At 36.5% G+C, this 70,268-nt stretch overlaps 7 protein-coding genes and 1 long non-coding RNA gene across 16 annotated transcripts; 5 read left to right on the top strand and 3 right to left on the bottom strand.

Annotated features, from left to right (window-relative positions):
* Positions 1-4,707: 4,707 nt before the first annotated feature.
* LOC118487373 lies at positions 4,708-8,742 on the top strand. The gene is made up of 10 exons (XR_004881653.1): positions 4,708-4,989; positions 5,480-5,552; positions 5,719-5,805; positions 6,371-6,411; positions 6,499-6,770; positions 6,909-7,190; positions 7,484-7,525; positions 7,616-7,688; positions 7,770-8,132; positions 8,207-8,742. It is a non-coding gene; the product is annotated as an uncharacterized LOC118487373 (long non-coding RNA).
* A 10,729-nt stretch (positions 8,743-19,471) lies between these two features.
* On the top strand, positions 19,472-20,145 carry LOC110914794. Its single transcript, XM_022159511.2, has one exon. The coding sequence runs from the start codon at positions 19,503-19,505 to the stop codon at positions 20,034-20,036; it is 534 nt and encodes a 177-aa protein (XP_022015203.1). The 5' UTR covers positions 19,472-19,502; the 3' UTR covers positions 20,037-20,145.
* Positions 20,146-29,267: 9,122 nt separating this feature from the next.
* On the top strand, positions 29,268-33,748 carry LOC110910744 (F-box protein At5g07610). Of its 4 annotated transcripts, XR_004881652.1 has the most exons (5): positions 29,273-30,428; positions 30,889-31,004; positions 31,445-31,598; positions 32,549-32,769; positions 33,216-33,748. XR_004881652.1 is itself a non-coding variant. In XM_022155352.2 (4 exons), exons 1-4 carry the CDS (start codon positions 29,407-29,409, stop codon positions 31,501-31,503), a joined length of 789 nt encoding a protein of 262 aa, XP_022011044.2. In that variant the 5' UTR covers positions 29,268-29,406; the 3' UTR covers positions 31,504-31,844. The 4 variants fall into 4 exon arrangements, 3 of the variants coding, with proteins under 3 accessions (XP_022011044.2, XP_035840059.1, XP_022011042.2); XM_022155352.2 differs by lacking the exons at positions 32,549-32,769; positions 33,216-33,748 and having other exon boundaries at positions 29,268-29,573; positions 29,982-30,428; positions 31,445-31,844; XM_022155350.2 differs by lacking the exons at positions 32,549-32,769; positions 33,216-33,748 and having other exon boundaries at positions 29,275-29,573; positions 29,670-30,428; positions 31,445-31,844.
* A 355-nt stretch (positions 33,749-34,103) lies between these two features.
* LOC110910743 (RNA polymerase II subunit 5-mediating protein homolog) lies at positions 34,104-38,728 on the bottom strand. 5 transcript variants are annotated; one of them, XM_035984169.1, is made up of 12 exons: positions 37,490-38,725; positions 37,180-37,386; positions 37,013-37,072; positions 36,735-36,902; positions 36,571-36,640; positions 36,319-36,449; positions 36,110-36,143; positions 35,829-35,944; positions 34,971-34,982; positions 34,821-34,922; positions 34,540-34,575; positions 34,104-34,458 (listed from the first exon to the last, which is right to left on the bottom strand). In XM_035984169.1, exons 2-12 carry the CDS (start codon positions 37,372-37,374, stop codon positions 34,345-34,347), a joined length of 1,038 nt encoding a protein of 345 aa, XP_035840062.1. In that variant the 5' UTR covers positions 37,375-37,386; positions 37,490-38,725; the 3' UTR covers positions 34,104-34,344. The 5 variants fall into 5 exon arrangements, with proteins under 5 accessions (XP_035840062.1, XP_035840061.1, XP_022011040.1 ...); XM_035984168.1 differs by having other exon boundaries at positions 34,821-34,982; positions 37,180-37,399; positions 37,490-38,722; XM_022155348.2 differs by having other exon boundaries at positions 34,821-34,982; positions 37,490-38,721.
* A 1,074-nt stretch (positions 38,729-39,802) lies between these two features.
* Positions 39,803-40,873, bottom strand: LOC110910742. Its single transcript, XM_022155347.2, has 2 exons — positions 40,653-40,873; positions 39,803-40,423 (listed from the first exon to the last, which is right to left on the bottom strand). The coding sequence occupies exons 1-2, from the start codon at positions 40,831-40,833 to the stop codon at positions 40,113-40,115; spliced, it is 492 nt and encodes a 163-aa protein (XP_022011039.1). The 5' UTR covers positions 40,834-40,873; the 3' UTR covers positions 39,803-40,112.
* A 2,041-nt stretch (positions 40,874-42,914) lies between these two features.
* Positions 42,915-45,796, bottom strand: LOC110910741 (nudix hydrolase 2). Its single transcript, XM_022155346.2, has 9 exons — positions 45,639-45,796; positions 45,342-45,532; positions 45,206-45,271; positions 45,005-45,142; positions 44,602-44,679; positions 44,462-44,512; positions 43,582-43,616; positions 43,357-43,465; positions 42,915-43,247 (listed from the first exon to the last, which is right to left on the bottom strand). The coding sequence occupies exons 1-9, from the start codon at positions 45,739-45,741 to the stop codon at positions 43,056-43,058; spliced, it is 963 nt and encodes a 320-aa protein (XP_022011038.1). The 5' UTR covers positions 45,742-45,796; the 3' UTR covers positions 42,915-43,055.
* A 9,027-nt stretch (positions 45,797-54,823) lies between these two features.
* On the top strand, positions 54,824-59,755 carry LOC110910737 (acetyl-CoA acetyltransferase, cytosolic 1). The gene is made up of 12 exons (XM_022155345.2): positions 54,824-54,981; positions 55,086-55,184; positions 56,446-56,619; positions 56,692-57,014; positions 57,086-57,151; positions 57,596-57,681; positions 57,765-57,864; positions 57,929-58,039; positions 58,114-58,155; positions 58,232-58,318; positions 59,310-59,395; positions 59,525-59,755. Exons 1-12 carry the CDS (start codon positions 54,960-54,962, stop codon positions 59,553-59,555), a joined length of 1,227 nt encoding a protein of 408 aa, XP_022011037.1. The 5' UTR covers positions 54,824-54,959; the 3' UTR covers positions 59,556-59,755.
* A 94-nt stretch (positions 59,756-59,849) lies between these two features.
* LOC110910736 (WEB family protein At1g12150) lies at positions 59,850-62,225 on the top strand. Of its 2 annotated transcripts, XM_022155343.1 has the most exons (3): positions 59,850-60,270; positions 60,362-60,576; positions 60,674-62,225. In XM_022155343.1, exons 2-3 carry the CDS (start codon positions 60,382-60,384, stop codon positions 62,138-62,140), a joined length of 1,662 nt encoding a protein of 553 aa, XP_022011035.1. In that variant the 5' UTR covers positions 59,850-60,270; positions 60,362-60,381; the 3' UTR covers positions 62,141-62,225. The 2 variants fall into 2 exon arrangements, with proteins under 2 accessions (XP_022011035.1, XP_035840058.1); XM_035984165.1 differs by lacking the exon at positions 59,850-60,270 and having other exon boundaries at positions 60,293-60,576.
* Positions 62,226-70,268: the final 8,043 nt, after the last annotated feature.

Raw genomic sequence — 70,268 nt, 5'->3', positions numbered from 1 at the left:
TTAACTTGGCTTCAATATTGAGGTGGTCAGTTAGACTATATTGACTGAGGCATGCAGAGGTAACCAAAGCAATCTGCAGTAGTCTTAACTCTCACGTAGACATTTGTATTTTGATTATTTGCTGGAGCTGAAACATCGTTATGCAACATGCATGTGTTTCTTATTTGATTGGCTTGCTTGCTTTAAGGGAAGTGCCGTTTTATTATTTTACATTTTATTACTATACATCCAATTCATTTTTATAGGGATAAGGGTTGTATGTTAAAAGAAAATATAATCAATTATATATGTAGTGAAAAAATGATGCCTAATGTAAAAATGTAAGAATAATATTGGTGTTATATGTAGTGAAAAAAGATGCCTAATGTAAAAAGTGTAAGAATCATATTGGTGTTGACACATGGTCATGTATTTTTTTTATCGGAAAAAGAGATGTATCATAATGGAAAATCATGATTTTAGTCTTTTAGGGTTGACATAGACAATATTATATTTTAGATGTAAACTCTATACATATGATAATCATCATATAAATGAAAAGCAATTTCCCTACACAAAAGTTAAATAAATAAATAAATAAAGGGCAAGCTTAGGCCCTGTTTGGTAGGCTCTTAATAGCCTCTTAATATCTTACATTTGACCGAGTCAGATTTAGGGCTGTTTGTTTCATCCATCTTAATACCCCATACCTCTTACCCAGCCTCTTAATTATCTCTTACCCGGTCATACATTACGAGGAGTCTGACCAACCCTCTTCATTCTTCTTCTCCACAGCCAACATCATCTTTCTCCTCAATACACAGACATCATCCTTCTCCTCCACAGCCAACATCATCTTTCTCCTAACAGCCGCCATCATCTCATCCTCTCATCGACAACTCCGCCGCCCTCCATCCACGTCGCAATAGTCCTCCATTGCAGCGCCCTTACAACCTCCGTTCTCCTCCGCTGCCCTCCACCACTCCGCCGCCCTCTATCTCCACCGGCTCCTCCATCCACCGGCCTCCTCCCTCCACCGATGCTTCTGGGTGTTTGATTTTAGAACAGTTGATTTAAGGGTTTTAGCTTCTGGGTGTTTGATTTCACAACTATTTCTTTTAGGGTATTTATAATTTTCACTTTTTTGGGTGTTTTTTTCACACCAATTTGGGCAGGTTGTGGCTGTTTCAGTGTTTCTGGCATTGGGGTTTGCTTTCTATGTGTTCTTTGCACCTTTTGTGGGGAAGAAAATGTCATTTACACCGTCATTCAGAGGTGCAACCAAACATCAGTTTACTGGTTCAGCACTTATTGGTTCAGAGCCTCTTACCCATTCAGACCTCTTATTCATTCAGCACTTTTTGATTCAGATGTTGCCAAACAGCCCCTTAGTATTTTACATTTCATTGTAAGACTGACCTTATAATTATTTTCACCTGACGAATTGCTTGATCAAAATAAACACATTTTGATAGAGTAGTTTTTAACCTTTATAAGAAAGACTTCGTTCTCCCCTCAACTGGTGTAGGAGTTACGTGTCTTTTTTTAAGATCATCACTAACATATAAAAGTATTAACCTAATTAATAGTTTATTATTACCGACAATTTAGAACTGTAAAAGAATCAAGATTGACCACTAACCGAGAGTTACCTAATGAGTTTCTTTTTAAGAGGCCAATTAAAACATGAAACTGCTACTAAGTATATAACTATTTTAAATACGTTAATCGAATTATGATACCAAACAAAAAAAAAAATAATACATTAATCGACCTACACATCTTATAAGACCCCCTCATTGAGACCAAATCTAACATCACAAATAATTGTCCTAATTGCGAAAGATGATAAGGATTCACAATTATTGTTTTGCAAATAGTCTCTCCAGATTCTCTTTTAATTTTAGAATATATAGCGTATTGAGATTCTCTTTTTCAAAGCTTTTTCACCTAGTAGCAAAATATGGCTTATCTAGATTATATTTCCACTACATCATCTTCTTTTTTTTAACGGCAAATTTGGATCACTGACGGACCATTGGAGTATCATCGTGCCACCAGCGGAACCACCCGATCATATCCATCTCCACTAGGCATGATGCCTATACACCAATTCAGGAGGAAACCGAATAAATATGAAAAAAAAACCCCTTGTGAGAATCGAACCCAAAACCTATTAGTCCCAAAACTTTATCCCACTTCAAAATACCAGTTGGGAAGCCATGGGCTCCACTACATCATCTTAGTTTTCGATTCTTCTTACCCCGTATTGGAGGGACATGTGCAACTTGAGCATTAATTGAACCCAAACTAAAGTCAACGAATGGCATGAATCCAGTTTTGAAAATTGAAAAGAAAACTTGGATTGGTTGTGTTTGGCTAGGTTCGTATTTAATTAGGCATTGGAAGGTGTAACTGGCGATGCTTAAATCATATTGATTGAGATCGATTATATTGGTTCGTGATTAATACATATCCTGTACGAACAACTTAGTAAGAATGGAAGGTATGGAGGAGGCAAGTCCTTCAAGGATGGGCCGTCAGGCCCGCCACGTAGACTGTCATGTAAGCGAGTGTGAGGATAGGCCTAGGGGTGGGGGATGAACCCGTATGTATAGGTGTGAGTAAGGGGGTGAGGCCCGGCTTGGGCGGACAAAGAGGACGGGCGACGGAGCAAGGGGGTGGCGGCAGCAAGAGGACGGACCTGGGGACGAGCCCCATACCGTCTGGTCTAACGGAGCTAGTATGCGTTTTTAATTATGTTTTATTGGTCACTGTATAAATTTCGTAGAAAATGTAGGTTGCATTCGCAATTGAACATAGTAAGTTATAGCGAGTGCCGAAATTAAACACTTATTTTGTATTGTAAGCTATAACGAGTGCCGGTATCGTATCGGTGATGTGACGAACCAAAATGATACCATCTTAATATCAGTACCACGTCGATTCCTCGATCGAATAACACCGATACTACTAGCGTTACTACTGGAACCTGTATTTGTATTCGTTTTTATGGTTATCGGTCGACGTACAACACGTGTCAATGCCGTTTTGAGCATACCACTACTTTATTTTTTGAGATTTTTTTTTTTCGATTACTATATGTAATGAATTAATTCAATATCAATAGAATTTTAGCCACAGCCCGTGAAGAAATCGCACTACTATAGTTGTATAATATAAAGATAACTAATTTTTTATATCAAAATCACAGTAGTTTTGATCGGCTGAATGTTCGAACACTAGACACGTAATTTGAAAAGCTAGAAATCTCTTGAATCATCTTTCGTAATAATTAATGGAATGGGCCCAATAATAAAAGTGGGACTGCAAGCTCCCATTTTTCATTCGTCTCCCCTTCACAATTCCTTTTCGACAGGACTACTCCTTTAACTACATGGTAATCAAAATGACAAAAGTCAAAGACGTTATATTATCTTCTCAATAGATCTAGTGGTATATTTTTTTTAAAGGCAAATTTCTGTAATTTCATATAAGGATTTGAACAAGATCTTTCCCTTTCTTACCTAGATGTTTAAAGGTATTGTATTTGTCAATGAACCACCACCTTATTGGTAGATCTAGTGGTATATTACTTGCCCGTTTCTACTACCAAGTATTAAGTATTAAGGGGATAGTTTGTAAAATGATGTATTCCCTAATTAAGTGATTGTGGGTTTAAATCCTGCAAAGGACAGATGTGATGTAAGTTTAGCTGTTAAAAAGATATATATATTTGTAAGATTTGATTTCCACGACAACCACACTCATATACACCTTGCGAAACAAATTTTTGTCACTGAATAGTAACCAAGTTTTAAAAGTGTTATAGTTAGGTCACTCGTATAGTTTTTATCCCAATTAGATAACTTAACATTCATATCGGGCCATGTCCCTTTTTCCATGTATTAAGAAAAAAAATGGAGCATAAGATGCTGGGGTCAGATTATTTTAGTATATGAAACTATTTTTTAAGGGTTATTGGATTTTATCACCTTCAACTATTGGGTATTGGTTGTTGCCACTCCCAACTATCACTTTGACTCTCACCACTCCTAACTTAACACTTTGTGTGTTGTGTCACTCCACATGTAAACATTTTTTGGTGTTTGACTTGTGTTATTGGTGATATTAGGCTAACACTTTGTGAATTACAAATGACTGCAAGTGAATCTGCTCCTAAAAGATAAAAAGGGAGCCAAAATCCACTCAACCGGAGTGACATAACACAAAAAGTGTTAAGTTGGGAGTGGTGGAAGTCAAAGTGATAGTTAGGAGTGGCAGCGGCCAATACCCAATAGTTAGGAGTGATAAAATCCAATAACATTTTTTTAATAATAATAAAAACACTTTAATTACATTAAAAATGGTTTAAAAAAACAAGTTAAAATCCATGTCATCACTCGACGTTAGCATCAAATAAAAGGGAAAAAAGAAACAAAAATCCACATCACCACGGTTACCTATGAAATAGATGAAAAAACCTTAATCTTTTTATCTAATAAATGGGGATTATGAATGATGTCATATGGCCAAATTCACCCAATCTAGAGCAACAATTTCAAAAAGATGATGTCAATTTTTAAATCCATGATGTTATCCCTTTTCTGATTTTTAAACAATAAAGATAAATAAAAAATAATTAACTTAACTACACTTTTTAAGCAAAAACCAAGAGTAATTAAAATCCCTACAACATATTCATTGGGCCAAACATTCTCCCCTAATTAAACCCTGTTCCTTTTGCACGCTCTTCTCTTCTTTTGAGAAACCCTAAAATCACAACCAACTTTCTTTGTTTATGGATTTCAAAATCACAACCAGCTTTCTTTGTTTATGGATTTCAAAATCACAACCAGCTTTCAAGCAAAGCATCACCATCGTTTAGCCATATGTTCATTCCGGGGAGAAGCACCCAACTTATTTAGATACTGTTTATTCAGATTCTTGATACCAATTTGCTTATTCAATTAGCCTTGTTTGTCGTCTTCTACATTGGCGATTCGACTGGTACGCTTTCATTATTCGATTTCAACTACATCTACATCTACATCATCTTCACTTTCGTATATGTTCTGAATCCACTAATTGTTTAGGTTTCTACTCTGATTGTATAAATAAACGCTGAGTGTATATGCTAATATGTATATAGATGCTCATCCAAAACCCTAAACCACTAATTTGATGTATGTATTTCTATCTCTGCGTTGCTTTCATATATTGATTTCAGTTTTTTGATAATTGATTCTGATTTCAATGATAATCGATTGTGGCTTTGACTCTATAGTATAGTAGTTTCTTTGTCGTGATGGTCGTTCATTCCAACGAACTTTGTCACGTGTCACATTAGAAAATGCACTTTGGGTACTTTTACTAATACGTATATTGCAATCATACTACAGAGCATACATATTTCTTTGATATAGATATGCGAATGGAAAGTATGGGAAAACTTATTTTTATTATTGTTGTTGTTCCTGACAATTGCATGTTGCTAAAGGACTTTCTGCATCATCAACACCTAGAGAACATGCTGGCACAAAGAATACAACCCCTTCAGCGTTGAACCATAGGTAAAGTCTTCTGGACAGCAATCTGTTACAGCTCCAACTGAGGCTTGCTTTAGGCTTGAGCAACACTATTGATGAGGAAGAACAAGTATTTTAATATGGGTTTTTTTATTATTAATGTTATTATTAAGTATAACTTATTAGAATCGAATTTTTCGTTTGGTACCAGGTGTTGAAAACTGTTGATGTTGCGATATTAAACAATATAACCCCTCACACGACTAGAATAATGGACAGACTATGTATTGCATTTGAGGTAAATTTATTCAATTTTTTATTGCATTGATGGTAATATCTACTATTTTTTTACTTTGTTAGTCAAGCTAGCTTATTTTGTTGCTGATATGTTGATGTGGAATTATCCCCATATTAGATCATTACAAAGAGGATTCTAAATAAAGTGTTTTGAACTTTAAAATGCTTTGACCTTTAAAAATTATCCCCATATTAGATCATTACAAAAAGGATTCTAAACAAAGTTTTTATCGAAATATTGACTATTTAATTACTAACCTTATGCATACAAGCATTTTGAGTTGTTTACTAACCTTATGAATACAAGCATTTCCTTTGTTATTATATTACATTTTTATGTATTGTTTTTTTAATAAATTATAAACAGCATCTAGCGATTCATAGTTGAATGTAGTTGATTGTATGGTAACTGAATTTTAGGTGAAAAGAGCGTTTAAAGGTGTTAAGAGTGGAGGTCCGTCGCCAAAAACCAGCTATCCAACCAATTAACCAGCTAACATGAGTTAAAATAATAGTTTTATTATTGTTCCATACTTTAATGTTATTTTTTGATACTCATTGTGTAGGAAGAGCCTCAACCTTACATTGATTGCATTGCAACTTTCAGGTTTTGTACATTTTTTTTATTTTATGTTTTACTTATTAGAGGGGTAGTTTTGTAATTTACTAACGTGCAACAAATATGGTTGTGCAGGTTTGGTGTGTCAATGGAAGTTATTCTAATTTGTAATATCTATTAAACAATCAACGTGCTCTACAAATGGTATGTTTTCATTTTTGTAATCGTCAATAACATTTTATTTTTTCAATATAATTATTGTCAATCTATATGAAACATCAAATTTCTAAGAAATCCAACATTTGACACACCAAGTTCTTTTGTCGCAACTGTCCTATGTCGATCTGGAGCTCCTAACGAACCTGATTCCAGTCGGCTTAGAACATCTCTAACAGATGTTACAAACGGTTAGTATAATGAGTCAAGATTTACTATTAATAGTTATTAACAATTTTTTAATTATTGTTTTCAACACTTTTTTTTGCATCAAGTTTTCATCATTTATTTACGATTGTTGTGTTTCTTGTGTTGTATATGTTTTTTAGCTTCTTGTGGAAATTCTAGATGCTGCATTTTAAAGGATATATGCTTCATAAGTTGGTATATAATTTGAGCACACATTGCTAGTCGGATGGTCAGTGAGGTATGTATATTTCTTCTTTAGTTTACTTATTCCACAAGCTTGTGTAATACTTATTATAAATTTTATTGTTGCACTTCCATGCAATGAGGAGATAACTAACAGACCAAGAACGTATCAAGGTATTCGCTTATATTGAAATAACAAAGATATAGCCAGACAACTAAAAGACCAAAAATGTATCAAGGTATTCACTTATATTGAGTTGTTTACTAACCTTATGCATACAAGTATTTTATTTGTTATTATATTACATTTTTATGTATTGTTTTTTTAATAAATTTTAAACAACATCTAGAGATTCATAGTTGATTGTATGGTAACTAAATTTCTGGTGAAAAAAGCGCTTAAAGGTGTTAAGAGTGGAGGTCCGTCGCCAAAAACCAGCCATCTAACCAATTAACCAGCTAACATGAGTTAAAATAATAATTTCATTATTGTTCCATACGTCGATCATATTGTTTAATATTCATTATGTAGGAAGAGCCTCAACCGTATATTGATTGCATTACAACTTTGCAGGTTTTGTACAACTTTTTTTTTAATTTATCTTTTACTTATTAGAAGGGTACTTTTGTTATTTACTAACGTGCAACAAATATGGTTGTGCAGGTCTGGCGTGTCAACGGAAGTTATTCTAATTAATTTGTAATATCTGTTAAATAGTCAACGTGCTCTACAAATGGTATTTTTTTTTTTTTTTTGTAATTGTCTAACATTTTACTTTTTTTCAATATAATTATTGTTAATCTATATGAAACATCAGATTTCTAAGAAATTCAACATTTGACACACCAAATTCTTTTGTTGCAACTGGCTTATGTCGATCTAAAGCTCATAACGAACCTGGTTCCAGTCGGCTTAGAATTTCTCTAACAGATGTTACAAACGGTTAGTAAAATGATGAAAGATTTACTATTAATAGTTATTAACAATTTTTTAATTATTGTTTTTAACACTTTTTTTGTATCAAGCTTTCATCATTTATGTTTGTTATGTTTCTTGAGTAGTATATGTTTTTTAGCTTCTTGTGGAAATTCTAGATACTGCATTTTAGAGGATATATGCTTCATAAGTTGGTATATAATTTGAGCACACATTGCTAGCCGGATCCGAGGTCAATGAAGTAGTATGTATCTTTGTTCTTTAGTTTACTTATTCCACAAGCTTGTGTAATATTCATTATAACTTTTGTTCTTGTAGTTCCATGTGTGGAGGAGATAAATATTAAGACCGGGTGGTGTGGTTTAGCATCACCCACTACCTCAACGTATATCACCCCAAAACATAATACCTCCATTGCTAAAGGGGGCGTTATTGATGATGGCATCACCATTGCCTTGACGAGCGTTCAGGTTTGGATGTGTAGGGATCACCTTTCAAGAGCCAATCGTATTCTTTTTCTCCTTTTTTTTCTTATTAACAGGTAAAGAAGTTTTATCCTACTACATGGTAGTTAAAGGTGGGCCCTGTGTACGTGGTGTTGCGTGATAAAGACCCTAGGGAGTAGTAGGGGCTTTACCCCACACCATGCGGCCTAAATACCATTGGTGACCTGTTCATAGACTTGTTCAACCGGAGGCACGGGCGGACCTGTAGTTAAATTAGCCGTAGTCGGTAATGTAAAATTTATTTTTTTCGATTTTTATACAAAGGACACCCCAAAACAACTATGAGGACACCCCTAAAAAATTGTAAGCCCAAATTGTAATTGTAAATAATAAGCCCAAATCAGTTTATTGAAGCCCAGTTAATTAGAGTAAGCATTCAATAATGAAGATTGTATATAATAAGCCCAACCAATTGTTATTAAAGCCTAATTATAATGTTATATATTAGCCCAAACCAGTTATAATGTAAAGATTTATTAGAAGCGACCAACTTGATAAATAGTATAAAACGAGCATTAAATGCTCTAAGACAAAATGGGTTTGAACCGATGTTGGAAAAAGTGACTTCCTTTTGTAAAAAACGAATTGACGTTAACTCGCGCGTTACGACGAGATGTTGATTATGTAAGTCTTTAGTATATTATTTGGAATGTGAAAATGCTTATTTTATACAAAACACTCTTTTCATTTACCTTTTCCCCATTCTACAAAATTATTATTTGTTTTTTTTTTTCTTAATAAATTCTTAGCTTGTTTTATAAACCTATTTGTAAACTTAATAATGCATATTTATAAAAAAAAATACATAGGATTCAAGCATATAAAAGACTAATGCCACTAAATAAAAACACTTGCACTTTATATGCCATACTATAAAGATTTGATCAACTTTGAATCTTTGTATACTAGCTTATATTTCCATACGAATCAATCTATTAGCGTAGAATAAGCATATCTTTTTTTTTTTAAATCACTTTTGTGTACTTAACCACCTAATTCAACCCATGCATGATGCAATCAAATCTAACGAATATGTCCAATTATCAACATGATTGAATTCCAAACAACTTCTATCAACCCAAAAACATCGGCATTTATCTTGCAAACAAAGTCACATCTAAACGTCATGTCTAAACATTAATACAAATAAGCTCCTCATAGTTATTTAAAATATTAAGTTTGAAATATCAAAATTTGACATTTCAATAGTTGTTTTGTTAGATAATCAAGTAATGAAAAAAAAATAGAAAGAAAAACAAAAGCAAAAAAAAGCAAAATGAAATAAACCATAAAACTAAAGATAAGTAGCAAGAAACAACATATTTGAAATTTTATTTCACGTATGCTATGCTGACATACGGGAAGGTTCATTTGATAAGAAAATTAAATTAAGAAGAAAAAGAACAAAAGATATAAAAGTAAAATATTAAATAGTGTTTCTCTCAACTCATTTATTATTATCTTTGACTAATTAATTAGTCATAAATACTATCATCCTCCACACTTCAATTTTTGGTTACACATATCAAAATTTATCCTACACGTTTTGAAATTTATCCTACACATATTGAAATTTATCCTACACAATTCGTAATTCATCCTACACACCTCGTAATTTATGCTACACTTTTAAATTATATATTTTTTCTTTTTTGAAAAATATGTTTTTTTTAAATAAGTTACAAATTTAATATAGTTAGTTATTAAAAAGGAAGACTACCAATTAATAATTCATCTAAGTTTACCAATATACCCTTACACCTATATTAAATACAAAAATTAAATGAAGTAAATGAAATATTCTTATTGGTTGAAATTTCTTCTTTTTTATTCTTACAAAAAATTTCTTCTCATTTGAACTCTCCACTGCTGACATATATATTTAAACATTAATATCAACTTTTATTTGCATGATTGGGATGCAAAATGGGTTTTTGCAAAAGTAAAACAAAACTAAAAAAACAAAACCATGAAAGATTATAAGCACTTTCATGGGCAATGAATACATATGTGCATCTATCATCGCAACCACCGGTTGAGTTTTATGATTTTCATTCTATTTCGTTGTGACATATGAAACGGGATAGTAGAGTAGTATTCATAACCCATTCCAGTTGCCAATTGCAACTTTTTTTGATTTGCTAAATGTAAAGGGGGTGATGAATCGTTGGATACAAAGGGGTGGCGGTTACAAATAGCCGCAGATGAAGAGGCAGTGGGCCAGTGGTGACGACTCGCCGGAAACGAAGAGACGGAGATAGAACTTGCCGGCGACGAAGCGTCGGTGGGTTAGAATGGTTATGGGTGGTATTCAATTGATTCTTTATAATCCACTGATGATGGCGATCCAGTATGAATCAAAAACTAATCTTATCGTTGTGGATTTGGGTATGAAATTTGTGTTTGAAACTAAATAGGAAAAAAGGGATCATAATGTTTGTTTCTGGTCTTTGTTTGAATTGTGGAACCAAGCAACGAAGGCTATGATGCCAATTGAGGATTATTACAATTTGTTTAAGATTGTATTTATAGTTAGCAAAAGGTGTTGTACCCCTTGGTGAATCGTTGGGATGATTCGGGTTTTCGGTTTGTCGTGATGAATCGTTGGGATGGTCTGGCTTTTTGGGTTGAACTTGTTTTTTGTATAGTATACGAAGCGGTGGCAGTAATGGTTACAAAATATTGAGACATGCATTTCTTAAACGACACCTCATTTTAATTTATTGTGGCCCTTTTAAGTAACACACATATATATAGTATTAATTTAAATTGAATAGATAGCAAAGAGGTATGTATGTGTGGTTTTTTAAAAGTCACAACTTTTCATTCTAGAGATGCAACCCATGTTGCTAATTGTATAAGAGTATAATACAATATTACAATGTTGAACATGACGGAAAGTTATGGTAATCCAAGAAACCGAAAGAATGTTATTACAAATCGACATCATTTTGAAGTTGACATTTTTAATGAGGTTTTGGACATGTAAATTCAAGAATTAGGAAATCGATTTAGTGAGGTAACAACTAGTTTGATAAAAAAATATGTCGGGTTTAAATCCTTGTAACGGTTTTTCTAAGTTTGACCCATCGAAAATATTGGCGTTTGCTAAGATGTATCCGGATGATTTTACTACACAAGAAATAGGGACTCTTTTGGGTGATATTGAGTCATTTCGTCACACTATAAGCGATGATGATAATTTTGCAAACTTGAATGTAATAAGTGATCTTGCGCGTGTTATGGTTGAAATGGGAACACATAGTTGTTGTCCTTCAATTTATCGGTTAGTGAAGCTAGCTTTGCTTTTGTAGGAATCCATTCGTGCAAAATAAATAAATTCTTTTATTAACTTGATTACTGAACAAATACAGAACAGAACTGAAAATAAAATACAATTACAATTGAAAGTAAAAGTAAAAACGAGAACAGAAAATTAAACAAATCTGGTGTTCTTGGCTGAGGATCGTGTTAGACACGGGTCCCTTAAAACAAATTTCGTGTCTCCCAGGAGAACACGTTTGTTTCCAGGATACAACAGCCCTAGCAGTTGTACTGCCGGTCTTGACTCCAACCCGAAGGTGTACCTTGATGCTTGAAGATGTAGAAGAATTCAGTAGAAAGAAAGAAGATAACTGGTGAATTCGGTGTCTTTCTTCAACAGGGGTACCGCCCTATTTATACTAACTGGTCAAGGATGAAACTGAAAAAGAATTAAATGGGAGAATTAAACTGCATTAAACGTCTTCAATGCACTTTAATTCGTCATTTAATTCTCAGCCAAAGCCATTAACTCGTCAGTTTCAAATGCTGAAGTGTAACTGCACTGGCATTAACTGCTGGAAGCTTCTGCGCGCGCGCAAGGCAGACTGGTGTGCGCGCGCAAGTCTGCACGCCACACAGTCGCGCCACGGTCAAAAATACAAAGACGGCTCTCAAGCGGCGATGCGAAGTGCAAAGTGCGCCATCAAAGCGCCACACTGCGCCTCATCGCCCACGCCACGCGCGCGCGCTTGGGCGAGTGCGAGTTAGGGTGCGAACCTTCGCGAGTACACTTAGTGAGTGCTTCCATTAAACAATAAGGATGGAGACTTCCCACTTAAATACCCCTTTAAGTTTCATCTCTCCTTCTATGTGGGACAAGGTGCCACTTTCCCACTTTTTCAGCATTCAAGTTTCAAATACCAAACTTTGAGCATCGATATCTCATTCATCTTACCTCCGTTTTGGACGTGGTTTAGTTCGTTGCGAAGCTCTTCCAACATAGAACACAAACCCACAAATAAATATATAAAACTCGCTCATTTTCTTATATTTATTTCTAGTCCAAAATAGGAAAAAATCATTTTCCTATATTTGTGAAAAATACTATTTTCACAAATTTCCAACAGCTTTTACCGGTTGCAACAGCAACCATTGAAAGATGTTTTTCGAAATTGAAACTTGTCAAGACGGATTTAAGCAATCGAATGGGCCCAGAATTTTTGAACAATGCTATGGTTTGTGCGGTCGAAAAAGATTTTTTTACATGAAGTAAAAGACGACGATGTGATGGAACGATTTCAAGCTATGAAAAAAGAAGATGACAAATCTATTAGGCATTTGTTTTACTTTATTTATTTATTGTCATTTTTTTAATATTATATGATTGTACGACGAAAAATTTGTTTTTGTGATACCCTGAGTTAATGTTATAGTTCTGCCATTGACCGGAGGACAAACAAAGAAGCGTCAACTGATCAAGACGGTGCAACCCGTTGCAATTTTGTGAAGGCATGATTAAAAATGATAAAAATTAAAATTCGTTCATAAAAGAAACGAATGTGTGTGTGTGTGTAATTTTGTGTTAATATGTAAGTGAATGTAATAGACGAACATATATAGTGGTTTGACTTTGTTGAAGTTTTAAATATATATTGACATAAAACTTAATCATTTAATCCACGTTATTTGACAAAGAAATATCCTTTAACAAATAGAACTTTATACTTTATATCCCGAATAAAATATTGAATATGAATTCAGAAGGTTACATGCAAAAATAAATATAGTCGTATAGATGAATATAATAAAGAGAAAACACGTCTCAAACCTTATTCAAGCTAACCTGCATTAGTTCAAGACTTCAAAATGATAAAAGTTTCTTAATAATTTGTGAGAAGAGAAGAGGGAGAGAGTGAGAAAAAAGAAACAATATATAATAAGAAGATAAAGCCTCCGGGTCCAAATAACTCAATTTTCTCCCATGAATTTAGAATATGAAAAAAAAAAACATATTTCTAACACTAAACAAAAGGGTTAGCAAATAACATGCTAATGCTACAATCAAGCCAATAAATTGTTAAAAGACCAACTTTGTAAGTTTCAATATATATGAATAAAAATATTGATCAAACTCGCCCAATAAGTTTGTTTTCTCGCTCACCGACTTGTGTACAAGCCTCACCGACCTGGCAACTCGCACATTGACTTGTGCTTTAGGCCCAACGACTTGGTTAATTTCTTGGACAACGACTCATGAACATCCCCCAACGATTAGCGAACCTCGAAAATTATGATTTGAAAAAAGAGGGGGGGGGGACTGGAAGTTGAAAGAGAAGAAAAAAAGTTCTCATAAGAGTGAACGGTAAGAAAAAAAATTATACAAAAGAAGAAACTAAGAATATTGAAAAAGAATAGATATGAAATTAAACAGGAAAAACCAACAAAGAGAAAATAGTCTATAAGGAAAAAAGACGAGCATATTAAACTTTTGAAAACTATGCAACACCGCAACCTCATGGTGGTTATTTGTAACATTACTTTTTTTTTTGTCATAATAAAGTAAAAGTGGACGAATTTTTTTATCTTTATATCACTTTATAACAAAATGTTAATATTAAATTAACTAAAGTTTTTAGAAGCCTTCTATATGATTATAATTAACTCAAAATTAGTGTTATGAATTAATAATTTTAAGTCGAAGAACCATTTATGGCCTATTTTAAAGCAAATTCTCTAGAAACTTAAGTGTGAATAAGGTTAATACTTTCTTAGCTTATAATTAGTAAGTATACAAACAAGTCTAAAGAGAAAAAAAAATTTAGGAGAAAAGATAATCAAATCCATAATTGTGAGTTTCGACGCGCCCTCATTCACGGGCTTGGCCCTGAGAGGCGTTATGTGTCGGATTTACAAAGCACAAAGTATAATCCGAGATTAAGCAACGAAACTAAAACATACATAGATTAAGATTGCAGTCTTACATCAAAAGATAATTTAACAAAGTTGCAAAGCTTAAGTCAAGTTGTCACGTAAGTAACAACAAAACTAATATCCCTTGCTTCTGCTGGGGGTGTGCAATAACTGGATCGTTAACTGAAACCGAACAAAAAACCGACAAAACCGAACCGAAATTAACCGAAACCGAATTAACCGAAAGTCGGTTAACGGATATTTTTTTTACCATCGGTTAACCGAAATTAACCGAACCGAACCGAATCATTTATTTTTTTTATATAGTTCTAGCTTTTATACCTCTACTACATGTATTTCATATTTTATACTTTCATTTCATCAAATAATACATCTATTTCATTTATTTATGCCTTCATTTCGTTTATTTATACCTTGATTTCATTTATTTATATCTCTATTTTATGTATTTAAACATCTATTCATGCATTTATACCTCCATTTCATTTATTTTATACATCCATTACATGTATTTATACATTTATTTCATGTATTTATATCTCCATTACATGTATTTCTAAGCAAAAAATGTAGCCCTTGTTTGAATTGGTTATTAACCGAATCGAACCGAAAACCGACAAATTAACCGAATTAACCGAACCGATTAACCGATGACTTTGGTTACGGTTACGGATAATGCTAATAACCGAATCGAACCAAACCGTGCACACCCCTAGCTTCTGCTACAAATTTCCAAAAGCTTGCTATTGAAATCCAATACATCATATCATGCTATAGAGCACCTAATTAAGATGTGTGCTAAAAAACAAAGCGGCACCAAATTTTACTAGTTGGTGAGTTCATAACATATACAATTCATACATACCAAAAGCCTTATCTTAAATAATATATCAATGCAAGTAGTTATTAAAAAAATACAAACAATTAATTAGAAGCAAACCAAAGTGTGATCATCGCGCCGCGGCACCAAGGTAGCATACACACACATGCACACATACACATTGTCAACTAGGAAAAAATCGTCAAAACCCGTAATCCCCGTTTTTTCATAACACATTGATAATAAATTCAAAATAAATTAACTACTAAACATTTGCAGATTAAATCGCACATATCCTATTTTGAAAGTGTTAAGAGGAACCCATATCCTAACCGTACGCCGTTCAAAAAAAAAAAAAAAAAAAAAAAAAAAAAAAAAAAACTAGCCAGTATGATAATCACACCATATAAACTTTATTGTATGTGTGACATATCATAACATGATCTAACATAATGTGGCATTGGCTATCATAACATAACATAAACATTGCAAAGTATAACATAGCATAATATAACATAACATCATTTCATTTCACATGTCCTGTAGAACTGAATCCATTTCACATGTCATGTAGGACCTATCACATTCCATTTGTCCCATGAGACCCATTCCATACGCCTTGTAGGACAATGACGTCGTCATTTTATTCCATATGTCATGTAAGACATGTCCCGTGGGACCCATTACATATTCCAGATGTCATGTAAGACATGTCACGTGGGACCCATTACATATGTTACGTATCGTAACATACATAGTACATAGCCATACAGTTAGTTACAACTAACACCCAATCATTTTTCGTGAACATTACATTACTTTACCGCTACATTTACATTAATCGATTTAAATTTCGCTAGTCCTTGTATTAAATTAGTATGTTCTTCATTAGCAAACATCCCCGTTGATCATTACGACTAACATCAAAAAAATGTTTTTAGTTATTCATTAGTGGTCTATCTTTTATTAACACATATACCAAGTACGCAACCCCCCCCCCCCCCGGTTTAAAATGGGGATTAAAAAATCTCACTTGAACGATTTATTTAACCCTAAACTTGCTGACTCATCCTAACCCTTGGACACTAAGTCAATCTGGCCAAAGATTCACATGTGAAACGTGTCAACTTTCACACAAGTCTGCCATGCGAAATGTAGGTTTTCGGGCGTAATCACCCCATGCAAAAAGTGACTTTCTATATGGATAGAGTTTTCACTCCTCATATGATACTTTCTTGACTACACAACAACATATCACACATATACATTTTGTGTAACTGTTCACTCAAAAAGTAAACTTTTCATGTCTAATTATCAAGCAAAATCTATAACATAAAAACAAAATAATTTGTGTATCTTGCTGAATAATTTACACGAAATATTACCTTGTTCTTCATGTACAAACCCTACTTGAGCAGTTGAGGTGGCTGTTACATCGCAGGTCTAAAATCAAGTCAACATACGGATTTTATGAATCCATATGGCTTGAAATACGATCCCAACATGACCCTTTGAATAAAGGTTCATGTTTAAACAAGCTTTTTGGGCAAAAGCTTCCCATGGGTTGCGTCTCTTGTCTGCGTAAAATTTTTGGCAATCTGGTTTCCTTCGTGCGTGCTTTGATGATGTAGCTTTAACAACCTATAGGCTTCCTAATTCCTTCTGTCTAATCTCACCCCAATAAATGGAAGTCCTACATCTCTTGCGATAAAAATGTCATATGGTGGCATCCTAATGCTTATGTGATAACTATTTTTATAGGAGCATGCCGCCAATGGCATATGGCTATCCTAACTACCATCAAAATTGATTATATATGTACTAAGCTTACCCTTGAGTGTTTGAATAGTTAGTTCTGATTGTTTTTCCGTCTGAGGATGATATGCAGTACTGATGTGTAGTCCCATCCCCATTGGATCATGAATTTTTTTTTCCAAAACCTTGACGCGAACTACGTGTCTTTGTCAATGTTGCAGAAGTCACTAGGCGCTCCCAAGTCGGTCGACTAGGGAGTTGCGAGTACTCGGCCTATGTTCTTCAACAGCCATCACCACCCTTAGACCTTGGCTTTTTATTCTCAATATCCGACAGTTGCTTCCTATCTTTATCCCCTTCAGAAAAAAAACCCTAAAGTTTAATTTCTTTGTCACCAGCAACTATCTCTTTTACCTTCCTCATTTAAATTATGCTGACCACAGTAGAAAATTGTGTTTCAACTGCGCGCTGATTTTGACCGCTTCAGCCCAATTTTGACCGATTCTACCCGATTTTGGCAGATTCACACCGATGTTGACAAAATCTAATTCATATTGACTGAGTTGGTTAAAATCTCTTTAGCACAACACCGAGTTCTGATTCCTCATGGATTCTAAGGCCGAGTTGGCCAAATTTTGCAACATTGGTCTCTGTACGACACAATCATTATTGGCACACCATGTCGGGCTACTGTTTAGCTAATGGATAATTCCAATAACCTTTTCGAACTGTAAGTCTCATGAATACTTTCATATCGACAATCACCTAGATCGTGTCGTGACCTTTAGCTATCATGGGCATCTTTGTAATAAAATTATTGGTTATATACTCCCACTTTCATTCCATATCTCCAACATTTGGATCTTTCCATAGGGCTTTTGATGTTCTGTCTTGACTTGTAAACACGTTAGGCACTTACTCACGTATTGAGTCGCCTCATACTTCATACTTTATACCCTATCTACCTTAATCCTTCTTCAGGTCTTGGTACATCTTCGTAGCTCCCAAATGGATAGAGTAATGTGTTTCGTATACTTCATCCAAGACTTTAATCTTGAGGTTACCATAGATGGGTATCCACACCCCCTATTCCTAATTTCTAATATAATTTAATGATTAATTACGACAAATTACATTGGAAAACCCATTTTTATTACTAGAAATCCAATTACCAATTAGTTATCTTTATTTAAGTTGTTAGAAAGTTCCTTTTATGTTTAATATTTATATAGATATAACTACATACGTATTTAAAATGAAACGAACACAAACGAACACACATAAGCGAACGGACATAAACATATGTACATAAACGGACATAAATGAACAAAGCTAAATGTATGTTTACGAACATAAATGAACGAACAAAACATGTGTTCATATTCGTTCGTTTAATTAAATGAAAACAAACGTACTTCCCGCCAAACAAGTTCATAAACAGTTCATGAACGTTCGATTCGTTTACAGACCTAACCATAATACACAACCAAGTCTTCATTTTGGTTGGGCAAAGTCAAGACCGGAGCTTGAGTTAACCATTCCACTAATTATTGGAATACGCATTTCTCGGTTGGACCCCAATCAAACTTGTTTTCTTTCTTTGTCAACTTCGTCAAATGCAAGGCTACCTTTGAGAAGCCCTGAATAAACCTTCTGTAGTATTGTACTAAATCTAGGAAACTCTGAATCTCTAGACCTGTTGGCGTCTTTTGAGGACTTCATTGTATAACAGTTTCAACCTTCGCGGATTTAGCATGATTTATGTTTTATATTAGTTAGTCATTACATTAGTATACATTATTTTACGGGTTAACATTTTATTTTATTTGGTTTTTTTAGATAAATATTTATATTACTTTCTAATTACTTTCTAAAAGTGTATGTAATTGACGAATATTTTTCATAAGAAAACATATTTTATTAAAAAAGAGAGTTCTAACCTAACATTTAAGGTTTCATCAAATTCGTTAAATAACCTCAATGCTAATAAGAAAATGGATTATGGAAAATTATATTTAGAAAAAAAAAAAAACGAAAGATAATTCAAAGATATTATTGTTGGCCACCCTTGAAAACCCATTAATATTCTAATCACCACGTACGTAATTCGTTCATACCAAAGGTCATCCTTGAGTTATCTTGATAGTTGATATGAAGTAATTAAGGGGTTTGAGTGTAAATAGCTTAAATGAAGAAGGGTGATAGCTAGACAATAAAAGAAAGTAGGAGGACGTATTTAGAAACTTCTGGTATCTATAAATAGGCATAATCTCCAAAAAGATCAATCAAGGGTTTCAAACACACTAACAAAACAGGCACATTGCATAAATAATATATAATGGAAGAAAATGAACAAAACACTCAAGGTGGTCACAAATTCTATAAGGTGTTGTTGAAGAGCATGTCATTACAGTTACACCTTCTCCTCCTCCTTCCTGTGGCTCTCATTCTCACCTTCACCTCTTACAACTACTACTACTTGTCAGCATTTGTGCTCCCATTATTCACACACACCTTTGAGAAAAAATATATCTTCCTCCTTTGCACCACTATTCTCACTTTCATCACCAAGAATATTGATATTTTTGGTTTGAAGGAACATAATAATATCGAACATATTCTCTCGCTTGACGCGCCACTTGTTGAAGGAAACATCGGTGTCCAAGAGTATGAACAAGAACAAGAACCGAAGGAAGACACTAACGATGAGAGGGACAGTGATCAAGAAGATGATGGAGAGGAACAAGCTGAGTGCAGTTCATGTGTAGATATGGATACAGAAGAGTTAAATATGAAAATAGAGGAGTTCATAAGGAAGATGAAACAAGATCTAAGGCTTGAAGCCAAACAACATTTGATTACTGCTGTGTAATATAATATATATGTGCAACAATTCATGTTGTTTCTTTCATGTAATATCTCCTTAGGGAATAAGTAACACTTTAGTTTTTTATTTACCATGACAAAGTGGTCAACTTACATGCTGGTACTTTGTTTAATAAAAAATTAATAATGGAATTTGATACCAATTAATGTGCAGGAACCAATTGTGGAGATGCTCATAAGCATAATTATTTCTACATTCTTCTAGCAGTGTGTATATATAGAACTTTATAAAAAGAATTAATTATATATATACACAGTACTTGAATGCCGGAAAACAACAAGGCCTATGTCGGATCAACTGAGATATGAAAGCTATATAATTAGCCACCTTGATCAAACTAAAAAATTATGTGGAATAAATCGATCTACTTAATGTATTGACTGAAAACATACAATCATACATGTAATGAATGGGACCTTTTGCTTCAGCTAAAATCCAAATGTCTTCTCCGAATGATTAAGTTTTTAGGGAAACTCTGAATATTAATCAAGTTTTAGGTGTTTTGTATCCTTTATTGTCTTCGAGTTTCTTTTCAAGTTCCATTAGTTTTTTCTTGTTCCTTTACTATAAGTTAAAATTGTTTGGGTAAAGTTATTCTAACAATTGAGCCGTGTTGTAGTGTTTGCTGAGTTTTGACATGTATAACTGACTCGACGAATACGTATTACTAATTACCAAACATGTTATTAAAAGAAAAATAAATAAAAAAAATTAAAATTAAATTATCAAATTCAACTAATTCATAAATATTAAATATTATGTGAATTGTTCTGACCTGAAACTGTTTTGATCCAAACCCGTTTTGACTCAAACCAAAATAACCTTTTTATGTGGTATGCTCTAATGCGACATGCTAAACCCGATCTGACTGGATCAATACGTATTATTAAATGCAAAATGTATTACTAAAAGAAAAACGAATACATATTTTTAACTACCAGACGTATTATTAAACGAAAAATAAATAAAAGAAATTTAAAATTCAACAAATCAATGAACAATGAATATTATATATTATGTTATAAATGAATATTATATATTATGTTATAAATAAAAATTATATCTATAAATTCAACTAATTAATAAATTTCAAATATTATATGACATGTTCAGGCCCGAAACTATTTTGACCTGATACCCGTTTCGACTCGAAATTAAATTAACCCTTTTATGTGATCAATTCTTAGGCGACTTGCTATCCAACCCAACCCAACTAATACAATACGTATTATTAAATGCCAAACGTATTATTAGAAGAAAAAAATAAATAAAAGAAATTTAAAATTAGGACATTAATTAAACAAAATTAGGGACTTGAAACCGTTTTGAGTTGAACCAAACTAACCCTTTTTTATGTGATCTGCTCTAACACGACATGTTGTCCACCCTGACCATATCAGACCAGACCAATAATACGATACGTTTTATTAAAAGAAAAATGAATAAAAGATTTAAAATTAAAATATTAACTTCAACTATTATAAATATTAAATATTATTTGACATATTAGATCGTAAGCTATTTTGATCCGAAACTGTTTTGACTTGAACCAAAATAACCCTTCTTATGTTACATGTTCTGATGCGACATACTGCCCGACCTGGCTCGAGCAGTAATTATTATTAAAGTAAAAAATAAAAAAAATGAAAATATTAAATTCAACTAATTAATAAATATTAAATATTAGGTTATAATTAAATATTAGATACGTAGAATTTATGTTATTAAAAATTATGTTAATCGAATATTTCATTAATATCACAATAGGAATAAAATGATAGATGAGAAGTTGTTTATAAATCAAGAGTTGTACCAAACTAGTGGGATTCCCCGCCGTCACGCGGCGGGAATCCGGGTCGTAGAGTTTTTTTGTTCGTAACAATACCAACATCCACTATCGCAATCGAAAGAGAAAACAAAAGAAAAAAACTAATTAAGAAGCCAGTGATGCGTTCAAAATGATGTCAGCATGTGGTTTACATCTATCAAACTGGAAAAAAAATTGATCGGTATATCGGTAGCAATGCTCATTTAGAGGCGTTTGATTCATCAAGGTACTGATACATATGTAGTGTACTTTACCAAAGAAAAACTCTATTTTTAAGCAACTAAAGTTAGATTATAATCAGAAATACACATATATAGGGTTAAAGAATCATATATGGATGCATTAGATAATAATTTTAAAATTTAGTTAACGATAATAACAGAGCGTGTTCGTCTTTTACAATATTCTAAAATTATTATGAGTTGCATTCCACTGATTCATAATTAGAGTCACGTGAAATATATAATTCATATTTCAATAAATATTCACACCATGTTTCCCCTGTTTATCTAATTGAAAGTATCTTTGAAGCAAACAATTTGATCCAACAATTTGAGTCTTGGATCTTTGAATATAGTTTCTATTAGCTCCCATTTCTGTTGCTAAGGTAGACGGTGACGAAGCCATCATCTACAACGGCGGCTCTTATAAGCTTCGCTTTGGTAAATTGAACTATAACTTTAGTAATATTTTATTATTTTAGATTAGATTTTTTTAACAACGAAGATTCTATAACTATAGAAACGGGACAAGCGGAGGCTGTAAAACCCAAAAAGCAAAACAGTTACGTGATTACATGTCTTACATTAAAATCTGGTCATCTCTCTCATTCTAAATTTTTTAACTTCGATCTTTCTTTTAACAATAAATAAGTGCTCGCCTTTAGATATAAGTAATATTTAAGCATCTTAAACTTTAATTAATCAACCGTCAAATTAATTCGAGTTAATTACATAGTTAGTCCTCGTGGTTTGCACAAAATAACATATTTAGGTACTAATAGTTTAAAATCACTTTTTAGGGTATTAACTTTTCATTTTGTAACGTTTGGAGGTATTAATTTCTAGGGTATTAACGTAGTTGGTCCCTGTGGTTTGCAAAAAATAACATACTTAGGTACTAATAGAATGTGGTTTTAAACCTATAAATAACGTTAATACCTCCAAACGGTACAAAATGAAAAGTTAATACCATAAAATGTGATTTTAAACTATTAGTAACTAAGTATGTTACTTTGGACAAACCATAGAAACTAACTCAATTAATTCTAACTTCCTTTTAGTAAGTTGCAGCTTTTCAAATATATTTTTGTGACTAAATGGCAAATAAATATATAAAATATTAATTTATTAGCCTTATCATTTATCGAGAAAGATATGGGCTAATTACATTTCCTTTATTTACAAAAATAATAACATATAACCTGTCATAGCATTTTCAAATAATTTAACTCTTGCCATACAAAAATAATAACATATAACTTGTCATAGCATTTTCAAATAATTTAACTCTTGCCATTTAATTTTCAGATTTCTGAAATTCTCTCTTCTTTTTCTTTTTGGTACACAACAAATCAACCATTCTCTCTCTACGTTTGTTTTCTTGCTTAATTTCGCTTCTTTTTGAATTTTGATTGAATGAAGGTTAAATCTCATCTAACACACCATCTCTCTTGTTTCAAATACCCATCAGATCTTGTGTTTTCATTTCTTTTCTTTTTTTGTTTTCGCCGAGTATCTTCCCCATCACGATCGCCATCTTAAGGTTCTTAGGCCAATGGTTTCAGGCAAGGGGCTTCTTTGTTTAGTTGCAGCAGTACCCCCAACAACCACTTGACTCGAGATCGACCTCCAATGTACCAGATCTGGCCGAAAACGGGACATGCAGGACAAATCGGACAACCGTCGACTTCGCCGTAGTCATGCCGGCTGTTCCTTTCCCTCTGTCTGCCGCCTGTCGGTCTTCAAACAACCAACAGCCATACGATTAAGGCAGATTTCATCATCCGGCTTGAAGTAATTGGATTTGGCAGGAGAAGAAAAGAGGTGCGGTGCCGGTGATCTCGCGTGTCGCATAGAGCAGGAGATAAGTTTTTCTCTGGTTCTCTTTTTTCACAAGGCTACTGGCACAAACATGCTATATGTTTTGATATAGCGAACTGTGGAAAATTGGAGGATGATAAAGACACTGACCGGCAGATGTAGGTGTCAAAGACTGGAGAACCGGGACTGTTCCTAAGACCTTTCATCCTTTGTTATTATATAAACTAGTTGGATTCTCCCGCGCTTCGCGGCGGGATCTTGGTTTGTATCAGTTTGGTTTAGTTCATTACGGTATCGGTATAGTACCGACATTCGATGTAGAAACAAAAATGGGAAAACCTAAATTACATAGCCGCTATGCCCAATACAATAACGACATGTTTTTACACCGAGCGAAACCATAAAAGTAATATCGGTGCTAGTTCCGATAATATCGATACCGGTATCTAAGTTAGTATGAATTTGATTCGAACCGAAACACAAAAGTTTCATACGAATAAGAGTTATGCTAAAAGCGTATATTATTATTTATATGTAAAAAGTAGTAGTATTGTATGAAATTTTTACCATAATGTGTTAAAAATATATTAAGACAATCTAAGTCATTTAACTATTTAAGAACACATGATAGCCTCTTGGAATATAAGATGCATGTTAAAGGGGGTCAATTTTTTTAGTTTTTTTAAACTGCAATATAAGTTGTAAGTTTATCGTCAATTCATATGTTAAGTACACAGTTCAAGAATGTATTAAATAGAAATAGAAATCTGGCCCACTCCAAGAAATGTACTAAAATAAAAACTATTATGGAAAAGAAAAATAGATAAGGTAAAAAGAAAAACTGATAAAACTTCAAGAGAATTATTATAGCTGAGTTTTCACGTGGCACACATTCACCTCTTTCCAAAATTCTATTTACTTTTTCTACCGTTTTATTATTCTTTTCAGATCAATCGTCTTCGGCCATAGTAGTCGTAAGTCATGACCTCCAGCGGAGATGGTTGCGACAGAAGAAAAGGCAACATTTCGTTTACAACTCATTTTCTTTCATTGCAAATTGCAATTGCATATAACACATTTGAGACCTGGAGAGAGAAAGAGGGTCGACAATTCCGTACGGGGTCGGAGACCCAAAATCAGTCTTCCAGCCCGTCTTCAGATCTAGTTGCATTCCTGTCACCGGCGATATGGACGGTTCCGGTAACGTACCCCCAACAACCACTTGACTCGAGATCGACCTCCAATGTACCAGATCTTGCCGGAAACGGGGCATGCAGGACAAATCGGACAACCGTCCACGTCGCCGGAGTTATGCCGGGTGTTCCTTTCCCTCTCTCTACCGCCTGTCGGTCTTCAAACAACCAACAGCCATACGGTAAGGCAGATTTCATCATACGGCTTGAAGTCGTTGGATTTTGCCGGAGAAGAAAAGAGGTGCAGTGCTAGTGATCTCGCGTGTCGCAGAAAGCAGGAGAGAAGTTTTCAGTGACCATGACCGGAATGCCAAGCGGAGGCTTCTGGTGTGGTGGATATGTGAAGGAAGTGAACCGCTTCACTTCTCTGGTCCTCTTTTTGCACAAGGCTACTGGCACAAACATGGAAGACTGCAGGATGATAAAGAAACTAACCGGTAGGTTAGGTGTAGAAAACTGGAAAACCGGGACTGTTCTTAAGAGCTTTCATCTTTTGTACCATGACCGGAATGCCAAGCGGAGGCTTCTGGTGTGGTGGATATGTGAAGGAAGTGAACCACTTCACTTCTCTGGTCCTCTTTTTGCACAAGGCTACTGGCACAAACATGGAAGACTGCAGGATGATAAAGAAACTAACCGGTAGGTGTAGATGTAGAAAACTGGAAAACCGGGACTGTTCTTAAGAGCTTTCATCTTTTGTTATTATATAAAATACATCATAGATTTTTTTAAATGTCTTAAATTGAGGTTAAATTACATGGTTGCTCGATTATTTACCCATCAGTTTAGTCGTTTGTTACACTATTCAATTTAAACTATTTATATCAGGCTAGGGGGTATGGTGATGGTCCTCTAAGGGAGGATGATCCGTCAAGCAGGCGTCACGTCATAGTCCTTTCAAGGATGGTCACTAGAGAGTATGGGAGGATGATCCTACCCCACCACTTTTTTTTATTTTTTATTTTTAGTTTATATGCCCTATGTACAAGTATTGAAGCCTAATGTACAAGTCACTAACACAAACAAACAAACAAACAAACAAACAAAGGGGGCCCACATTGGAGGATCGTCCTGAACGTCCTTTCCTCGACGTTGAAGACGGGGACGGAGCTCGACGGTGGGGGAGAGGGGGGGGGGGGCGGGATGGGCTGTAGGCGGCGCCGGATCAAAGACGGGCTGAGGACGGGTTCATACCGTCTAGCCTTAGTGATGACACTAACGTGTGTATGGATGGAAGTTTGAAATCAATTATTTAATTACTTACATACACGATTTTAAATTATAAGTGATGATAATAAATTCATTGTGTATAGTAAGAAACAAATTTATTGATTAAACAACAACTAGGGTCAGATGGAATTAAGGACGTATAGCACACCATTACAACTGATAAATAAATTTATAAAATTGATTAAAATGATATATTAATTGGTTATGTTGTTTGCGTTGTAACTCGGCTCTGAACATCAAAATAATAATAATAAAAGGTAAAACGATATAGTAAATAACAAAGGTAAAAATAAGGTAAACAAAAAAGAAACGATAGAAACTTGGTCGGTTTCAGCGCGCTTGTTATAGCAAAAAAAAAAGTTAAAAAATATGTTCAAAAGAGTATCGGCGTGTTCGTTAAAAAAATATTAAACTAAAAAAACCTTTGCCACACTCGTTATAGTAAAGAAAAAAAAATTAAAAATATGTCTAAAACGGCAATAACGTGTTCGTTAAAAAAACTATTTAGGGGTAGAAAAGTAATTTAGTTAACGTTAAAGAAAAAAATACAATAGCTAAAACTAATGCGTTGTAAATGAAAAAGTTTACATTAAATGACGAAATAGAATAAAAGACAAAAAAATTGATGAACTTGTAAAACAGCATCGGGGTAGTATAACACTATTCATCTTTTCTTCTTTTACTAGTAGTAAGACCCGTGTGCAAATTAATACGCATCGTATAGGCCTATATGATGCGTATTAAACTGAACATCACCGAAACGACGTATGTTGAAGGTATACGTCATAAAACGACAAAATATGCGAAAGTTCGACAAAAAACGACACGTATACGCGTCGAACCGAGGAAAACACGATAAAAACAAATTTTCTTATTATGCCATATACGATCGTATAGGCCTATGTTGTATCGTATAGCAGATTAATACGCATCGTATAGGCCTATATGATGCGTATTAAACTCTGAATTTCTCAAATATACCCCTGAATTTATCAAAAAAACAGGGGTATTTCAGTAATTTCGGGGATATAATACGTATCTTATATGCCTATACGGGTCATATTGGTTAAGGTTTTTTTTTACAAATTTTTTTATACATTTGTTTATGGTTTTAACAAAGTTTCTAAAAAATATTATTTTTTTAAATAAAAACTTTCTTAATTTTTTTTAAGAGTACCATGTATAATGTAGTATAGTGTAGATAGATGAGGTATAAAAACTTCAAAATTCATGTTTTTTTCCTGTTTTATAAGGTATAAAAAATGTTTTATAACTTAGTTATTTTAAATGTTTTACTTGTAAGTAGAAATTAAAAAAAGTGTAGTATATAATACGATTATAACATAGATAGTATAGTATAATAAACATGTACCAAACCTACACGCATGATAAATTTTTAAAAATGTTTTTTGTTTAAAAAATAAAAGAATTCTATTATTTAACTTTGTTAAAACTATGATTAAATGTTTATAAAAATATGTAAAAAAAAAGTGTAGTATATAATACGGTTATAACATAGATAGTATAGTATAATAAACATGTACCAAACCTATACGACATAATAAATTTTTAAAAATGTTTTTTGTTTAAAAAATAAAAGAATTCTTTTATTAAACTTTATTAAAACTATGATTAAATATATAAAAAACTTTGTAAAAAAAACTAAAGCAATGCGACCCGTATAGGCCTATACGATGCGTATTGAAAAAGTCAGCCGCCAGACAAGAACTGACACATGCAGTTTTGACTTTTGAACCAATACGCATCATATACGATACGTATTGAAAAAGACAAAGTGTGTAGATAGATAAGAAGGTGTGGGAATAGAATTCCCCAAACAAAAACTCCGAAAACAAAAACTTAGAACAGTACCTAGTACCCTACCTGTAAGAAACACCGTTCACATAGGGTATGGATTTCAGTAAAAAAAAAGGGTATCCGGAACTGAACCCATGTGTACTTGGTAAAAAGACCGTGGGGTATGGTGGGGCTTGGGTTGAGGGCGTGAGTTGACACGTGGAGTTGGAGCCCCCCCACCGGTGAGTGACGTGTCCGTGAGGTATGGCGGGGCTTGGGTTGGGGGCGTGGCTTGGCAGTTTATTAAAAAAAAATTACAAAAAATTAAAAAAATACACACAACATTAAAAAAACCTAAAATTTTATTGATTACAAAATAAAAAAAACTAAAAACGATTACAAAAAAACACCTAAAAATTACAAAAAAAAAAAAACCTAAAAACGATTACAAAATAAAAAAAAAACTAGAGCGTTAGGTAAATTTCAAAAAACGCGAGCTTGTCGAATGGCCTTCGCTTCTTGCCCCGAAACTCAATGTTCGCCACCGCCACCCGGTCCTCGTGGCTTAACTCGCCGCTCGAAACGGCTTCGTAGTAGGCCTTGAAACGATCGAGCTTGGGCCGTAGCTCGCGCCATTTATGTTGGCACACGTTTAAGTTGTGCCGGTCGTGTCCGACGTTATGTCGGTAGCTTGCGAAGGCTTCCGGCCAATATCGTGTTTGGACGGGTTGTCGCCCCTTCATAGCGTCAACGAAGCTTGTGACAAGAGCTAACTCTTCTTCGTGGGTCCAAGAGGCCATCTTCTTCGAGTTGGGGTAGCGGGTTCGTGGGATCAAGTGGGGTTGGGGTTGGACAGCGATGGTTTGGGTTGGGGTAGCCGGTGGGGTTGGGGTTGTATTTATAGGGGATGTTAACTGTTGGGGGTTGGGGTGACCGTTTGGCTTGGCCAAACGGTTACAATTTAAAATTCAAACTCAAACACCTCGCTATAACATGGCCAACAAAGCGAATAGGAGGTCGTCACATCAGAGCGCTAACTCGCCCCATGCACGGCTTCAAACCCAAGCCCCAAGGGCCACGCCCCAACTCAAACCCACCCGGGATGGTGGCTTGAGTGTTTTCCCCCAACCCACGCCCCATGCCCTCATGGTCTAACCTATGGGTACACATTTCTCCGGTTCAATACCGGGAACGTCATGAAAACCCTAGCCAAAATCAACAACTCTCAGCACACATTTCTCCAACCCTCTTGAATCAGAGTTTCTATGGAGGATTCCGATCATCAACCAACTCATTCTGGTGCTTTGATTGGGTCCAACGATGACCTTTTAACCGAGATCCTTCTCCGGCTCCCTGTTACCTCCATCCTTCGCTTCAAATCTGTTTCCAAACACTGGCGTTTGCTCTTGCGTCACAGACATTTCACCCACAGGTATGATACCCTTTTAAAATCTCCTGGTTTTTTTACTACTGACAATATATATGTTCCGTATGATGTTGAAAACCCAACCACTCCCCTTTTTCGTAGTCTCGATTTCTACCCCGATCCTCGCGGCATCAGAATTGTTCAATCTTGTAATGGATTACTCCTTTGCTGTACCTATCGAGGGAGCATAGATGCTCGTAAGTATTATGTGTTTAATCCCACCACTAAACAATTTGCATTCGTCCCGTGTCTCCCCGGAGGTTATGAAGTCCGTAAAACAATCCGTTTTATGGGTCTGGCATTTCATCGAACAGATTGTGTGCACTACAAACTTGTTTGTATTCGTTCTTTAGAGTCTGATGATGATGATGATGTGGAGTTGTTTCAGATTCAAATCTACTCGTCTGATACCAGGGAATGGAGGATTTGTCCTGTAACTTTCCGTACGGATTGCCCCGTTTTCGATATGGGAGTTTACTGGAATGGAGCTATTCACTGGGCTCCCTCTTATCGCAATCATTTGTACTTTAAAATCGACGCCGAACAGTTGCAAACGTTGCCCTCGCCAGTGGAGATGACTATATTTCAAACGTTGACAATGTACTTTGGGGAATCTAGAGGTCATTTGCATTTAACAGTGCTTGTTGATTCTGATGAAACCGGTTTACACCTGAACGTGTATGAGATGTTGGGCGATCATTCAGGGTGGTTTGTCAAGTATCAACTACAGCTCCATGAAATTTGGGGTGCTTTTCCGGAGATGACTCATTCGTCGTATGATTTTGATGTCGTTGATGTGGTTAGAGGTGTAAAAGAAGAAGATACATTCATCGTGCTGAGAATTCACGGGAAGTTGACAAGGTATAATGTTCATGGCAAGAGTTTTAAGCAGATGTGTTATTTCACGGACCAAGCCTCTAGAAAGTACGCGATTGCCCATCGTTATACCGAATCTTTATCTTCTTTCTAGAAGACTATTCTATATATCTGTATATTTTTCTTCATTAAAGTATGGCTGAATTGGATCCTGAATGTAGCTCCGGTTAGTTTGTCTGTTGTGCATGTATGTTTTGCAAAGAAATATGATTGAATATTAGAACTGGTTGTCTGATTATTGATCTTTATACAGCAATATGCACTATCTAGTTTTCTTTATACTTTTTTTTTATCTAAACTGTTACAGTGTTACTTGACTATTTACAAGTAAAATAGATAGTTTTATATGGATAATTTAAATTATTTGTTTAAAACTGTTTGTAAAGGCTGCAATCTTGTCTCACAATGCTACAATTCATATGAATATTGGATTTCATGTGGGAAGATGCCGGCATAATTCCGAGAGTGTAGTTCATGAAAACTCTTATTTGAGTGAATTCCATCATGTCTTGCAAGCATTGGTGCTGACCAACCAGCTGAGGTGGCTGAGGATGCACCTAGAAATTTGAATCCGGGTGCATGTTTATATACGCGAAGACTGTCGATGCTTTCTTGTGATGGGTCTCATCAGCATATGAGGAAGCTTTGCTGCTGTGCTTAGAAGTTTATCTAGCTAGCAACTTTATGGTAACATGTTATTTTAGAATCATTATCATATGTGTGTGTGTGTTTATAATAACAAAACTTAAATGTTACAAATATGGTATTGTTGTATTAAATTTTTAGTAAAAATATGCCAGGACCACTAAGAAGTCGTGCTGCCAAGGCGTTCGGTTTTATTGATATGATTATTGATTATTCATTAGAGAATGCACCACTGCAAAAGGAATTATCAGCAGGTCAGTGTGAATCTCATTAAGCAGCTCAAATATAATGAATGTCAGCTGATCACTTTATCCAATTGTTTTGTTTTAAAATGATGGAAATTAATTTATTGAAACAGAGGAAGTGGGAATGCTGCTGCTTCAGCCATTACAGGGGCGGTGTTGTATGTAGATAACAGGCTGAATGCAATGGGAGTAGGAGTCGATAGCCCCATACGTTTCTTGAATCTCATCAAGGATCTTGACATTCCAAGAGATGCCAAACATTAAGGTAGTGAACAAGCGCAACGTACGTTTCTTTGGTTTTTCAAATAACTTGTTTTGAGTTACTTAATTTGGGTTCACAATTTTACATTGAATTGAGAAAGTTGGTGGTTAATTTTGACAAATGGTCATAATTTGTTGTCATTTCTAGAGCTTGGTGGAAACAAAAAACAAAAGAAATTCAATGGTTGTGATCCATTTTCATTTCTAATGCCGTGAGCTCATATGGTATATTATGGATGAGAATTATAAAGATCTTTGTTCTGCATCATCCCCAAAGGGTTTGAAATAAAAAATGGGCAAACCTGAGGGGTGTTTGGGATTCTTATGTAAAGGGATTTTTTTTACTTTTTTAGAAGTAAACTGATAAAATGGTCCCTGAGATTTGGTCACTTTTGCCACTTTAATCCAAAACTCAAACATTTTGAATCTGGGTCCCGTGGTTTCAGTTTTGTTGTCATTTTCATCCAAAAGCAAAATTTGGTCAGATTTTTCAGTTAACATCTAGTTTTTGTCTTTTTCCTCCTTTTTAATGAAGAGCAAAATGGTCAGATTTTTTTAATTTGTTATAATAAAACGTTAAAATATCATTTTGCCCTTCATTAAAAGGGAGTAAAAAGACTAAAAAAAACTATACAACTTCAAAATCTGAGCTGATTTTAATTTTGGACTAAAATGCAATAAAACTGAAACCACAGACAGGGGCGGACTTATGTAGAAAGTACGGGTTCCCGGGAACCCAGTCGGTTTTTAATTTTTAGTGTAAATATATATAAGAAACTGAAAAGGAACCCATAAGTAATTTATAAAGGGAACTCATAAACAAAAGAAGCCTTGGTTCCACTGGTTATGTCCGCGCTTTTCTTCCCAACTCACCCGAGTTCGAATCTCGTATCAACTCGTTTTTGTTCCGTTTTTTTTTATTTCTCTTTTTTTTTTCTTTAATGACCCATTTAGGGTTATATCACAAAACATACGCCGCACAAGCCACAGAACAAGTAACGAACGGTCGAACAAAGTGAAACAAGTCGGACAACATCAGCAGCTCCACCTCTCCGCCGACTCGCCGATTGCTGCCGTCTGCCGCCGCGACGTCCATCCTCTCCGCTGCTCGGCTGCTCCGCCTCCGCCGATTGCTTCCGACACTTTGTTTTTCTTATACGAATCAGGCGATTAAGGTTAGAATTTTGATTACATCAGTGATTTATGATTACAGTTTGTTATACACTTATACATTTGTTTGTTTTAAGTTAATATTGGTGCTGAAAGTTTCAGTTTGTTATACATCTGAATTTGTCAATTTGGTAGTTAATTTTGGTAGTTAAACTTGAATTGGGGTTTTTAAACCTGAATTTGTCAGTTTGTTATACACTTATACATCTGTTTGTTTTATTTAAGTTAATATTGCTGCTGAAATTGGGTTTTTGAGTTGAGAATAAACAGGTTTTGATGTATGTTTTAAACTTGAATTTGTATTTTATTTGTAAAGACTATCGTATTTTATATTATGTGTTTTTAAATTTCTAATGACGATTTTCTTTTCATCATTGTATCTTACTTTTATTATGTGGTGAACCTTACCCGATCCGAACTATCGAACCGACCCGAAATTCTTTATGTTCAGTCACATGAAATTGGAGTATCTAAAAAAGTGAACCCAGAGAAAAATATTCCTGGATCCGCCACTGACCACAGAGACCCAGATTCCAAATGTTATTGTTTTCTAAGAACCATATTTCAAACGTTGACAATGTACTTTGGGGAATCTAGAGGTAATTTGCATTTAACAGTGCTTGTTGATTCTAATGAAACCGGTTTACACCTGAACGTGTATGAGATGTTGGGCGATCATTCAGGGTGGTTTGTCAAGGATCAACTACAACTCCATGAACTTTGGGGTGCCTTCCCGGAGATGACCCGTAAGCCTTATAATTTTAATGTTGTTGATGTGGTAAAAGGTGAAAAAGAAGATACATTCACTGAGAATTTTTTGGAGATAAGATATAATGTTCATGACAAGAGTTTTAGGCAGATGTCTGATGTCATCGACTACTACGCCTTTAGAAAGGACCCCACCCGTTTGCCCATCGTTATATTGAAACTTTAGCGTATTTCTAAAAGACAATTCTATGTTTTTTATATTTTTCTTGATTAAAATGTGGCATAATTGGATCCTGAATGTGGCTCCTGTTAGTTTGTGTTTGTGCATATATTTTTGCTAAGGCATTACGGACTGAATGTTAGAAATCTTCTTACTATTGAGATAATTCATAATTTGTAATAATAGATAAAGGCATATTAGGATAATTAGATTGAGTAAACTGGGCAACTACAAATATTATATTTTATTCTCAAGAGTGAACAAAGGAAAAAACATTACAGATGTAAGTGCATAACGTATGGAACGATAAAGAAGCAAAACAAACACTTGTGAGGTATTTTTAAAAATAATAAACTTTTCAGAGGGCAATAAGATAATTTTTTATATAATATTTGCCTGCTGTTCCAAAAGAAAAAAAAAACCTTAAAAGATGTGGCATAGTCCCTAGGTTTTTCATATATAATAGACAGGTGAAAAATAGATTTTTCTTAAATTGGGTGGCATTTTGACCCAAATGGGTCAATTTGAGTTGACTTTATAGCAGATGAAACAAGCGAAGATAAACATATTTAACCACAAAGGTCTAATAGATCAAGTGGGCCGAATGCTATCAAAAAGTGAGTGCATCTAGTTCTGTAAAACCATTGTATAGCTATTTTCTTTGCAGCTTGAATCTAGATACGGGTTTAGATGCAGGTGCAGATGTTTGACCCTTTTGACTGTTCTCGATGTTATGGGTGCGTTCCACTATAGAACCTGTAAACGCCTGAAAAAAAAAAATCATAGCTAAGGTATTAATTATTATATTTCTTGAGTGTAAATATGTTTGCAATGTAACAAAACTTGCCTTATCATTGCTTGAGCGCGAACCAAAATTGGATACCTGCAAAAAAATTGATGACAGTTGTCGTTACCATTACACAACAAAAGGTAGGGTTTGGTATGGGTTTGATAGCACGATGAATGGGAATGGGTATGAATTTCAAAACCAACTGTTTATGCGGTTTGGAATATACCCACATTATAGGCACCAACCCTATTCCTTAAACCAAACATACTTATCAAACCCTCAAGCAAAACACCCCTTGTAAGTTACAGGAAGGTGCATGCCAATACAACTTCTTTTACCTCCTTTGACATCGATGCAGCGACACTTGTTTTGCTACTGGCATTGCTCGAGCCTGATGCAGCAACACTTGTTTTGCTACTGGCATTGCTCGAGCTTGATGCAGCAACCCTTGTTTTGCTACTGACATTGCTCGAGCTTGATGTTGATGCTAAGGTAGAAACCTTCAAAAGATGTAATGCCCACACCCATTAGCATTTTCATTCGATTTATGACAACATGGGTAGGTTGGGTCAGAACAGATTCGGTCTTAAATGGGCCATATATATTTAAAGTGTAAAGATCAAATACAAATGGGTCTTAACATGAGAAGTGAAGGATACCTAGGCATGATGTTTAGTTGCAAAAGAGTAAACTTCCGTTTTGCTCCCTGTGGCTTGGTCACTTTAACGGTTTTGCTCCAAACCTTTAAAAATAGCCATTTTTCTCCCTGATGTTTCGGTTTTTTTGCCAGTTTGCTCCCCGCCTCTAACTCCATCCAAATTGTTTGTTTTTCCATTTTGCTCCCCGCGGGGGAGCAAACTTGCAACAAAACCAAAACATCAGGGAGTAAAATGGCTATTTTTAAAGGTTTGGGGCAAAACCGTTAAAGTGACCAAACCACAGGGAGCAAAACGGAAGTTTACTCGTTGCAAAATGTTTAAAAAAAATTGTGTATTTACTCTAATAGAGTAATCATGTATACTCTACTCTACTAGTGTAAATACACGATCTCTTTTAGATTCTGGGACTAAAATACGTGCTTGAAAAGATGGAAAAATCCCTCTTCACTTCTTACGTTAAGACCCATTTGTACGGGAACCTTACTCTATATTTAAAAAAAGCCATGAGATGGGTTATATTTCATTATTTCCACATATCATAGCGGGTCAAATCAGATTAATCTGCCTATCCTTCTGTCCACTTTTCTAAAACACTTATAAAAATTTAGTACAAAAAAATTTAATGCACTTCGGGCTAATTTCAACCAGTTCGACCCGTTGTAGATATAAACAGATCAAAACTTTTACCTCTACTTCATCCCTTGACATAGGTGCGCGGGACAAACCCTCCTTCGATATGTTATGGTCTACAGGCCTCATCGGAGTGTTTGATCCACTGGGCGTTGGGACTTTAATATGTGAATCTGGGCCATGATAAACAACAAATAACTATTAGCGGTTTATATTTGAGAATGCATGTGCATATAACAAGCTTAAAACGAGTCTTGGTATAATTAGATTTCTGAACATTTGAAACTATCTCTAATGCATAGAATCGTAATTAAAGGATATGTTAACAGCAGACTAACCTCTGTATACAGGAATATCTAGCGACTCTTTGATCTGCAAGTTTCAAGTAAACATGATATTTAATAACTTTAATAATTTGTGAAATAATAAAATGACATATTTAATGAGTGTTAATTATTCTCAATCACTTAAAAACATCAATAATAAAGAAATTTAATAGCAATTACGTAAGCGGATATAGTATAAATTTAACAAGTCGAAACCTTACCTCTAAATTTCTAAACTCAGGTTCAATATCAGCCTCGTCTTTCTCTTCACCTTCTTCAGCAAGTTCAGATTCAAGTTCTTCCTTTTCAAGTTGGTCAATCCGGGATAAAATACTTGCAAAATCATCTTGGCCTGAAATTCATTATAAAATTTCAAAATGCAAAAAGACATGACAATTTACTGACATATACCCATGAGCAATATATCTATTTCAAACCAAGATATCAAATAATACGAGATATGATTTATGAACCTGATGTTGTGGCCTTATCTTCATCAAAAGCTTCCTCAACATAGTCTTCTCTGATTTCTACAATACCCTCCTGTTTCAATCATCGTTTGAAGATACAATAACTCATATAGAGATATATGATATTCTACATAAGTTGCCATTTCTGCAGAGAGATGAGAACTTACAGCAGCCTCAGTAGCTGTTTCATCAAAGAAGGAGGTCTCAAACTTGAGATCCTTTATTACAGCATTAAGCGATTCAATCTGTGAGTCTAAACCCTTTCCTCTTCTTTTCAGAATCTCAACTGTTTGTTTGGACGTTCTTTCAGCGTAGTAACCTTCTCCCAATAGAACCTGCAATGAAATAGGATACAACTCATAAGGTCTAAAATATTAGTTACAACAGTTTAATTTCATGCCACACCCCAACAGCCGCCTTAAACGCATCTGACAGACACGCGTACCATGAATTCATTGGTATGTATCAATTTGCCAGGAAAGAAGGCCGCCTTCCCAAAAGGAACCTGCAAGATATGCCACAAACCAACTATTGTTATAAAAAACACCATCATACACTAAAAAAGGCGTCAATAATTATGAATCGATTGTGAAAGTAGTAGCAGATTCTTGCCATTATATCGTGGTGGAGTTGATCTGGAAGCTTCTTAAGAAGATTAACAAGACTGGTGTTATCATTAAGGAAGGCCTGCAACTGTTGAACCTCTTTCTGACGTTGGGATATAACTTCTTGAACATGTACGGAGGCCTTTAGGGCGTCATCCGGTGCGAAAATTGAAGATAAAGACGTCACTGTTCCCTTCACCATTGCTCGATCACCCTGTTTCAAGTTCGTATTTTTAACAACAGATAGTAACTACGTTCAATCAAGGGTTTGTCGTTTGTGACTTGTGTATAAAGTTAACAAAATAGTTATTTTAAACCTGCGATTTGAAGAAGACGACGAAGACAAACCAGTTGCGATTTAACGAAGTTATTAGCCTCCTTCAGTAGCACAAAGCAGCTTTCCTTTGAGCCGGCCCAACTTATATATCTTTTAGGTTTTAAATAATCTTAAGAGTAAACCGCCATTTTGGATCCTCTGGTTTGGTCAGTTTTGCCATTTTAAATCTCAAAGTTTTTGTATCTGGGTCCCTGTGGTTTCATTTTTGTTGTCATTTTGGTCCAAAAGTGAAATCATGCCAGATTCCTCTAATTAAACCCTCAACTTTTGTCCTTTTCCACAGGGGTAATTTTGTCATTTTCGTTTTATTATAACTGATTATTAATTAAAAATAATAAAACTCTCTAAAACTTAACAAATCAACCAGTACATCATCTTCCCCAAGCTGTTTCAAAACCAGCATAATCGATCCCCTGATTCACCAAAATCCTGTACCCACAATCGATGATTTTGTGAGAAATTATGTATGCATAAAACTCGTTATGATGTCCAGGTTCTAAATTTGTCAAATAGGAAACAAGATTTCGATTGTGAGATCTGAAACCGGAGAATCTGTTAATCGGAATCAAATAGTCAGATATTGTCATCCGAAAGGTGTGTTTCATCGAGATCTGAAACCGGATGATCTGTTAATCGACGAGAACGGAGATCTGAAAGTTTCCGCTTTCGGATTAAGTGCGTTGACGGATCAGATCCGAGTTGATGGATTGTTCGTGATGAATGCAGGTTTTCTAGCGTTTAACGATTCGAATCTCATGATGATGTATAAGAAGAGCTATAAAGGTGAGTATCGGTGCCCTAAGTGGATGTCGTCGGAGCTTGCTGAGCTACCGGTGTGGAAACCCACAGCAACAAACCCTAATTCGACTTCAGTGGCGGTTAATTTTGAGCAAACCCAAGATCAATTACAGTGTTAGAGAGGGGGAAGAGAAAGACAGAGGGGTGTTTAGAGAAAGAGGGTAATGGATAATTGCAGTGGTGAGAAGGAGGTGGTGGTGGCGGTGATGAGAAGGGAGAGGAGGTGGCGGTGGCGGTGGTGGTGGTGGAGTTCATGGTGGCGGTGGTGTTAGAGAAAGAGAAGAGAGAGAGAGAGACAAAGGGGTGTTTAGATGATGGTTGCAGAGAATGGGGTTTGGATTAGGGTTTGCTTGTGACTCATTTGGGAAAGATGAGGATCTGAGCTTTTATGAGGTCAAACTTTTTTATTTAGTTTTATTATTTTTAATTAATAATCAGTTATAATAAAATGAAAATGTCGAAATTACCCCTGTGGAAAAGGACAAAAGTTGAGGGTTTAATTAGGAGAATCTGGCATGATTTCACTTTTGGACCAAAATGGCAACAAAAATGAAACCACAGGGACCCAAATACAAAAACTTTGAGATTTGGACTAAGTGGCAAAACTTGCCAAACCACAGGGACCAAAATAGCAGTTTACTCTAATCTTAATTTTTAGAGTTAAAGGACAAAACGTGTATGATTTGAAAACATAAAATACAAAACTCGTCAATTTTGAACATAGAGGATAACGTCTGAAAATAGGTACAAAAATAAAGGACAATCCTTGAAATTCACTCATATAATAATAAACACTTGAGTTTTTCTATAAAAAAAGAGCTTTATATAATGGTTTAGACATTAAACAATATTATCAATTTTCTCTTGAATATGAATAGCATTTCTTTCTTGTTTTCCATGTTTGCTTCCGCCTCACATGATACGCGACGGATTGAAGTTATGTCCCACCTTACATGGTATCAGATCTTGTTATTATCCTAATGGCACGCTATGTTGGAGTAAATCAACCTCCCGTTCTTAGGCCGCAAACTCGACATAATCTATTGACATCTTTTCAACATGAAAAAGTTCATCCCTTACTCCGCCTTCTTACATGATCGACAAGAGATATATTCATTTTAATGAAAGTTTGAATGATGAACCGATGAATCTCAGAACGATGATGATGATGTGACATATAATGATATAAATGTTGAAGCCATATCGTTGGAGGTCGCAACGATGATATGACATATAATGGTATAGATGTTGAAGCCATAACATTGGAGGTGATGGAAGATGTCACTATGGTGGACAGTCATGAAGAAGTCAAGGTTTGAAGAAACTAAAAAATCTCAAACTGATGATAAAGTGTCATCAAGATATATAGATGCTAAAGACATAATGGGAAGATGACAATACATTGATGAAAAGAAAGATGACAAAGAAATTTGTAACATTACTTGTGTTTCTATGGGTGGAGGAGGATAATGAAAAATCAACAAAACTGATAATGGATGCAAAATAGAAAAGCATCTAAACAATAATATTCCCTTTTACTTTTGATCATATCATGGATCACAACAGTCTATGGACATCATTTATTTTTCTTTTTATAAAAGTATGATCTGTTTCACGCTAGCTAGTACATAGGAAATACTATATATATATATATATATATATATATGTATGTCTATTTACATTAGTTCTCTCTTAGGATGTATATATAAGTTCCATGCATACTAGTGCTATGACTTGTGACTGTAGCGCCATCATAATCATGAGTACGTGGGTGTGTATATATAAGCTGTGAAGGTCAGGTCTCTTCACTTGTTTATAACATGTCCCCTGAATGGGTGTGAACGTGTACTGAGATGGATCTGGTGTGTGGAGTACGTGCGAACACCGTTCCCTGATGACAACAACTTGATCTGAGCGGTGTGTTTTGCTCGGTGTTGGTGTCGGTGACAAGGAGATTTGTTTGGCACCCCAACAATTCTAACACGGCATCTCTTTTCCATGTCTGGAATTGCATGAAGATGGGATGGAAGATCAATAAGAAAGTCTCCATATTCGTCGGTTTTGCCTCTAATAATGGATTTCCTATCCGTACCACACCAAACCGCCACCGATGCTCCTGCACAGCTAGTTTTTATTAGTTAACTTTATATAATAGTACTAGTAGTCCCCATGGGACATCCTAGTAGTTAGTTAAGTAATATTGTACTCCACAACCAAAAGGTTATCAGTTCGACCTAATCACGTAGGACTGTGAAGTATTTATCCTAGAAAATCTAGAAATTGTTGTTCAGAAAAAATAAATGTTATAGTTCGAACATGATAGATCGATATGTGTGTAAACTAACCAGGGATTGGGTGCGACTCATCGTCGCAGATTAACGCCCCAGAAACCACCACCGTAGAGAGCTTCTCTTCTCCATATCCAGCTTGTCTTGCCATGTCATCTGTCAAGAAAGCCACAGATGGAGCTAAAAAGATGAAGAGCATAAAACTGGTGTACCCAATCATCATCTTTGTATGATACATAACGTGAGAGAAAACTTTGGATATAGGAAGACAATACCGGCTTGCATTGGGTGGTTAGTTTATTTATATATAGCTAGTGCATTGTGCATGTTTCTTTTCATATTAAAAGTACTCCATTACCCTTTATGACCGTTGACCATTCCCATCTACCCAATTTTGATAGGTAAACTTCCACACAAATTAATTTCTAGCTACAGAAATATTAAAAATGGTGTCATATTTATAAACCACGAAATTAAAGATTGACTCACCCACTTTACCAAAATAAACATGATATGCGTATCGGGTTTGCGTCTGTCAAAGACTCAAACTCTTCAGCTAATAGAAACTTGACACGTGTCATCATCCTTAGGTTTATTTTTTTTTTTTTACTTTTCCACCATGATTTTTAAATGAACATAACCTTTTCATACGTTAATATTTTTTAAAAAAAAATTACACCAAATTAAAGAGAATTTTATCATCTTTAATCTGGTGTATTTTTTATAACAAAAATATTAAAGTATGAAAAAGTAATGTTTCTTTAAAAATCGTGGTGGAAAAGAAAAAAAAAGTAGAAGCGGAAACAAATGGTACAATCTCAGACGCAAACATTGAGTCTCAGACGCAAAACTCTACCTTAGACGCAATAGTCGAGAATTGAGGATTTAAGGCTAACATAGATGCAAAGCATGTTATTTTTGTAATTTTGAGTAGTCAATGTCCGTTTTTCATGATTTTCCCTTTAAATGTTTCTTGACAAAAGTTACAGTTTGACCATATATATCATGCCTTTCATCTATTGACTTGGTGAAGAGGGTATTTGAGTCTTTCTCTATTAACACCTTAGAAAGAGAAAACTGATACGACTAAACTTTAGGAGGGGTATGTGAGTAACAAGAAAACTAAAAAAAAAGTAGGTTAGGTAGCCAACTTACATCTCCCATGTATTCTTTTAATCACACAAACATCTCTTAGTCAAGCCTGCCCTATCTATCTTTCTTCACAATTAAATATTTCTTCAGGTTTCTTCATTAAAAAAAAAAAAAAAAAAAAAAAAAAAAAAAAAAAAAAAAATCCAATCTCTTAACTATTTGAAAAGGACATGGGAAATGATTTTTTATACTACAAATTTGAGTAAATTATAAAATTTCGGCTTTCGTCCTTAGCTTTAAGAAACTATGACTATAGTTGTACCCTAGATGCACATTTTTTCGTCCCCGACATGGACGCCATAAAATTCTGTTGAAATTGTATGAGCAGTCTAAAGGTTTAATTAGATTGATTACAAGAATTTAGGGTGCTATTGATTTTGCATTGATCAATTTAGAATGTCACTAGACAAATAGGGTATGCACCGACACTTATATATTACACAATTCTAAAACAACATGACTATTCCTAAATTGTATGACAATGCGTATGCTTGAAATACTCGTAATCTGCAATATTGACTTTTGGTTCCTCAAGGTCTTTTACCCAAAGTGTCACTTTTCTTTAAACTTGTTAACCATATTGCTTGACAAGCCACTGATGTTGCCACCATAAATTATGTTTCACATGAATAGAGTGCCACTGTTGCTTGTTTGTGACTTGACCATGTTATTGGTGTATCACTAAAATTAAATTTAAAAAAAAAAAAAAAAAAAAAAAAAAAAAAAAAAAAAAACTACACATGTAGTGTTCTCTGTTTGTTTTTCAGCCATTGTATGTTTTCTTTACAATATATTGTTAAGTATGAGCAGAATATTTTTGAAATACTCCTGCTGTAAATGCCATGATAGACCAACCGGTAAAACGAAATTAGCCATGTAGGTAGGGGTGAAATCTCGTGACCCATGTGGCCAAAATCCGCAACTGAGGAGATGTGAGCCATGTGCAATGGAAATGATCAAGTCGTTAGTTTCTAAGGGGTGGCCGGAACAAACTGTGGCTCGTCGGAGGTGGGAATAATTTTACTTTATTTGTAATCAAGGGCGTAATGGTAATTTCAAACGAATCTATAGAAAATTTAACGGGACAATAAGTGTGCAGCTGAAGTGAACATTTAGGGATTATAGCGTAATTTCTTATACTTGAGAACAAATGCAGATATTTCGACATACCATAGGGACAGTTGGCGTAATTTACTCGTTAAACTTTTAAACATCTCTATTTACAACAAAAAAAAAATAGTGTATGTATTGAGATGTCAGGAATAATAAGAGAAGCATGCATGCATGCATCAAATACAACGAAAAATGTCAAGAAGAGCTGAGATCGGTGGTGTTCAAGTACACGTTACATTGGCTTTTGGAAAAACTTGATATCGTAGACACAGGTGAGAAACCCGCATAACGTTCGTCCCTTTTTGCCAAGCATATCTCAGCTATATACCTGGGAAGATCATGCTTTTGGACGAAATCTTGCGCTACATACTCCTCAAACGACATCCACTACATACACATGAAGAAACAAGTGTTATATATGTGTTATTATATGTATGAGCTTGTAACATCAAGCAAAGCGGAGAGATTTATTTAAGCACGTTTTACAAAAACGTACCTGGGCTGCCTCTATCTCTCGGTCCTGCTTCTGAATGTCAAAAGACACAGGTTCCAACATACACATAAAAAATAAATCCGATTTCTCGAAGAATTTCTTATGGCTTTGCCTGCGAAACAGAGGATTAATAATGTAATTGACGAATAAACCAGTCAACAAGCATTGCGACTGTTCAAGTTCGATAAAACTAGTAGTGGTTTTGAAAGTTAAGCGACAATTCCTCACCTGAATGCTAATATTTCCACAAATTTGGCGTCAATCTGAAGCATACGAAACATCAAGTTAGTTAAGAAAGATTATCTATAAGCCTCAAATTATCTTACTCCGTTTACATACACATAAGAAATGCATTTTGCATACTTTTTGGCCGTATCTCATACTTTTCAACTTAGAATTTATTAGGCTGTGTTTCAAATCTAGCACCTATCATAATATGTATGCTTAACAAAGGTACAAAATTCCCAAAACTTGACCTTCAAGGTCAAAATGTTGCTATTTTGTCTCAAGTGGAGAGAGTGAGTATTATTATTCAAAGGCGAATTGGAAATAAATAATCCCACCTAACTCAATTTGACCGATAATAATCCCAAGTCAGTTATTGGCCGATAATAATCCGAACTTGTCATTTTTGTTTTGTAAAATAGTCCGCCGTTAACATAGCTTAACGGAAGCCGATGTTTTAGGGCTTTTGATCAGAACGAGGATACGGGTCGATTGATGTAAAACTTACATCGAAATTGTGCTCGAAATGGCTTGATTTTTGTTAATTGGAAGTTTAAACACCCGAATTGAAGCACCGGTTTCGTGGGTTGGGGCAGTATTTCGAGGTAAGTTTTACATCAATCGACTCGTATCCTCGTTCTGATCAAAAGCCCTAAAACATCGGTTTGTAATTTGGAAAAAAACTTAACTCCGTTAAGCTATTTTAACGGCGGACTATTTTACAAAAAAAAATTGACCAGTTCGGATTATTATTGGCCAATAACTGACTTGGGATTATTATCGGCCAAATTGAATTAGGTGGGATTATTTATTTCCAATTTGTCTTATTCAAAAGTCATGTATTGACGTATTGTTGAATAGAGAGCAACAAATTGCAACTTACTCCGGTCTCTTCTTTTACTTCTCTAACAGCTGCATCGCAAATATCTTCACCCTGTACGTAGAAAACAACTTCAATTATTGAACATTCCGTGGCTGTGGATACCGTGCGCGTTTGGTGATCAAATCTACATATATACATACCTCTTCAACAACTCCTGTCGGAAATTTCCATACTCCTTTTCCTCGCATTTTTCCACCTTTTTCTTGCACCACCAGAACCTAGTAGCAGTTAAAAGTTCTCATAACAGAACCACATAGCATTTATGCTCCACGTATAGATGAATGATGCTGTTTGGTAACTAATCCATGATCTAATCAAACACATAAAACATGTTCCTCCTATGACCCGTTCTATCTTACTACTGATTGACCCGTATTGCAATCAGTTCCGACCCGTATCTAATGATCCAACTTTGACCTGTACCCATCAAGATTAAACTACACCAACTGAATTCATTTTCTAGGCAAGGCATTTTAAAATTTCTGATCTGACAGACAAGTGAAAGTTAAAAGCACAAGCAAGAGTTGCAAGAAAAGTACGGACCTCTCCGTTTTCTTTCATTACAAAGGCACCAACACCGACTCGATGAGACGCATTTGGTGGCAAAGTGTTATTGGTTACAGGAATCCAATGTACAAGCATCAAGTAATCAGGCTCTGCATGATGATAATAGAAGCCTTCCTGCAATGCAAACACATGTTTCAGTTGCATATCTATTACAAAGAGAAGATCCAAATTACTTACTTTAACTGCAGGTTCGATAAGATTGACAAGCTCAATTGGTAGCTTGATCCAAACACCTTTCTTGCCCTACATAAAGAAAGTTAGAGGCTATGTGGAAATGATTAGAAGAGAAGAAAAGAGGAGGCTGGCTGACCACCTGTTGTTTCCATTGGAGGAGTGAAGCCTTGAGTAAAGAGGTGAAGTGAATTGGGTGTATGGGTGGGTGGGTAGACATTTCCACTGTAACACCTCCATGATCATCCTCTTTAGCAGGTAACGCAACATAATCATCAACCCTCAATGAACGTAGTTTCGAATGATTGTTGTTTCTTGATGATATTCCTAAAGCTGAAACCAAATGAGCCAACAACAACAACAACAACAGCAAAGTGAATAATAATAATAAATATTGAATGAAGATTATTAGTGTAGCAAAAGAAAGGGAGAAACAGACATGGAGGACGGGCAGCAAGTAGGTTTAGGTTTGGGCGGAAAGAAGGATTGTTGGTGATGAAAATGGAAGATGAAGAAGGGGGGAGGAGACATCTAATTATCATTTGTTTCTCTTATCCAATTCCCCCGGCCTTTCCAAATGCGGTTATAGACTAGTTCCAGCCATAGATGATTTTGTGTCAAAGGATCTCACACGTCTGCATCAGGGTAGTGATAAGTAAGGTGCTGTTTGTTTTTTCAGATGTAAAATGTTTGTAGTCTGCGAATCACATCAGGCATCTGTAAGAGAAGATGTGGTCTAAATGTCTGCAGTCTGTAAGGAGAAGAGGGTTTGTTTTTTTCTTCAAAAACAACTTCACACACACAACACACACAAGCTCTCTCTCCCTGCTCTCTCTCTCTCTACAACCACCACCGCACCACCTCTGCCACCACCACCGCACCACCTCCGCCATCACACCACCGCCATCACACCACCGCCTTCGTTCCTCTTCTTTCACTGTTTTCCCTCTCTCTCTTGCTAACCTATCCATCGCAAACCTCTCTCTCTACGTCGATGTGTCAGATCTGCTCGGTGAGGGAAGTGTTACAGGGAAGAAGAATGAGGGGAGGGTGTTGAGGTGTTTGGCCGGAAAGAAGGATTGGTGATGAAACTGGAAGATGAAGAAGGGGGGAGGAGACATCTAATTATCATTTGTTTCTCTTATCCAATTCCCCCGGCCTTTCCAAATGCGGTTATAGACTAGTTCCAGCCATAGATGATTTTGTGTCAAAGGATCTCACACGTCTGCATCAGGGTAGTGATAAGTAAGGTGCTGTTTGTTTTTTCAGATGTAAAATGTTTGTAGTCTGCGAATCACATCAGGCATCTGTAAGAGAAGATGTGGTCTAAATGTCTGCAGTCTGTAAGGAGAAGAGGGTTTGTTTTTTTCTTCAAAAACAACTTCACACACACAACACACACAAGCTCTCTCTCCCTGCTCTCTCTCTCTCTACAACCACCACCGCACCACCTCTGCCACCACCACCGCACCACCTCCGCCATCACACCACCGCCATCACACCACCGCCTTCGTTCCTCTTCTTTCACTGTTTTCCCTCTCTCTCTTGCTAACCTATCCATCGCAAACCTCTCTCTCTACGTCGATGTGTCAGATCTGCTCGGTGAGGGAAGTGTTACAGGGAAGAAGAATGAGGGGAGGGTGTTGAGGTGTTTGGCCGGAAAGAAGGATTGGTGATGAAACTGGAAGATGAAGAAGGGGGGAGGAGACATCTAATTATCATTTGTTTCTCTTATCCAATTCCCCCGGCCTTTCCAAATGCGGTTATAGACTAGTTCCAGCCATAGATGATTTTGTGTCAAAGGATCTCACACGTCTGCATCAGGGTAGTGATAAGTAAGGTGCTGTTTGTTTTTTCAGATGTAAAATGTTTGTAGTCTGCGAATCACATCAGGCATCTGTAAGAGAAGATGTGGTCTAAATGTCTGCAGTCTGTAAGGAGAAGAGGGTTTGTTTTTTTCTTCAAAAACAACTTCACACACACAACACACACAAGCTCTCTCTCTCTGCTCTCTCTCTCTCTACAACCACCACCGCACCACCTCTGCCACCACCACCGCACCACCTCCGCCATCACACCACCGCCATCACACCACCGCCTTCGTTCCTCTTCTTTCACTGTTTTCCCTCTCTCTCTTGCTAACCTATCCATCGCAAACCTCTCTCTCTACGTCGATGTGTCAGATCTGCTCGGTGAGGGAAGTGTTACAGGGAAGAAGAATGAGGGGAGGGTGTTGAGGTGTTTGGCCGGAAAGAACAATCGGAGGCCGACCGGCTCTGCTCCGGTCGGTGGTGGAGGTGGTGGCGATGGTGGTGGTGGAGGTGGTGGCGGAGGTGGTGCGGTGGTGGTGGCGGAGGTGGTGGTGGCAGGAAGAAGAAGAAGGTGGGTGGTGTGTGAAGATGGTGTGTGAAGATCTTGAAGCTATAATTCATAGCTTTTTTTAAGCTATTAAAAGCTATTTTAAGATTTTTTTTTTAAACAAACAGTCTTCAAGGGCTTATGTTTGCCCGCCCGCAGACATAAGCTCTTTACAGACAATATAAGCAAAAACAAACAGCACCTTAAGTGAGTTTCAATCTGAACAAAAGGTTAATTCAATCACCTCACATCGTGCATTTCGTTAAAAATGTGTTGTTACTTTAATAGTCCAACGAGAACAATTGAATCTAAGGAAGGTGGGTTGTGAGAGTACTGAGAGTATGATTGACGGTGGGTTTTTAATATTCGGAGTTTGTTGATCACATATTCGTGGGTTGTAGTTTGGAAAGATCACCGAATAGAGATCATAGCCAACATAACTCCACGAATTCGTCTTGTATTTATCAACGATGTTCTGATATGGAGTTATACGTTCCTTATAAAAGTTTTCCCAGCTCGCTACGGATGTATGCTGTGTGGGTTGTCGCCAGAACCCTGCCGATGTTCGTCTGTTAACTACCGGATAGAGTACTTCCATGAACCTAAAAAAGCTTGTTGCTGGTGATTCCATCGTGTTCATGCGAGCAGATAACGGTGAGCTTTACCTCGGAATTAGACGTGCTAAAAGAGCGGAATCGGTGGGAATAAGTTGATTAACAGAGGATTCATCGCGTATAAAGTGGTTTATGGGAATCGTTTCTAGCTAGGGTTTGTTGGGTTGTTTGTAGCTAGGGTTCAGAATGCTTGAAGTTTTATTATAAACACCTTGGTGAAAGTTATCATCTTTTGGGTCAAGCGAATCAATGAATGTAGGAATATATTTTACTTATTTTATGTTTAATATATGAAGCATATTAAATAAGTTTTTAGATGTTGTTTGTAAGGTTTAATTGTCTTGTGTAACTTTGATTGACATCTATCATTGACATCTATATACAAAACTAGATTCTTCGAGAACTATAAAAGGAGAGAATGCGGAATGAGATTCTTCGAGAACTAGAAAAGGAGACAATACGGAACGAGATTCTTCGAGAACTAGAAAAAAAGAAAATACGGAACGAGATTCTTCGAGAACTAGAAAATGATAAAATACAGAATGAGATTCTTCGAGAGCTAGAAAAGGAGAAAATCCGTAACGAGATTCTTCAAGAACTAAACCCTTGAATCCCAACGTTTCTCCTTACATTCCTCGTCGTTTCCTGAATTCGAGTTCATTAAGAGGTAATGACTACTGACTAATTTCAAGACTGTATACGACCCGTATAAAGTTATACGGGTTGTATACAACCTTTATTAATTTTTTATTCGCCCGTATACTCAATATACAAGCATTGTTTATGTCTTGTATACAGGCCGTATAACGTTATACGACTCGTATACAATTAACCAACTTTTTTTTATTTGTATCTGTGGAATTGACAAAAACGCATTAACGTTGAGAATTTAGAACTACGAACTTTGTTTGAGTTAATTAATATGACACCAATATGGTGATATTAGAACACAGTACACTGTATGTAAACACATAGGCTTTATGATGATATCTTACAAATTGGGAACCACATATTCGTGTGTTGCAGTTTGGAAAGATGACTGAATAGAGATCATAGCGAGCCTAAATCCACGAACTCCTGCGTCTTGTATTTATCAACGATGTTATGATATCGAGAATTGTCGGAAAAGGCCCATCGTTTACCGTGGAATGCATCCTTAAACTAAAATCTCGTAACTGTGAATCTCTTCCCTCCAAAACCACCACCTTATCGCGTATGGTCTTCTTGAACCTAGATTTTTGCTTAAACGATGTTCTGATATCGAGTTATACGTTCCTTGTAAAATTTTCTGAGTCCTTTTAAGAATTTGGGTGATGATGAAGGTTCGTTTGGGGAGAATGTTATGGATTTGAAGGAAAAGGACTTTGTTATGGTTTGGTAGGTTTTATTTTGAAACGTTGTGTTTTGGTATTTATATAATATCCATTATCCCCTTGGTGGTTTCTGTACCCATCCCCACGCTACATGGCGTCTAAACCCTTGAATCCCAACGCTTCTGTCACACCCCAACCGATGGCGGAATCATCGGGGCGCGGCACTGAGCGAAACAGATTGTCCAGAAGTTTCCATAACAATTATCATTACCAATCAATTTAAAGTAACATGTCCCATACCATGCCTCAAAAGGTAAACAAATTATTACAGACAAATTCTAGGCAAATAGTTCTATTCCGACAACTCAGATTTTCAAATAGAGCAATTGTTATCTGCTTCTAGAGACTCCTGATTACATTAGTACAGACAACTATTTGTTGGCCTCTAGAAACTTATTATAGCCTCGCTTTCCTAGCAGATAAGTGTCCTAATTACCTGTCACATACGTTAAAATAAAAGTCAATACACATAGTGTAAAGGCGAGTATACAAGTTTGATAATAGCATATAGAGTTCGAAATAGTTTACACCTAACCAACACGTACACAGAGGAAAACGAAGCATGTTAATTATCGACATGAACCTGTCGATACCAATGACTGCGGGTTGACTGCCCACGGCAGTTCGTAATACATGATCACCACTGTAATCCATGCAAATAATTGTCCTTAAAAACCCCTCGTGTGAACGGGTGCTGAGTCCAAACTATAGTACTATCGTCGTTAAAGCAGGTAGACAGCATTCTATGTGTAAACATAACAACAAGCATTCATTCAGTCACGTATAACATGCGCTAACGGTTAGCGTTTAAAAGTATTGCGTAGTGCGTTTGATGTGATTTCGTATAAGTAACGTATGTAACACCCAAAAGTGCTTCAAGCAAAAAGGGATCGAGTATACTCACAGCGGTTGGATGGATTGAAGGGAGCGCTTGAGAGTAAGGTTAGCCTGAATTGTTCGATAGCATAATGGTAAGTGGCACGTAAAACGAAAACAAGTGTTGATGGGTCGAATGGCAGTTCGGTCGGATGGTAATCCGATCAGACGGCCAATTCGTGCGGATGATAATCCGTTCGGATGGTTATCCGGTCGGACGGTAGTCCGGTCGGATGACTATTCGAGTGGATTATTTCTTCCTATGAGAAGGATGTGTTTGTGTATGATGGTTTGACTTTTGAAGTTTTTGTTGTAGCATTTGAGAACATTGAAGTATCTCTACCCTTCAGGTCAGTCGATCGGACGGTCATCCGATTCGGACAGTAATCCGATTGGTTGACACTTCAGTGAGAATAAGTTCACAACAGGTTGTCGCTCGATCGGATGGCAGTCCGGTCGGGTGGCATCACTAGTGCTTTGAACATGTTGAAAAATCGATTAAGTGTTAAAGTCAAGTATCTCATGACCCGAAGAGTAATGCGGTCGGATGGTAGTCCGATCGGATAGCAATTCGTTCAATACTCAATCTTTAATAAGGATGATTAAGTGTGGGTCCCATAGTGTCAGCCGTTCGGACGGCCAGTCGCTCGGATGGCTGTCCGGTCGGACAGTAGTCCGGTCGGGTAGCTCTCCGTGCTGGTCGTTCTGTTCGTCTTTCACTTGGTTGTTTTGATTGTTTGCGGTTTTATCGAGACGCTTTGACATCGTGTCAACCAACAGAATCCCGTCTCGAACCTGGTAACCTGACCGAACAGGAATCACCCAATGTTCAATCAGTTAACCGGTTCAAGTCGGTCATTCTCGATTAACCCAAAATCGGTGATCTCATGGGTAGAACCCAGATCTTGAGTCAACACATTACTAAGAACGAGTAGAGGTTAGACCGAGATCCGATTCTATCGATTTGAATGTATTGAGTGTAAAAGAGTTGAAAGAAAGTTGGGAAACCTTATTTCAATCCCTTTCACCGTGAATATGTTTAGATCTATGAAAGATCTTTGTTTATTTATGTGGAAATCGGTTAGATTCAAGTTGTTTTTGAAGGATTGAAGCCAAAACATGTAGTTCTTCAATAACACATGATGACATCATCCTAGAACCCTTGAATCTTGGTGATTTCACGGTTAAAAGTTAAGATTTGAAAGATAGAAAGGTGTAGGAGTGCATGTAGATCAAGAAAGTACAAGATTTAGGACGAGATCTTACCGGAATTGAGAGAAATCTCAGAAAAAGGTGAAGAACACGAGCTGCTCGGACAGAGGATTTCCAAAAGTGTGAAAGTGACATGGGTATTTATAGGATTCCAAAAGAGGAAAGGGTGGGTCGGTCGGATGACACCACACCCGGATGACAGGTCGGTCGGATGGCACACCGACCGGATGGCAGCCCGGTCGGATGGCAATCCGGCCGGCTGGCATCTGGTTCGAGCGCGCGGCACGACGATTTTAGATGTTTCGATTTCGATTGCGAGCGATGCAAATGCGATAGAGTTTCCTATTCAAATTACTTTTATCCCAACCACTCATATCTCGCACTATCTCTTCTCCACCAATTATCATACTATATTAACATACAATCATCCTTAGTTCGTATTCGATTTGCGATTGCGATTCGATTGCGATTCGATTGATTACCACACATAACATAAATAAACATGCACAAGTAACACATAAGGCACACACACACATATAATAATCACCAAAATGTGTAGTTCGAGTTTGCGAGCGCGATATTGATTAGATTAGATTGATTAGCGTTTAGTTAACTTTATCGCATTGTTACTTCCTATTATTCACATTCGTAAAGCGATTCGTAGCAATAAATATACTTCGATTACTGCGATTTTAACTGGTTACTCCACATAATACAACTAACGTAAAACACAAAATAGACTATATACAGTCAAAGAAGTCAAAAACAGGGATTGAGCAAGGAGAGACAGATTGCAATTAGCAATCTTTTCTCCCTTTGACTTCAATCTTGACTTTGACTTTGACTTTCGAAACACGGGGTGTTACAGCTTCTCCTTAAATTACTTATCATTTCCTGAATTCGAGTTCATTAAGAAGTAATGACTGCTAACTAATTGCAAGACTGTTTGTCGGGCTTCCAACGCTCACACAGGGTGATCAACAACGCTGATCTGGAATTGGAGAACTGTTGTGGGTGGTAGTTACACGGTCCTCTGCCGCCTTGGTAGTTTTTACCATATCCATTATACCCTTTGTAGTTGTTACCATATCCATTATTTTATTACGTTAAACTTGATCTTATTTCTTGTTCTGACAATTTGTAAGATAAACGGTTGAAACTGTACAATAATAATGATTCAACTGCTGCTATTGAGTCTTCCATGCTTGTTGATTGTTGAACGGGTTGAAACTGTACAATAATAATGATTCAACTGCTGCTATTGAGTCTTCCATGCTTGTTGATTGTTGAACGGGTTGAAACTGTACAATAATAATGATTCAACTGCTGCTATTGAGTCTTCCATGCTTGTTGATTGTTGAATGGGTTGAAACTGTACAATAATAATAATTCAAGTGCTGTTATTGAGTCTTCCATGCTTGCTTTATGTTTATCAACTGGTAATTTGTCTGAGTTTTCTTTCTCTTTGATGAAATGGGATTTGTTTCAAAGTAAAAAGAAAACTAAAAGCAGATTTCCTTGATAGTTAAAAGTCGTCTTTCGTCGGTCGGCGCAAGGGAAATTGGCGGAACCCGATTTTTGCGGTGTTGCGGTCCACCATCTTGATTGTTGGTCAAATGAGGTTTGGTGTTGAACATAGACTATTTGGATTTTGTTGGTGAAAGATGAGAATTACTAGTTCTCTCTATTGTGTGATCTGGCAGTCTATATAGTGTTCAGAACCATTACCCTACCTTATCGGAAATTCGATGAGGTAGGGTAATGTGATCGGACTGCAGAAGCCGTTCGATCTGATGGTTCTGAATACTATATAGACTACCAGATCGAAACCCTAATGTGTGAATATTAACTAAAAAAAATCCAATCAATAGCCTTTATCAGTATATCTTATTTTATACGGGTCGTATAACTTGTAGAGTTCGTATACACCATATTATTAACCTATAAATAAGCAACTTAATTATGCATAAGGTTGTTGTATCTTTAGCTTTGGTAGTTTTTCAAAAAAAAAACAAAAAACAAAAATGGAATTTTCCTTTTTAACCCTAAAGTTTTAATTTTTGACAATTTAACTTTAAAGTTTTAATCTTTGTTTCCTTTTTAACCTTAAAGTTTTAATCTTTGACATTTTAAATTTAAAGTTTTAATCTTTGGTAATTTAACCCCTTTGATTTTTCACTTCTAATTCAAAATTTTCCATCTTATACAATTTAACCCCTTTGATTAATCTGATTTTTCACTTCTAATTCAAAAGTTTCTATATTTTACGATTTAACCACTTTGATTTTTTTTTACTTATGTGTGGTAATCTTGGCTTTGGGAGTTTTTCAAAGAAAAAATGGCTATGCATATGGTTGTTGTAACCTTGGCTTTGGGGGGTTTTCAAAAAAAAAAAAATTGATTTTTTACTTTTCACCCAAAAGTATTTCATAAATTACTTTTAACTCAAAACTATATTTTTTTTTTACTTTTAACACAAAATTTTTATCTTTTTCAATCTATCCTCACCACTTTTTTTACATTCAACTTTGGTCCTTTATAGTTTTCATTTTTCGCTTTATGCTTCGTTCTAAATTTTGTGACTTAACACATTGCAGCGTGCGTCTTTGGTTTAACATTTTTACGTTCCGTTCTAAATTTTGCGAGTTAACATGATGCAACGTGCGTGTGTGGGTGAACGTTTTTACATCGTCTATTTTTTTTCCGTTTGACAGGTTCAACATAACGTACACGTCCTAAATCGGCTTAGTTATAATTAAAGAATCCCGCCGCATTGTAATTCTAGTTAAAATAAAATTTTAGCATGAGTTATTATTAACACACTAAGGGTATACGGGGCACCATGCGGGGAGTGGGGCGGTGACCCAAGTCCCTGAGCGGGAACACCGCCGCCATCCCCGCGGTGAGGCAAATCGGGAAGGGGGATCGGGGAGGGTTCACCACATAGAAAGAGAGAAGAGAGAGAGAAGATTGGGTGAGAGATAGAGGGGAGTTGATGAGAGAGAGAGAAGATGATGAGAGAGATTAAGAGAGGAGTGCCGTCATCAAATTGAGGGTGTGAGGGGAGTTTAAGAGGAAAGATGACGTGGTGGCATGGGAGTGACCCTAACAAAAAAGTGAAAGAGAAGGTTATAAAAGGTACGGAATTTGGAGACAGTAGTCAAACAGCCATTGGCCATGACACGTAACGTAACACCTATCCCCTCCCGCCTTTCAAAAAAAAAAAGATAAAATAAAAAAATAACTATCCCCTTCGTTCCAACTACTTTCTTCTTTGACTCAGCTATTATTGTATTGTATTGTCGTTTCTTTTCTTTTCTGCAGATCATGGATAAAATTAACCCTCGAGGTACGCTTCATATCCTGAATTCTTCAATTTCACTAATTTGCACTCTCCAGTTAAACCCTATGTGTTTGCTGAATCTGAATGTGTTATTGGTTTACTTATAACAGATGTTTGCATTGTGGGTGTTGCACGTACGCCTATGGGGGACTTTCTTGGTTCTCTTTCATCTTTGCCAGCAACCAAGCTTGGATCCATAGCTATTCAGTGTCAGTTACCGATTTTTACATGTGTCCTGTTGGTTTCTAGCATCATTTACTCGATATTTAGACACAAATAAGCTATAAAACCTAGGCGCACCGCCTTTCGTACCAGATACGCAAATAATTATATAATTTTTACAAATTTTCTATTGGTTTCTAGCATTATTTACCCTATTTAGACACAAACAAGCTTTGTATATTTTTTAATTTTGAAATTACATACCTGCACAAATATGGGAAATTCATGAGGCCAAAGTTGTTAATGGCGAATAGCAACAAATGGCGATAAGGTACCTATATGCTACATAGCGAATAGCGATAAATAGCGGATGCTATTTTATAAATAGCGATACACTAGAAAAAAAAAACGTTAAAATTTTTTTTATATGTATATTATATCAAAATACCCTGGTATATACGCTATTTTACATGTAAATTTAACAAAAACCTAAAATCCAGCTATTTTAATCGTTATTTATATTTAAAAAATAAAAAAAATAAACTGAAATCCCGCTATCTATGGCTACATACCTTGTAGCGACCTTCGACTATATGCTAAGCTATTCGCTATAGCGACCGCTATTAACAACTATGCATGAGGCGCACGCCTTAGGGTCAGCTATGTAGCACGGGGACTCCATTTATGTGGCCGTACCCGTATCGGGTACTTGTCGGGGACGGAAACACCATGGGTACTTGTCGGGGACGTTTCCTAAACGTTTCCAATGTCGGGACTCGGGACGTATCTGGTAGAAGTATCCAGCCCGTTTCCATTTAATTTTAGGGTTTTAACCCTTTCAAATTCCACAACAAGCCATTAAATAAATAGACCTATCATATTCGGCTTCGCTAATCTCTAAACTCTCAAGTCTCATCATCTCTAATTCTCTATCGATTGCCGATCTCTCACTAGATGAACCGGAATTTGAAAATGATTTGATTATTGATAATTAATTACCTTTGGAAGATGTAGTATTTTTGGAATTTGTTTAATATATTTTATTTTTTTATTGCCGTACCCGTATCTTGAAATTTTGAGTTTTGCCGTTCCTCGTTCCCGTATCGTCCCCGTACCCCGATCCCGTACCCGTTCCAGTGCTACTTAGAGGGTCAGTTTTTTGCCAATAAAACGCGCCTCAGGTGCGCCTCGTGTAAAAAGCGCACCTTATGTAGCCTGAAGCGATGAGGCCTGCGCCTTGCACCTAGGCGCGCTTTTTATAACCCAAGTTCCCACGGCGTTAATTAATCTATTTCTGTTATATTGCAGCTGCTCTGCAAAGAGCTAATATTGATCCACACCTAGTGCAAGAAGTTTTCTTTGGAAATGTCCTCAGTGCAAACTTAGGTCAAGCTCCTGCAAGACAGGCTGCGTTAGGTGCTGGCATACCGGATACCGTCGTTTGCACAACCATCAATAAAGTTTGTTCGTCCGGGATGAAAGGTTGCTTCTACCTTCATTACTACCTATTAATTCTTATTAATCAGTTAAAAACTTAATATTGTTTTCTTGCAGCAACCATGATTGCAGCACAGAGCATCCAAGTTGGTGCCAACGATATCGTGGTCGCCGGTGGCATGGAAAGTATGTCTAACACACCTAAATACGTAGCGGGCTCAAGACGTGGGTCCCGCCTAGGACATGATGTGATCATAGACGGCATGATTAAAGATGGCTTATGGGATGTTTACAACGACTTCGGAATGGGAGTGTGTGGCGAGTTATGCGCTGACACCTACAAGATAACAAGACAAGATCAGGATGATTATGCTGTTAGAAGTTTCAACCGTGGAATTGCTGCGCAAAAGAACGGTGCTTTCAAATGGGAAATCGTTCCGGTGAGATTCGAATGTTTATGATGGTGCGTCTGGAAAAATCGTCTAATTACGATTTACAATCATGGTGTTAGGTGGAAGTTTCGGGGGGAAGAGGGAAGGTCCCTACGGTTGTTGATAAAGATGAAGGATTGACAAAGGTAAAATTTTGAGTTAATTACGTTTTTCGTCCTTGTGGTTTGTTGAAAATAACCATTACAGTCCATTAGTTTAAAAATTGCCAAAACAGTACCAGTACTTTCACTTTTTTAACAATTACAGTCCACCTCCGTTAACCCCATCCAATTTATCGTTGAGTTTTTGGTGAAAAGACTATATACCCCTAGGCTGTGCGGCAGAATGTCGGTGGGGTATTTTAGTCTTTTCACCAAAAACTTGAACGATAAATTGGATGGGGGTTAACGGAGATGGACTGTAATTGTTTCAAAAGTGAAAGTACTAGTACTGTTTTGGCAATTTTTAAACTAATGGACTGTAATGGTTATTTTCAACAAACCACAAGGACGAAAAACGTAATTAACTCTAAAATTTTAATATTAGTAGATATCTGTACAGTGGCATGATTACTTTCGTATTCTCTGTAGTTTGATGCTACAAAATTGCGGAATCTGCGACCGAGTTTCAAGGTGGAAGGTGGTTCCGTTACTGCAGGCAATGCTTCAAGTATCAGGTATGTGGTCTCGTCATGCTTTTGCGCGCTATTAATGCACCTTGTGAGTTGTGTGAACATAACTAACGGTATCCCCTCAACAGTGACGGTGCAGCTGCGTTAGTGCTAGTGAGCGGAGAAAAGGCGTTAAAACTTGGATTAAAAGTGATTGCTAAAATAAGAGGTTTTGCTGATGCTGCTCAGGTAATCATCGAAACTTGCAGCTTATTTGGTTAAGTATGTGAATTACTGACGATTCGGTGAATAGGCCCCCGAGTTATTTACCACGGCTCCATCCCTTGCTATCCCGAAAGCTATTTCAAATGCTGGCTTGACGGCTTCTCAAATTGATTACTACGAAATAAACGAAGCGTTCTCGGTAAGTATAGACCCGTTCTTTTCTTCAGCGCCTTACGTATGCAGTGGTAATGAATTCTCTCTTTGGGTTTGCAGGTTGTGGCGTTAGCAAACCAGAAGCTGCTAAAAATTGGTGATGTGAGTCTTCAACTTTTTTCCGAATGATGAAATCAATCATCGTTGTCAACATTTGACATACACGATTTTGTTACAGAGTCAACTTAATGCTCACGGTGGGGCTGTATCGTTGGGACACCCGCTAGGTTGTAGTGGAGCTCGGATTTTGGTCACATTGCTAGGGGTATGTTTATGCTCTAAATGATACGGGCTTTTCATTCCAGTCAATATGATTTTTTATGTGAAACTAGGTTAGAACCCCGTGTATTACACGGGTTGAATAAATGTAATTTTATATATTAAATAATAAAAAAAATTATATCTTAAAAAATCATGTGTATTACACAAATTAAATAAATGTAATTTTGTATACTAAATACTAAAAACGTCATATCTTTAAAAAACCCGTGTATAGTCGGGTTGAATAGATCTACCAAATGATAAAAAAAATTACGTCATTAAAAACCCCGTATATTACACGTGTTGAATAGATCTAAAAAAGATTTATATCTTTAAAAACCATGTGTATTACATAGATTAAATAAATGTAATTTTGTATATTAAATACTAAAAATGTCGTATCTTTAAAAACCCATGTATAGTCGGGTTGAAAAATCTACCAAATAATAAAAAAAAATTATATCCTTAAAAACCCCGTGTATTACACGTGTTGAATAAATCTAATTTTACATAGCAGATGATAAAAAGTTATATTTTTAAAAACTTCGTGTATTACACGGGTTATATAAATGTAACTTTGTATAGTAAATAATTAAAAAAAGTTAAATTTTTAAAAACCCCGCGTTTTACACGAGTTGAATAAATATAATTTTGTATACCAAATAATAAAAAAAGTTTTTTAAATTTTTAATAAATTAAGATAACATTTAATATTAATTTATTATTTATATATTTAATTGGAAAGAGAGGTATTTGTTTTAAAAATATATTAAATTAACAATTTAAATTTGAGGATAATATTTTATTAAAGTATTGATAAGATTTAATATTAATTTATTATTTATTTAGTTAATATATAAGATAAGCATAGATTTGATGATACCTTCAATGAATGACACGTGTCCAAAAGTTGGTTTCTTTTATTATAGTAGATAGATTTTGGTTATGTGATCCAACATTCGTTGAAAATAAAAATACAAGTCGTCCGTATGCAGGTATTGAGGCAAAATAACGGAAGGTTCGGGGTTGCTGGCATTTGCAACGGGGGTGGAGGAGCGTCTGCATTGGTTCTCGAGCTCATGTAAGTTTAAAATTATTAAGTGTTGGTGAAAGATTTAATGTGAAAACAGGGGACTTAATTATATAACTTTGATTAAGAATGAATGTTTATTAGTTTGACTTATTTGACTGAGAATTTGGGTTATTGCAGGCCAAGTGCAGGGACCCTATCCAAGTTGTAATAAACCACTGCCTTTATATTTCATGCTCATCTCTATCTTGAACTTATTATGTACCGTGACGTTCTGTGTTGCGGATTGTGGAAGAAGAGAAATAAATATGTAACATATAATAGCTAAAATAGTTGAATCTCTGTTTGGATGTTGTGTATTCTTATTTCAAAAGCTCATACCTCCTGCTTTGAGGTTATGATGATCAAGTATGTTCTTCTGTGGTCACAGAAATATAAAGCGTATAAGCGTATATCATAGGATTAAGCACTTATATTACACATATCTTGCATAGGGTGAAACTGAGATCGACGGAACAAAAAACAAGAACCTATAGCGATTCTTCATTTCTTCCGTGCATGCAACTGTTTCTCGGTTTAGCGAAAATTGTTTTGTTTTTTAAGTTGGTGAAGGAACACATTTGTTTTGGTAGTTCTTGTGCGCGCGCGTGTGTATGTGTGTGTGTATATATATATATCAATCTCACGATTCCTTCTGTCGATTATATAAAACAGAAAATAAGTAAAAATTTCTATATATAGTCACCCCCTCTACTTGGCAGGGATATGATGTCCCATAAAAACAGGTTAACCATCCTTTTGCTTTTGGTTTTGACATCCAATTAAGAAAACACAAAGGGAGAGGGGGAATGATCTTCATTTCATTTCTCTTCTCTCTTTCAATTCCAAGGTTACAACATTTTGGGACAACCTTATATATGTTTTCGGTTAGTATTCGCTCATCTCGGTCTTAATTTCTGTTTCTGCCAAAACATATATGTATGTATTTATATTTGGTTTCTGTTTTTCTGGTACAAGATATTTCCGATGAAGCCGGAATGATGTTTGGGTTTCAAGTAAGAAACCGTCAAAATGCAGCCGCTTCTCCACGCGCGATCGAGCCAGCTTCCCCATCGGTTGGGGAAATTGATACCAAACCACCTTTCGAATCTGTCAAGGCCGCTGTTAATTTATTTGTCGAAGCACCTAAAGCCGACAGGCCTGTCCTCAAGAAAACCAGAACTTTGGGAGAGGTATGTTTACGTACTACGTACGTACGTATAACAGCCGAACCATACATGCATGCATGCTTAGATTTTTATCTTATATCGTAAATGTGTCTTTTGAAAGAGCGTGTTGGGGAAGGAGACGCAACTTCACTGGACGCTCAAGGAGATCGACAAGTACAAAGAACATGTGAAAACTGCGGAGTCTACAAAAGGGGAAGCACTTGGAGAACTTGAAAAGGCGAACAAGACATTGCAGGAGCTAACCCACAGGTTAGAGGCCGCAAGCGAATCAAAACAGTCGTTGATAGCGGCAACAGAGGCTGCTAGGACAAAACTAAAATCCTCGTGGCAAGAAGCCGTTGAAAACCAAAGCAACCAGTATAAAGCAGCCGCTAACCAACTTATTTCAACCAAGCAACAACTTAACAACCTCAAACGGGATTTCGAAATCGCCGTGGTAGCAAAGCAGGCCTCGTTTCAGCGGGCTGCAGAAGCCCAACATGTTGCGAAAGTCAACCGCAAGAAAATAAGTCAGCTCTCCAAGGATGTTGAAGCCATGAGTCAAACCCTTGAGCGCATCAAACTCGCGTCTGCAAAAGCTCAAGAAGAGCATGACAAGCTTATGGAAGAAAAACAAGCTTTGTTAGAATCCAAGAAGAAGGCGAAGGAAGATATGGAGTTGGAGAAAACGGAGTGTCTATCCAAGAAAGACCCTTCGGCTGGAAATCTTGAAAAACGGTTAGAAGAAACAAGTGAAGCAGTTAACGTACTACGGGACCAACTGAAAGAGGTGCGTGCGGCAGATATGGAGATGTTAAGGAATGCGAATGCGGAGGTGGATGAAGCTAAAAGGAGACTTGGAGAAATGAAGGAGGAAGAGAGCGCGCTTAGAGGTGTGGTGGAGTCGTTAAAGCGGGAACTCGAGGATGTAAGGAGGGATATACGTGTGGCCAAGGAAGATGACTTAAAAAGCGAACAACTGCGAGGTGAATTAGAGCAGATAAAACTGCAAGTCCAAGAGGCGATAACGAAGGAAACAATCGCAGCAACTCATGTAAACGAACTAGAATCCAAGATACGTGAGATGTGGTCGGAGGCTGAAAAGGCAACGCGACAAGAAGAGGAAATGAAGAGACAAGTGGAAACACTTTGGCGGGAAGCTGAACGGTCAGAGCTCGCGATCAAAGACTCCGAAGCCAAGCTGGAGATTGCGCAACGACAGGTTGAAGAAGCAAAAGCGGCAAAGGAGCTTGCGGATGATCAGATCCGTAAACAGTCCTCCAAAAAGAAGGAAGATTGTAACGTCGTGGATTCAAATACCATCACGTTGACTACACAGGACTTTGAAGCGTTGAGTAGAAAAGCTGAAGAAGCAACGAGTTCGGCGGATACGAAAGTTGCAACGATAAAGGCTCAGCTTGACGCGATCAAAGAAAAAGAGAAAGGAATCCTTGACAAGCTGGAGAAAGGCATGCAAGAAAACAAGGAAATACAAGAAGAAATTAGCAACGCTCAGCAAACCGCAGATGCAGCACGCCAGACTGTAGAAACTGAACTCAACAAGTGGAGACAAGAAACCAAACAATGATCCTCTTTGTGTGTTCTAAACATTAACATATATAGGTGCTCAGAATTTTAGTACAAGTTAAATGATATTTCAAGTTTAGTAATAAGTAGCCATGTTTTCTGAATATAATCTCCCAGCCACTTGGTGATTATATCACTCCATGCATATGACACTTTGCCAATATCCTGCCTCCATTTTTATGTAACAAGTTTAAATTAGAGTGACAAATCCAATACATTAAAGATTTAAAGGAATAATGGATTTTAATAATCCCCATTATTAGCAATTGGCCGGCAACAGTCACAACTACAAAAATATCTATTGATGGTCCCACCTTTTTAACTTATTTTCTCTTAACGAGCCTTTTTTAACTGAGGTCAATTAGTTTTTTGGTGACGTGGACACTGACGTGACACATACCTTTGTTATTTGATGAGGTGGCTGCTTATGTGGCACTCTCATCACCACCTCCACCACCACTCACCGCCATCAGCCATCACCACCTCATCAAATAAAAAAGGTATGTGCCACATCAGCGTCCACGTCACCAATAAACTAACTGGGTTAGACCTCAGTTAGAAAAAACTCGTTGGGAGAAAATAGGTTAAAAGGTGGGACCATCAGTAGATATTTCTATAGTTGAGATTGTTGCCGACCAATTATTAATAGTTAGTATTATTAAAATCCGTTATTCCTATATTAAAACATTGAACTAAACAAGAGATCAACTACGCTAGCTATACGGTTTCAGGGATGAAGGAGACGGATTACTTTGATTGAGAAGTCATCTGTTTCAAAACCAATTGACATGTTGACAAAAGTGCTCTAAAATATACATCAAACAAGTTAGGAGAGTGGGACGGAGTTTTTTAAGTTAATTATGATTCCAAGTTTTATGAACCTCATTGGTTCTTAGGGGTGAAGCCCCTAAGCAATGGAATTCAAGGGGCAAAGCCCCCTTGACAGGGGTCTGGGGGCAGCACTCCTAGCACGAGTCGTGTATAATGAATGGAAGGGTCTAAAGGGCACAACCCCTGGCTCCGTCCAATTTTGTTTCACCTCTCCATGATATGTATAATATAAGTTATTTATATCTCTATCATACGCTTTATGTCAGATGTGATATTGCTACTACATTGGCTAAGGCTTATAATCAAATGTATAATGGAGAGTCTAGACACTTGGGTGTTACACATAACATGATCCATGAGCTCATCATGCAAGGAGTGATATCAGTGGAGTTTGTGAGAATTTACTATAATTTAGCCGATCATATAACAAAAGGATTGGCTAGAGATGTTGTGCGTATGTCAGCTGTGTGGATGCTATTAAAGTCTACCTGAAATCTCTATGTAAAGATATCCAATTCCCACCTAGTATGAATTCAATACGGAAAACTTAACCTCAAGAGGTTGGAACACTGCTTGAGAGCATTAAAAAAATTCCATGGGAAAATTGGCCCCAATTTGGAGGCATTTTAGTTTGTTACTTCTTGTTTTTGGATTTTTGGAAATAATTTGTTATAACTTTTATATGTTAGAAACCTATTGCCCTACCTTTTGATGTGGGTTAATCATGAAAGGCAAAAGTTGGTATTATTAATATATGCATCTCATGGGTCTCCATATGGTCTTTGATGTTGGTTTATCAGTGGCTATATGCTTTAAGCTGGTTTTGTTCTACAGGATGACACTAACCACAAGCCCTTTAGGCTATGCTATTTGTAATGGTTTCATTTTTGTTTCACTGTCACGTCAAGAAATGACTGTCACATTACTATCACGTAGACATGGTTTTCATCGGGGTTTTTCCCGCTTTTGTATGAAATGGTTTCACATAAAAATTTAATTAAAAATAAACAAACAAGAAATGGTGAAGCATGATTGGTCTAAACTTGGCCCCACACTCTCCACTTCTTCCTTCACGTCGTGACTCCCTTCACGGGCTTGCCCATCACTCCCATTTCACGCCCAATCATTAACTGATCTTGAACTTAGTTTTTGGTAAAATCAGGAGGGGCGGACTCTCAAAATCCAATATTTTACACTACATAAAAAAATTCATGAATTTTCGGTAAAATTTACACTATGAAACAAAAAAAAAAAAACAAGAGGGAGGAGACCCGCCTGGCCCATGGTAAGAACCGCCGTTGAGCCCAGTCACACCCCAACCCATTCCATATGGCATGAGCGTTAACAATTACACATCTACTTAACATAAGAGACCTACCAACTGGATGAAAAAAATGAAATTAAACTTCTTCATCCTACTTTAGGGCATTGTAGTTTTTTCTAAACATTATCTCTTGCCTTGTGATGTCATGTTGTACTATCTATGTTGACATACATAGAAAAAAATAAGGGAAAATCACGAAATTGGCCACTGCAACGCCGTCTTTGCGAAAATGGCCACCGGACACCCCTTGACGAGCCGGTTCAAAATCCTGAAACGGCACATGAGTTTTTTTTAACGGCCGTCCACTCCCCGCTTGACACGTGTCCGACATTCCCTGAAACGGCTTGAGAAGGAAGCTGTGAACGACACGTGGCTGTGAATGTGGAAAGATCTTAGCCAAGCCGTTACAACCGGCTCATGTGGAAAGATCTTAGCCATGTTCCTTCAACGAGCCAAGCCACGTTCTTACAAGATAGCCAAGCCGTTTCCGTACGATCTGGCCAAGCCGTTACAGCTGACATCCGAGCCGTTTCCGTGAACTACTTGTGCCGTTTTAGCTGGCTCCAAGCCGTTTTAGCTGGCGCCAAGCCGTTACAGAAGGTCCGTGCCGTTTCAACACATTGTTCGAGCCGTTTCAGCTGGCTCAAAGCCGTTTGAACTGAATTGAAGCCGGTACAGCTGTCAAATGCCGGGTCAACGTGTTGTTCAAGCCGTTACCGGGTTCAACGTGTTTTTCATGGCGTTTGAGCTTATGTTCTCACTATATATATACCCACTTGTTTTTTGGTGTGCTTGTTTAACGAATCCATCTAACACACTTAAATCTCAAATAAAATGTTATCTTGGTTTCTTTATGTTATTAGCATAGATGTTTTTGTGTATCAAATGCATGAAATATTTATGAAATCACACGTATCTGCTAGTGACGTGTTCCTTGGCTTTAGTTATCAAATTCGGTTTTGATATTGCTTATCATATTGGAGTGTCTTACTCTTCAGAAATGCCGGATCTAACTACCCAGTTAGTCCGGATTGAACTATCCAGCAAAAGACGCATCTCTATCATTGCTACAAGCGTTTTGACTGGAATTCCAGAAGAAGGGTTTTGATTCACTCCTAACTTTCAATTTGTTCTCGGGGAGGTTCTAAGTTCTAAGCAGTGGTTTGGTCAAGTTATCTGAAGACTGCTTTCTTGGAGACCGAGATTTTTTCTCTACTACCCGGTTCTGCTGTTATGAGAAAGGGTTCCGATGAAAAATTTTGTTTGTAATTTTTTCATGTTTTATCTTTTATGTAATTTGTAATAATTAGTAATAAAAATTATGTGTTTCGTTCACTTTTACTTATGATTTGGGCTTTTTATATGGGTTGTTCACAAAACAAGTTAACGAAAAAAAAAATACATAACTGTGTTGGGCTATGTATACGGGCTGTGCACTAACAAGTTAAGGAAACTGCTTTGGGCTTTTTATTTGGGCTTTTCACTAACAAAGTTAACAGAAAAAAATAAATAAACTGTTTTGGGCTTTTTATACGGGCTATTCACTAACAAGTTCACGAAACTGCTTTGGGCTTTTTATATGGGCTATACAGTAACAATTTAAAAGAAAAAAAAAATAAATAAACTGTTTTGGGCTTTTTAAATAAACTGTTTTGGGCTTTTTAAACGGGCTTTTTACCCGTTGCCTTTCCATCTTCCCATGTAAACGGCTAACCATTATCACTTCCACACCTATTACCCACTATATAAACCCCCCCCCCCCAACTTCTCATTTCTCCACGCCGTCCCCGTTAACACTCTTTATATTTCGACAATACATTCCGTTCATCCGTTCAAATGGCAAACTCGTGGACAGAAGTTGACGACATCGCCTTGTGCGAAGCCTGGGAGGAGGCGGTGACCAATCCTCCACCACGGGGACAGGGTGGCCTTTGGGTCCGTGTTCAACAAATTTTTGGACAGCTTCGTGGTCCGGGCCATAACCGAAGCGTGGACGCCTTATCTTCTAGGTTTCGTGTGGTCCGGTTGGAATGCGAGAGGTTTGACCGCTATTTCCAGAGGGTGGAGAGAGAGATGCCCGACCTTGAAGAGGATGATCAGAAGGCGGTGGCGCTGATCAACTATCGTCATGACGAGGGACAGGATTTCAAGCATGTTTCGGAGTGGGAGGCTATTAGGATTTATTTTTAGTTTTTTTTAGTATGTTTTTTTTTAGTGTTTTTATGTTTTAGTATGTTTTGTTTAGTGTTTTTATGTTTATGTTTAATATTTATATAAAAAATATTTTGGATGTTATAAAGTTTTGCATGTTCTAAAGTTTTGCATGTTATAAAGTTATAAGTTTTGTTAACTGCGACGACGAAAAGTTTTTTTATCTACCAATTGTGGACTGCAACTAGTCTAATTGTTAAGCCCAACGTGAAGCCCAACCTGGCCCAAATGTGGACTCAAAATAATTGTCAACTGGGCCGTTTTAAAGTACTGTATAAAAATAAATTAGTTAACATTGTTACCAGCTCCGAGTAGGAGGATAAACTGGTTAACATGTTTTGCTTTCACATAAAGGGCGCAGGTTCGAACCCGGAGGGGCCGTTTCTTTAAAGAAGAACCCCCTTTTTATCCGTTTTTATTAATTAAAATAGTGGACTGCAACTAGTTGTCACGTTAAGCCCAACGTGAAGCCCAACCTGGCCCAAATGTGGACTCAAAATAATTGTCAACTGGGCCGTTTTAAAGTACTGTATAAAAATTAATTAGTTAACATTGTTACCAGCTCCGAGTAGGAGGATAAACTGGTTAACATGTTTGGCTTTCACACAATGGGCGCAGGTTCGAACCACGGAGGGGCCGTTTCTTTAAAGAAGAACCCCCTTTTTATCCGTTTTTATTATTTTACTTTCTTAAATTAGTTTAATAAGTTAACTTATTAATTAATAAATTTTAAAATTATTTGTTTTAAAATAAATTTTTGCACGTTGCATATCGCCAAACGGCTCTTTGGCCCAAACATTAACTTGCACGATAGAATATTACAAACTTCTTTCGTGAATTACAGATAAATTTTTAAAATTTCAAACACTGAAAGGTGTTCAAAGTCCTCGTCGTAAAGTATTGCGTAGTCTAGCAGGGCCTCTTGTATGATCTCTTCTTCTTCCATGTTCGGATTATTTTTTTTCACATTTTTGCACCTTCCTAGAAAACGTGTACATTTAAAGCGTACCAAAGAAAGACGAGTCATCAACGCCTCGACGCTTCGGGACGTCTCTTGTAGGTGAATGCAGAAATTGTTGAAAACCTGCTCCCAGAAAGCAGGATCGGAAACTGAGTAAGTGCCCAGTTCACGAGCGGCAATGTACGAAAAGACAGCAGCAATATCTTCCTCGTCGGTCCAAGAGTCCATTTTGTTAGTGTGAAGTTTTGGGATGAGAATGTTGTTTAATAGGAGGGAGTAATGTATGTATTTATAGGTTTGAAAAGGGTAAAATTGGAAGATTTAATATTAAATTAAAAAATATATTACAAAGAACAGTTTTTTTATTTAACAACATTTGGGCGTGGTAAACACCGCCAAAAATACAGTTTATCAGCCATGAATCGTCTATATGACAAACATATTTGCTTAACGTCTCCAGTAATGTTAATGGGTTTGTCTGTAACCAGATGCTCCATAAGCATACACAGATAGACAGCTTCATTTCCTACGATTGACCTGTTAGAAATCACGTAGTTATCGTTTAGCTCATGAGTTATGCAGCATTCTGGTTTTCCTGTCTTTTTCCAATACTTCAAATGCACAAGCAACCCAGTTAAATACACCTTAAGCTTCGTCAACCGTGGAATAATAACTGCCCTAAATTTGTCTCCTCGTCCATAAAAGTTTTCAAACGGGTACAAAACTAATTCCTGGGACGCCAACTCTAACCGTACTAACATCCATTCGTTATTGTCAATCGACAGTGGGAAAAACACAAAATCCACGTCAACAAAGGAAGGAAATGGGTTTACTTTACCATTTCCATAACCAACCACGCTTTTAGGAACCGATTGTAGTAACGTGTCATAGAATTGAGGTGGGAGAATTGTCCACCGCAAATTTAACGTCGGATCCTTTTGTAAATTTCTGTTTCTCCAAGCCATTAGTCGTCCAGTCCATCCCTCAATATGCTGTTTAATGATTATTTATATATTAATAAACACGAAAAAATGCAAATTTTGATAATAAAAAATTTATAATGAAATTACCGTTGCTGTTAGGTAGCCATTACAACGATAGCCTAACAAAGTACCCCAAAATGTTTTGTCCAACTCCACATAACGAGTGAAAACAGCTGAATAACAGAATGGGGCGTCGCCAGTACTGTAAAATGTTGCAACATCTTTTGACCAATTCTCAGATTCGTCGTCTGGAATTGCCCATCTTCCGGCTCTCTTTAAGTGCAAGCTTTGACGGTTATTTAAAAAATTGTTTTCTTCCGGCACGACCGTTTCAGACGAGGAAGATTCACCGGACTGTCTGGGTGCTCTCCATTTCTTAAGAATCCACGTTGATGATTTACTAACTGGTTGAGAGCAGTATACGTTGTTTTTGTCAGCCATTATTGGTTTTAAGACTGTTTCAAGTGCTATGAGTGGCGTTCTAAGAAAATTTTTTGATCTTATTTAACTTGAAAATAATTTATTATATAATTGTTTTTTAATAGTTTTCATCACAACTTTCAATAAAGGTACTGCCCGAGCCGTTACATATAACTGGCCGAGCCGTTTCGTGGCACGTGCCTCAATAAAGTAATATTCAAGCCGTTTCCGTTTCTTGTTTATGCCGTTACCGACAGGCCGAGCCGTTTCCACTGCAACTTCAAGCCGTTACAGCTGCAACGCCGTGCCGTTTCCTCTGCTACAGAAAGCCGTTTCAGGCGCGTCGTTTTGCTGTCAGTTTAAGCCGTTACCGATTTCAGGTTGAGCCGTTTCCGCTGTCAAGTAGTGCCGTTTCCGACGTCAGGTTGAGCCGTTTCACGGCGCGTGTTCCAATAAACAACTATTCCCCACATGAACGAAAATTCAAATCGGGTCAACAATGCCGTTTCCTCATTTTCTCATTTTCAAAGCAACTCACCACGTTGGAGCAAAGCAAAGGAGTTGAAGACCGCAACTTTCAACATCCGAAACATCGTTGACTCTTCCGGGACCACTGACTTCTTCGACAATAATTGTGGGCCCCCACTATGGACTTCAACGGACACGAGAACATGCCGAATGCTTTCGAGAATATACCAAACGATCAAGAGATGCAAGATGCTTTCGTGGACCCCCCTTTGTGCCCGGTAAAATGTTGCCGATAAAATAAAGATAAGTTTTTTAATTGAATTCGTATGCTGTTTTTAATTTTTTTTCTCTTTTTATATAGCAAATAACTATTAAAGTTCGAGAGAAGTGGTTGGTTTTAAAAAATTTGCGTGAAGTGCTGACTCCGGCGGTTGAATCAGCTATTAGGCAAACTTGTTTCGGTCCATTCTTAGATAATAGGTGCACCATATGCGATAGCCTTCTTTTATATGGCGTTGCACAGCTACAAATACCGACGCCTTTTCCCCGTATTGGGATTTCGTATAAATTACGAGGGCAGCTATTTACATTCACCCCGAAACAGTTTTGTTTAATAACGGGGCTACGTTTTGGCCACAGTTCCTGGTCACCTATAGACCATCCGAACTCATTTAGGAACAAATACTTTGGAGCTGGATCAACTGTTAATTTTGGCCAGATAATGAACATGTTCGGTAACATTGGCCGTTTTGATGATGCTGACCGCACGAGGATATGTCTTCTAATGTTAATCGGTCAAGGTTTTTTGGGTTGGCAAAAAACCAATGCAGTTGATAATATGATTTTAGACCTTGTGGATAACTTAGAAGAATTCAGACAATATCCGTGGGGTAATTATTTTTGGGAAAGTACTTATAATGCTGCTATATAC

The sequence above is a fragment of the Helianthus annuus genome, chromosome 15 (genome assembly GCF_002127325.2).
Source record: "Helianthus annuus cultivar XRQ/B chromosome 15, HanXRQr2.0-SUNRISE, whole genome shotgun sequence".
In the NCBI taxonomy this organism is placed as follows: domain Eukaryota; kingdom Viridiplantae; phylum Streptophyta; class Magnoliopsida; order Asterales; family Asteraceae; genus Helianthus; species Helianthus annuus.
Note: the sequence above shows the minus strand (reverse complement) of the source record. Positions and strands in the feature narration are given on the sequence as shown.

Bases quoted from the DNA above. Each gene is read 5' to 3' on its own strand.
- LOC110914794 (XM_022159511.2), top strand. From the start codon at position 19,503: ATGGAAGAAAATGAACAAAACACTCAAGGTGGTCACAAATTCTATAAG.
- LOC110910744 (XM_035984166.1), top strand. From the start codon at position 29,407: ATGGAGGATTCCGATCATCAACCAACTCATTCTGGTGCTTTGATTGGG. The intron at 30,429-30,888 runs GTATAATGTTCA...TCATGTGGGAAG, and splicing joins ATTCACGGGAAGTTGACAAG to ATGCCGGCATAATTCCGAGA. The intron at 31,005-31,444 runs AAATTTGAATCC...ATTTATTGAAAC, and splicing joins GTGGCTGAGGATGCACCTAG to AGAGGAAGTGGGAATGCTGC.
- LOC110910743 (XM_035984168.1), bottom strand. From the start codon at position 37,374: ATGGTGAAGGGAACAGTGACGTCTTTATCTTCAATTTTCGCACCGGAT. The intron at 36,144-36,318 runs GTAAGGTTTCGA...TGAAACTTGCAG, and splicing joins CTGAGTTTAGAAATTTAGAG to ATCAAAGAGTCGCTAGATAT. The intron at 34,459-34,539 runs GCAAGTTTTGTT...TTTTTTTTTCAG, and splicing joins CGCGCTCAAGCAATGATAAG to GCGTTTACAGGTTCTATAGT.
- LOC110910742 (XM_022155347.2), bottom strand. From the start codon at position 40,833: ATGTATCATACAAAGATGATGATTGGGTACACCAGTTTTATGCTCTTC. The intron at 40,424-40,652 runs GTTAGTTTACAC...CTAGCTGTGCAG, and splicing joins TGAGTCGCACCCAATCCCTG to GAGCATCGGTGGCGGTTTGG.
- LOC110910741 (XM_022155346.2), bottom strand. From the start codon at position 45,741: ATGATAATTAGATGTCTCCTCCCCCCTTCTTCATCTTCCATTTTCATC. The intron at 45,272-45,341 runs GTGGTCAGCCAG...TTCTTTATGTAG, and splicing joins TCCTCCAATGGAAACAACAG to GGCAAGAAAGGTGTTTGGAT. The intron at 45,143-45,205 runs GTAAGTAATTTG...TTTGCATTGCAG, and splicing joins TTATCGAACCTGCAGTTAAA to GAAGGCTTCTATTATCATCA.
- LOC110910737 (XM_022155345.2), top strand. From the start codon at position 54,960: ATGGATAAAATTAACCCTCGAG. The intron at 54,982-55,085 runs GTACGCTTCATA...TACTTATAACAG, and splicing joins GGATAAAATTAACCCTCGAG to ATGTTTGCATTGTGGGTGTT. The intron at 55,185-56,445 runs GTCAGTTACCGA...GTTATATTGCAG, and splicing joins TGGATCCATAGCTATTCAGT to CTGCTCTGCAAAGAGCTAAT.
- LOC110910736 (XM_035984165.1), top strand. From the start codon at position 60,325: ATGTATTTATATTTGGTTTCTGTTTTTCTGGTACAAGATATTTCCGAT. The intron at 60,577-60,673 runs GTATGTTTACGT...GTCTTTTGAAAG, and splicing joins AAACCAGAACTTTGGGAGAG to AGCGTGTTGGGGAAGGAGAC.